This window comes from Eulemur rufifrons, chromosome 19 (genome assembly GCF_041146395.1).
Source record: "Eulemur rufifrons isolate Redbay chromosome 19, OSU_ERuf_1, whole genome shotgun sequence".
Taxonomy (NCBI): Eukaryota; Metazoa; Chordata; class Mammalia; order Primates; family Lemuridae; genus Eulemur; species Eulemur rufifrons.
Window position 1 is genome coordinate 106,816,668 of NC_091001.1, and position 72,089 is coordinate 106,888,756.

Consider the following 72,089-nt stretch of genomic DNA (forward strand, 5'->3'; position numbering starts at 1 on the left):
CTGGCAACCCTATATAAACTAAGGGGATCAACAAACGTAAGGCGTAGGGCAGTCTGGATCACAGGAATAAGGCTTTGGAATTGTTTAAGGGCAGGAAGGATTCAGGGTGAATGAATGGTGAGCTGAGGCCCAAGAGCATCACAAGCTTTCCTTGGTGGCTAGAGCCAGCAGCAGGGCAAGCCGGGGGGACAACAGAGGCAAGAAGAAGCCGCCCCTGAAGGCTGCAGCCTAGGCTGGCAGGAGCCTGGAGGCGGGTACTCAGATCCACGCTTTGCCTGATGGTGTCTTACGAAAAGCCAGGAGCAACAGACTCCAAATACATGTCTTAAAAAAAATGGAGATGACTCAGTGAGTAATAGCTGCAGGAAGAGAACTCAAGAGTTGCATTGAGTAAGAACATGTTCCAATGTTTTTCAATAAACCAAGGAAAAGTGTAAATTATTCATTTGTTATTTTTGTAAGTGTTTCAAATCTATGATGTTTTTTTTCCTGTTGTGTCTCCAGCTCTTGTGTCCACAAGAATGTTTCTCCTCCATGAAAGTAACTTCTTTTTTGCAAATGGAGTCTCAAACCACACCGAAATTGCAAATGTAAAGTTCATTTCTCCCCTCTCAGGTCCCACTGGAGAGAATCCTAGGTAGGCTCTGGGCTTAATACTACTACCTTGTTCCGAGGAGAAGGCAGAGCTTGTGTGGCACTTGGTTTGTTTTGACTTTAGGAGTTGCTAAATTCAGGTCTTTGATATTTGACCATGCTTCTGAGCTATTGAAAGAGACTTGGATTTTTGTCGGTAATAAATGAATGGCATTTGTGTTTTCTCAGAACACACTCATACCTGTGAATGAGGTAGACTAAGGTTATGGTTCCTGGTTTACCTGCGGGGCTACTGAGTCCTAGGGCTGGACAGGGCTAGCCCGAGCTCCTGCACTGGGTTGCTGAGAGCTGGATTCTAGCCCGGCCCCCCCTTCCTCACTAGCTGTCTTGGCACTGCAGTCAAATCATCCACAGCTCCGTTGTCTCATTTAAGAAAGATGCCAAATACTGCTTGTTTGCAGGGTTACTTGTGAGGGTCATATGAAATAATGTGCATGGAAGGGTGTTGTATACTCAAAGGGAATTCATACCAGTATTAATTCTTATGTATTTAGCTGGTTTATTAGCAGAACTGGGAGAAGAATCTCAGCCTTCTTAGATGAAGCCTTTGGTCCCCATTTTCAACATATGCCCCTCACGCAGTGGAAGAACCAACTGTAAACATTGTCTTGCTCTTATGAGGGGATCTCTGGCCCTTCTCTGGAGGCAGGGAAAGCTAACCTTGACTTTGGGGTGCACCCTTACAAGGTGGGTGCGGGGAAACAAGCCTTTTTCACAACTGACAGACAAGTGCATGTCACAAAGAGAAGCTACCGAGGAAAAGAGCTTTAAGAAAACTTTTAATCTTTCATTATTTCTTGTATATTGAGGGATGTGGTTAGCCATAAAGAGGAAACTTTTAGGAGTGAGGGATATTCAAAATCTTCCCCAGCAAAAGATAATTCTTGTTAAGAAAAACAGAAAAAAAGAGAGTATATTTTAGAAATATGAGATTTTACTATAAATTAAGACTAATTTCCAAAAACTACATGTGAAAAACAATATTGGAACTTAATCAAATAGACATAGTTTTCTAGAATCTATAGTATTAAAATATGATCTACATATGGACATTTAAAGCCAGAAGAAATCCTAATAATCATATAAACCAGGACTTGTATTTTACAGGTTTTGAAGACAAAGCCCAAATAAGGAAGGGTTTTTTGACAGGGCCACAGAAAAAAGGACTTAGCCAGAAACAGTAGTTAGATCAGCTGGCTCTCAGGATCATTAATTTTTAGGTGCACCAGGCTCTTTTTGCCTTTTCATAGAATTTCCATGCATTCATGTTTATGGAGAGTAGAGAGATTGCTGTGTATTTGCATTCCCTGTCCCTAGAAGGATAATGCAGTAATGATGCCTTGAGCATTCCTACTGTTCATGTCAAAATTTTCTAGAGGTGACTTCTTTGCAGTGACTTCCTCAATTAAATTGACCTTATTTACAATGAGTTCTCATTATTCCCATTTTATTATTGAGACAGGAAGGAAACAATCCATCTGCAGAGAAGATGGCTATAGCTGGTCCTTCTCATGAGTCTGAAACATCTGAATTGATCACTTGCTCCTTAATAGTTATTAATCCTCAGCACTCTCCAGCTCTCTCACTAGCATGGCTCGCTCACATGAATAACATATTTAAAAGATGCTGGATGTCTGCATTTTTCACAAAAGTCTGATCAAAGGGCCATCCCGGGTTGCAGAGATTGGGTTGCATTATCTACTGGTTCAGAAAAAAACAAATACATGAATGCCTATAGACAAAAGTGACAAACTAAACCAGATTTCAGTATTAGAAAACAGTTTTTTACCCCCTTGGCAACTAGGTTCTAACATTGTACAATGAGAATCTTTTACTCATTCTTCTGGGGTTTTTATTGCCTAGAGTTCTAGAAACTCAAGGCTAAGATTGTATTCTCAATGTTCATGTCTTTTCCAGCCAGAACATCTAGGATAGCACAGTGATAGCTCCGTTCTTGCCTTTTACATCGAGATGAGGGATTTGAGACTCATCTTTCCTATGTATTATTTTGAGCTGCCTGGAATCATCTCTGCAAAGTGTTAGTATTGATAAAACCCACAATAAGTACAATAAGGTCATAGGTTATCGAGAAATATATCTATATAATCTTAAAGAGAAAGAAAAAGTATAATAGGCTTCTTGGTCATCGTAACTGCATACACATTCTCATCCTGTCTTTCCTTAAGGCTATTCTGCCATTGTCTTTGATCCTGGGGGGACCGTCAGTAACAGTGTCCCATCCCTACCACAGGGGCTGGCACCTGAGCACCGGCTGACCAGTGAGAGTGTCCCTACTCCCTTGCTCCAGTGAATTGTTCAGAGATAAGCCAGGAGCCCACACAGAACCAACGATGTTCTTCCCGGGGATTGCTATATGGATATGAGGAGAGGAAATGCTTCTTCCTGCTGAAAGTTAGAAATCTGGGGCTACCAACAGCCATGTCGTCTGCTATTTGGGGGTAGACTATGACTAATGAAGTCAAGCAGCGATAAACAGAATGGCCAGAGAAAGAGAAAGGGAGAGAGCAAAGCCTGGTGTTCTTGTTTCAGTTCTTGGGCCTAGACTTATTTAAAGCCAAACAGAGGGAGACAGCTCCATCAAAGTTGGACCCTCCTGACCTGGCTGAGCCTAAAACTTGATGTATCCAAAGATTTTCAATAAATTCTATTGTTTCTGTTGTTGTGGTCAAGACACTTTGAGTTGAGTTTTTGCACTTATAGCTGAAGATTTTCTGAATGATACAAAAGACGCCTCATGAATTACCTTAGTGGTTTAACCAAAGGAATCCTGTCTTCCAGTAAGACCTTACATGAAGTCCCAGTACAGGAAGAGACAAAATGGCATTTCTATAGTTGATGTGGGACCAGCGGGAGGAGAAACTTGGAGACCAGGCTGATCTCCTTTGCAGCCCACAGTAGACCTCGAGGCAGCTCTGTGGGAATCTGGTACTTTAACCGATTTTAAAACCACCTGTACAGTATAGATTCTACAGCTCATTAGATTGTAAACTCAGTGAGAGCAAAGACCGTATCTGGTATCTGTCGTCTTCTCTTCCATATTCTAGCACCTGGTGCAGCGTCTGGGTGTCAGTGCACAAATCCTTTGTACATAGAATGAATGACGGAGCTAGCTACTTTCTGTATGTGTCTTTTTAACTAAGTCCTGTATTTACCTTCTTAAATACGATTTACTTCCAGAGCTGCTGAGAAGTTAACTTGGAACACAGTGTGTATGGTGTCTCGTATTGTTCCCTTTGCCCCTCATCCCTTCAAAATTCTGTAGGTGTCTCTCGTGTTTACTAGAATACACACAAGACTTGGAATCAGGAGACTCGTGTGTCAGGGCCAGCTCCACCGTGGTGTGGCTTTAGGCAAGCCCCTCTCTTCTCAGGGCCTCCACTTCCCCACCAGCAACATGAGGGGGCTGAGCTGGGTGAGCCCTGAGATCCCTTCCAAGTCTGCCGTTCCATGGCTCAGTATAGAGCAGGATATTGATGACTCATGTAGCAGGATAAACAACTTCTCCCCATGTGCAGTCTGCTAAAGTAATGAGCGGAACTCTTTCTAAACAGAAAAAAATTTTCACACCAGACAGAATCCAAAACCTCTGAGGGTTAAATGAGGGGAAGCATAATACTAAGCAGATGAATCCTCTAAAATAATATTGCAACACCTCCTGGCAGCCCACCCCAGTTTCCATAGGATCGCTCCTGAGTGATTTAACTGCTATGCATGAGGACACCTGAGGTCACTTCCAGCCCCGGCCCAGGTCAGCACACCCTTTGCATTTTGCGGCTTCTGTCTATCGGGCTACTGGGTACGTGGAACATGAGGACTCTCTCACAAAGGCCTCCCAGGGAGACGTGGATTCTCTGCAGCGAGTTCCTAACCACTCTTTCTTTTTCTATCCTCCAAGCAAGTGTCTGCTCCACAGCTTCCTAGGGTTCATAGCAAATAAATTAAGATAGACTAAAACTGGCCATCTAAAAATAGTAATAATAAACCACTATTGCAGCTCTTGTGTTTACTGTCCCATGCAAACATCACAAGAGGTACATGAATATTATCCCCAAATTACAGATGAAGAAACCAGAACGCACAGAAGCTAAGTAACTTGCCTGACATCAGTCAGCTTCAACGAGATGAAACCAAACTTCAGACCAAGAGCGTTTTACTTCATTTTTATGTTTTCAACCCCTGTCTGAGTCTATTCAGAACTCTGTAACAAACTACCCTAAACTGGGTGGCTCATAAAACAACAGAGATGTATTTCTCACAGTTCTGGAGGCTGAGAAGTCCTCGAGCAAGGCACCGGCAGGTTCCGTGTCAGGTGAGGGTCTGCTTCCTCACAGACGGTCACTGTAACCTCGTGTGGCTGAGGGAGCCAGGTCTCTGTGGGGCCTCTTTTCCAAGGGCTCTAATCCCATTTATGAGGGCTCTGCTCCCGTGACCTAATCACCTTCCAAAGGCTTCACCTCCTAATACTCTCACCTAGTGGGGTAGAAGTTTAACATATGACTTTGAAGGGGACTCAAACATTCAGTCTTTTGCAACTCTTACGATGCCTATAGGCATGTGAAGCTATGATTTTCTCTAGCATATGTGAGAAAATAAGCTTAAAAAGGATGAAACTATTTTCTCCATGTGGCACAATACTGACAGCGTAAACTTTAATCTTGGTGACAGCAGGTCGTTGTGTTAGACTTGGCATCCAGAAGGAAAAAGGGCCCGAGTGAACAAAGTTCTGTTTCAGTCCCTGAGCTGATAACATGAGACCCAATTCACCCTAACGCCCCTGCATTGATTCTGCCCAATCGGAGCTAACCTCTCGGGTTGCTCTATAATGTGAGCATCCCAAACCTTGAGGCTGAGTTACCAGCAAACTCAGCTATCAGCAAACTCAGCAGCAAGAGTGATGTAAAACCCCTTTTGGCATATATTTTAATTTTAGAAAATTAATCAAGGCTCACATCTAGAAAGTATCTTTCTAGAGAGTCTTCCTAGTTAGCCCCAGTACCCCATGGAACTATTGCTTTCCTTAAGCTTGTATGTTCTCTGGTATACTTTCTATTGTATTTTTTTGTTTGTTTGTTTGTTTGTTTTTGTTTTTGTTTTTTTTGAGACAGAGTTTCATTCTGTTTCTTGGGCTAGAGTGCCATGGTTTTAGCCTGGCTCACAGCAACCTTAAACTCCTGGGACAAAGCAATTCTCCTGCCTCAGCCTCCCGAGTAGCTGGGACTACAGGCCTGTGCCACCATGCTCGGCTAATTTTTTCTGTTTTTAGTGGAGACGGCGTCTAACTCTTGCTCAGGCTGATCTTGAACTCCTGACCTCAAGCAATCCTCCCACCTCGGCCTCCCAGAGTGCTAGGATTACAGGCATGAGCCACCGCTCCCGGCTATGTTCTCTGGCATCTTGTACCACCCATTTCAATGCTGAGTATATGCTCTTCAGGACTTTTAAGAGACTATCAGATACATTCAGGCAAACCTGTATCTATGTCTGTGACAAAACTGATCCTGAGAACATTGTTTATCATATCACTGTATGCTCTGTAATTCCTGAGGAAAAAGAAATTTCAGAATTTAGTGACAGGAAAAATGTGTTTTCCTGATTACTTAATTATTTTTATTTACTCAGACATGGTGCATTTCACAACCAATTGCGTTTAGCTGCCTGAAACATACCATTGCCTCGTACCTATGGGCTTTTTGATACCTCTACCTAAAAATACTTCTTTTTGCCTCACAAACTCTCATCCTTCAGGATGCAATTTGGCTGTGATCTTTCCCGATGAGTCTGTCTTTATCTCTCCGCAGGCTGGGGTCCTCCCCTAGTTCTCATGCTCACTGATGTCGCAGCAATTATGGGGCGATGTGGTCCTCCCACTTGTCATCAGCTTCCCCCCTTAAACCCTGAGTGTTCTATGAGCAGGAATTTTCTAGATATTCTAGTCCTGTATGTCCTGCACAATGTGTGATGCAGAAAAATTCCTCAGGAATATTTGCTGATTGATTGTGTGACTAAATACACAAAGGAAGGAAGGAAAGGAGGGAGAGACAGGAGGAGAGAGAGAGAGGAAATGAAGATGGGGGAGGAGAGAACGGAATCTATGTTCAATCCTAAAGATGATCACCTTAGATTTTTAAGCTCTTTACTTTTTCCTCTTTTACTCTTTTCATCTTTGATTTCTATTCTTAAAGTTATATACAATTATTTTTTCAAGAAGGGAGTAAAAAGTAAACCTATAAAGATAGGATCTTTGTGGGATGACTTAGCTATAATGACTAATAGGACTGAGAATTTTGTAAACCCCCAGGAATACCATTCATGGAAGTGAATTGTTTATGCATCCACACCACGGGGATTAAGCTACTGTTAGCAAATGGGCCACAGGGAAACTGAGTCAGCAGCCATCATGGATAAGAACTGCAAAGCTGAGTCTAATACCCAAGACCCAGCTTTCAGGCCGTCTCCCTGGGAAAGATATTTTCAAGCCAGTGGGAATGTCGAAGCCTTTGAGACTGTCTCTTGGGACAATTTGCCGCTGAACAGCTCAAACTAAAGGACGAGACAGAGCCAGTTGCCAGCCTGGCTGTTTCTCCCGTCCTTCATGTCTGCCGTTCTTGTCTGCTACCCCTACAAAGCTAGTTCTATTGACAGGTTATTTTAGAAATCAACAAGAAACTTATCAAGATTCCAATTTTATAAATGACAGTTGGGCTCAGAGAGTTTAAGTGACAGCCAAATTCACATATTGAGAGAGTTGCAGTGTTAGAATTTGAGCCATGTTTTTTCTCATTCTAAAATCCATGATTTTCCTACAACATCATACTTGGCCTTTTAATTGCCAAGGACCACTTAAATCTTTGCAGGACTCAAGCATACGGGCTGTTGAGTCCAGTGGTCAGCTCTGGCAATCTGGTAAGTTAAGGCTCATGGAGGTATTTCCCACGAAGCAATGTCAGAATCTCATTTTGGATGGGTGATATGTGTATGGCTTTAAAAAACATGTTAAATAACGTAGCAAGTTTATATTTGGAGAAGAAGAGATATGCAGTCTAAAAAATGCAAACTACGGAAAATAAATTTTCACAAAATTCTCCTCATAATGACAATAAACTGAAGATAAACTCTTGGGGAAAATATCAGAAAATCTAGCTAGATGGGTAGAGTTCAGCAATTGTCAAATTCATCCAAAGGAGCACTGTCCCGTAGGATGTTTAGCTACCAGGCACAGTCTCAGACGTGCACTGGGCTAAACACCCCAGGCCAGGACTCTAACTGTGCCAGAGATCTCAAACTGGCTTTGGTGAACATTGTAAAAATCACGCAGAAGAATCTCACTCACATTGAGACTCCTTCTAAATTATTCTCCTGAATAACAGCCTTGGAAAAAAGACATCAGACTGCATCAGCTTCATGAAGATGAAACAGTGTGTTATACCTAAAGTTCATTCTTTCCACAAATACTTGTCTATGGCCAGCCATTGAGTAGCTCCTACATGAAAGCTCAGGAACAAACACGCCTGCTCAAGAAACTCAGATCTCCTAGACTTTAGTCCTTTAACTGGCATAAAGCGCTTGGATATTCAATCAGATCACGATCATGGTTGCACTTCAGTGTTCACAGCTTTGCATACTAACCCAGCTCTCAGCTGGATTCAATACATTAAAAACTTCAAAGTCTCCCATGTAATAGAGAAAGTTGTTGGTAATCTTTAGAAAGGATATGTTCTCTACCCGGGCAGTTGTTCTTGCTTTACCCTTCCATAACTGTCTTCCTTCCGTTGGCATAACCACCTTCACTGTGAGATATCGACGACTCCCTCGCTCTGAGTAACTGTTAGACATGTTCCTCTGGGTGGACCCTAAGTGTGTCTCTGACTTATCTTCATTCATGCAACGCACTTTGATGAGTCCTGCTGCACCAGGACGCGTGTGCACCACTGGGAACATATGGATAAACGCAAGCACGGTTTTCTGGAAGAGGTGGCCCCAGAGATGTCTTGATGGATGAGGTTGGGAGTATAGATATTATGCTTCTCTCCTTCCTTAACTTTCACTGTCCTCATCCTTATAAATGGGGCTCAAACTAGGTAATTCTTACATTTCTTTGCCAGGTGGAGAATATTTAAAGACAGTACCTGTATAATAAGGAATAGAGAAGGCTTAGGATAAGTGGTAGTTTTTTCAGTTATAAAGGATATTATATTTTTGAATTCCTTTTTATCCCCTAAGACTTGTTCTGTTAGATGAGCAGTATACTAGAAGTCAAAAGGCCTGGCCCCTGACCCTGGCTCTGTGTCTTCCTGGGAAAGGATGTAAACAGACAACATCACAGGGATGCTGGCCTCACGGGGCAAATCTCTTCCTCTCCCTATCTCTGCTTTCCAAGGCCCTGTGGGAATGAAAGTAGTTGGCGGAAAAGGATAAATTTCAGCAATACTCGTGAGGTGGATGGGTCTCCTCCCCCTGCTTCCCTTGCAGGAAGTCATCCTAGGCCACCTTTCTAGCTTCCGCTACAGGCCCAAGCCTCTGCCTCTGCAGCCAGGGTGCAGGGATTCTCACCAGGCCCCCAAATGTCATATTTCCTTCCCAGAAGAGGAAAAGCTAGCTAAGATGTAACACCATTGTTTCTCCTTCCTACCAGCCTATTGTTCCAGGAAGGATACGAATTTCCCTTTGAAGTCTCAATGTATTATGATTTTAATGAGAAATAATCAGAAACCTCGGAATCCCATTAGCTCTGAAAACATAACACCCATGTGTGCTTCCCTACCTAGCTTATGAGCCCCGTCAAAACACGAGCCACTCCTCACACGGGCCTCGGGCCTTGTACTGAAGAGGTGAGCAGGACACGGTTAAACTGGGAAGCAAAATTTTCACAGTGGAATTTACATTTCCCTAACAATTATCTGCTTTGACCTACCCAGCAAACGGTGTGGCTGAAGGTGGCAGACCCAGGAAGGTGCAGCTCAGATCTCCCTTCAAGAAAGGATAGCTGTCCACTCTTTGGGGAATGGACATGCTTGAAGCTCTGACTCGGGGGGCGGGCAAGGGCAATATACATAACCTAAACTTTTGTACCCCCATAATATGCTGAAATAAAAAAAAAAGATATGGGATCAAAAAAAAAAAAAAAAAAAGAAAGAAAGGAAGGATAGCTGGAGTGTGACTAGTTAGCAACCTCCAGAGGTTAACTCTTTCAGGTCTGTCTCAGCTTTGGAGCTGAGGTTGTACTCTCCTCAGAGTGGCCTAGCCAATGACTAAGCAAGATTTCAGTACAAAGGCCAGGCCTCGAATGGGTCGTATTTGCTGTGGAGCTCCCTGTTGGGCTGACGGAGAAGTTGTCAGCTCTGTATCACTGTCTGATGACTCCTGCCAAACCCTACTTCCTCTGGCTTTCTTTAACAGGTATTATTCTCCAAAATGCTAGACCTCCTGCATGTTTGATTCCAACTTAGCTTCTGCTTGGAGAGGACCCAGCTGACACAGTGATACCAGAAGTGGGTGATCCAAGACAGCAAGTGGTAAGATGAGTTTGGGGGATTAGATCACTCATCACTCTGTGGTAATGAGAATCCCATACCAGGTGGTATGTGGGGTGCAGATAGTCCCTAGTGTAAAGTGGTAGCCCAATTGCTAAAAATTCTACTGGTGGTAACTTTAGGAGAGTGCTCTGGTGAAGAGGTATGCCCTGGCTAACACATTAATTCAAGCATTTGAAAAGGTTGGAAGAAGAATGCAGAGGACAATGGGATTGCATTGCAGTACCATGGGATAAGGAAAAGTTGATGGCAGTTAATGAAGAATTTAAAACTCAGTGTGAAAACCAGAAGGCCTCTTGGGTAGCTTACAAAAATGTTCTTATCTGGCTTAATGCATATCTTGGTCCATTCAGGATACTATAATAAAAATACATTAAACTGAATGGCTTATGAACAATAGAAATATATTTCTCATAGTTATGGACACTAGAAGTCTAAAATCAGAGTGCCAATATGGTCAAATTTTGGTGAAGGCTTTCTTCTGGGTTGCAGAAGGCTGACTTACTGTATCCTCACATGGGAGAAAGATGGCAAAACTAGCTCTCTGGCCTCTTCTTATAAGGGCAGTAATCCCATACCTGAGTGCTCTGCCCCATGACCTGATCACAACCCAAAGCCCCCACCTCCTAATCCTATCACCCTGGGGTTTAAAATTTCCACATATGAATTTTTAGGTAATATAAGCATTCAGTCCATTGCAGGAGAACACAAAATGCTAAAGTTCAAACCCAAGATTTCGTACTTAGTGTAGACCTTCAAAGACAATTGAACGTTCAGCCAAGACAGGTCTATTTTACCAAAATCAAGGCCCTACTGGGAAAATCTGGGTCCCTGATATATCTTGGTAGATTTCTCCCAAAGATTTTAGCTCCCCAGAATCCTGAAGCCTCAATGTTCAAAGAAGTAGCCCTTCCCTCCCTATTAAGAGCTAGCATTGCCTCCTGCATAAAAAGACATTTGCAAGACAACTGGGCTCCCTTCAAAACCTCCTATTTTGGATACCAGGTCAATAGTTTATGTTAAGAGTTGCATAACCCAGTTGCATAATCCACATATGTGCATAATTTAATGACTTCTCAGTCCTTTCCCCCGAGAGACTATGGCTATCCACTTGGGTGACTGTACTCTGGGAAGCAGGAACACCTACATATTTCAAGGATCTTTAGACATCGGGCAGGATTGACAGATGTCAGGAACCCCAAAGTGTCATGATGGCTCCATATAGCATCTGATCAGGGAGGAAAGGGACTTCTTTCCTCCTCAAGTTATGATGTGGTTATGTCCTAATAAGCCATAGTAAGTTGGAAATATCATAAGTCAAAAATGTATTTAATGCACCTAACCTACCAAACGTCGTAACTTAGCCTAGCCTATCTTAAACGTGCTCAGAAAATTTGCATTAGTCTACAGCTGGGCAAAATCATCTAACACAAAGCCTATTTTATAACAACGTGTTGAATATATCATGCAATTCATTGAATTCTGTACTGAAAGTGAAAAACAGAATGGTTGTATGCGTGCTTGAAACATTCTATTGAATGTTTATCATTTTCATCCCATATAAAGTTGAAAAACCATAGTGGAACCATAGTAAGTCAGGGACTATCTTTACACTCCAAAAATAGCTACAAGAATTAACTAGCACGTGTTACTTGGAACCAGTGAATATCTGTGGTCCTGGATTTTAAAGATTCCTGATCAAGGGTCTAGGACATAAAACTAGATAAGCAAGAGTTTACTACTGACTTGGGGACACTCTCCTTAGAAATAGGATCTACTACTTGTGGTAAGAAGAATAATGACCCTTCAAAGATGTCCAATACTAATCCCTAGAACCTGTGAATATGTTAGGTGACATGGCAAAAATAAATTTAGATTGAAGATGAAATTAACATTGCTAATCAGCTGACCTTAAAAATATAGATATTATACTGGATTGTCCATGTGGGCCCCATGTAATCACAAGGGCCCTTAAAAATGGAAGAGGAAGGCAAAGGAAGGGTCAAAGAAGGAGAGGTGACGACGGAAGCAAATCAGAGAGATGTGGTGTTGCCGGAGGCGGAAAACTAATGAATGCAGTTGGCTTCTAAAAACTGGAAAAGACAAGAGCATGGATTCTCCCTTAGATCCTCCAAAAAGAACGCAGCTCTCTAACACCTTCATTTCAACCCAGTGAGACTTGTGTTTGACTTCTAACCTACACTGTTTGTGATCATTAGTTACAGCAGCAAGAGAAAACTATTACACACCCCAGCGAGGACCCTAGGGGATGGTGAAAACATGTCGTCAGGGTGGTTCCTAGAAACCTGGACAAAGAAATGGCCAACACTGAGCCAAGGCAAAATGCCTGAATTATCATGGAAAACAGTATATAAAGGGATTAAAGTCTCGGGGAGAGGGCAGGTTGGAGTGGATGTATGACGTGAGGCCTAATTAAGTATGAACTCATCTAAACTTGATTACATCTGCAAAGACTGTATTTCCAAATAAGGCCACATTTATAGGTGCCAGGGTTAGGGGATCAGCATATCTTTTTGGTGGACACAATTCAACCCATAGCACTAGAAAATACTATGACTTAATAAAAGAAGAAATTAAAGAAAAAAGGTAAAGGCACTCCACTTTTCCTCTGTCTGCATGCAGATAGGAGTGCCTAGAACACAAAATGAAGGAAGAAGGGCTGGGAGTCTCTTGGAGGTTCTTGCTCTGGAGGTTAAGTCAGAGACAGCACAGCTGGGGCGGCTTAGCCTGACAGGCCAGGTCCTTTCTTTGGGGGCCCGTCTTGCATCTCTACTTCTCAGCCTCATGTGAGACCTCAGAGCCTGGGCTCTTGGATCAGGAGCTCTGGGCGAGCCTGTGCTCAAAGGTGGAGCACCACACCTCGGGATGGGGAACCTGGGGGCTCATCCTCCACTGCTGCTGACTCACCTCTAGTTGAGTCTTCTTTTGCCTTCAGCCTTGACTCCAACTTTTGATTTTGACTTTGACTCCAATTTTGATTTTAGTACATAAAGGCTGCAGTATTGCTGAGGCCATCTGTCCTTGTAAAAGCATTTGTAGGCCACTTTACAGTTTATGTAGCATGGTAACTTACAAGAAATTAGTTATCTTCACAATAACCCTTTGCTTCTATTTTATATATGAGAAAGTCGAGACCTAACAAGTGAAGTGACTTGTCACAGAGCACATTGTAAATAAGTGGCAGAATAGGAAATGGAGCCAAGGTCTTCCAATTCCTAATCCTGTTCTCTTTTCCTTACATCTAAATGCTTGCTATGGAGTGAATGTGCATGTCCCCTGAAAATTCATATGTTGTAACTGTCATCCCCCAGGGTGATGAAATTTGGAGGTGGGGTCTTGGGAGGTAATTAGGTCAAGAAAGTGGTGCCCTCATTAATGGGATTAAGGGATTAGTGCCTTTATATAAGAAGAAATAGGAGACTGTCGAGATGGTGGCTGAAGCCTGTGATTCCAGCATTTTGGGAGGCAAAGACAGAAGGATCATTTGAAGCCAGGAGTTTGAAAACAGCCTGAGCAACATAGCAAGACCCTAGCACTAAAAAAAAGATTTTTTTAAATTAAAAAATTAAAAAAGAATTGAAAAATTAGCCAAGTATGGTGAAACGAACCTGTAGTCCCAGCTGCTCAGGAGGCTGAGACAGAAGCAGGGCTTGGGCCCAGGAGTTTGAGGTTGCTGTGAGCTATGATGACACCACTGCACTCCAGCCCAGGCAACAGAGAAAGACCCTGTCTCCAAAAAGAAAAAAAGGAGACGGGAGAGAGACTGCTTCTTCCCTCCCTCCTCCATGTGAAGACCCAGTGGGAAGACAGCTGTCAGCAAACCAGGAATCAGGCCCTCACCAGACACTGAATCCGCCTGCATCCTGATCTTGGACTTCCCAGGCTCCAGAACTGTGAGAAATAAACGTCTGTTGTTTAAGCCACCCAGTCTATGGTATTTTGTTACAGCAGCCCAAGCAGACTAAGACAATGTTCATGCTTTAAAAACTTTAACTGTCTGGGTGAAGAGAAGCTTTTATTTGGGGAAGGAAGAAGCTTCAGGTGTTCAAAGCCTTCTGTCCAAATCTGGTTAAATTGTGATTAAGTTCAGGGAAAGGTGAAAGAGGCATTTAGCCTCGATAATATTCTCAACTCCTCTCTCCTCCCTTGGGTGTGGGAGCTGCAGAAACATTCTCAGGATGGGTGTGAAGGGGAGAGGAGGGGCCCTGCTAATAGCGCCCATGTTTTAGTATTTAGGGCTCTGTGCCTAGAAGCGTCAGTGAGGAACAGTTTTGGGGACTGTGCCACCTCTGTTCAAATAGAGGATTCACCATTTATTAGCTGGACAACCTCTTCAATTCAGTTACTCTTTCTGAGGCTCACTGTAACACTTGCTGCCTACCTTGAAAGGCTGGTCTATGGATTGAACAGATGTTGGTTCCTAGTTCATCCTTCCCTTTATCTCTTAGGACAGGTCTCTGTTTCAGGAGTTGGTTTCCTACAATCAGACCATATATATACCTGGGGAATAAGTGCACAGAAATGACGCAGACCTGACAAGGGACATTCACGGGCTCAGTGAGCAACTCAGACTCCAAACTTGAATTTCCTGGACCTTGTTTGTGGTTGGGACACTGGATAATTATCCATTGGTTAAATGAGAGCATCTAAAAACCACAGATGAATAGGAACACTTTGATTAAGACACTTGATGTATAACTAATAATTCATAATTATTGCAGATTATTATCTGACCCCCATTAAGATTGGTCGCTGGGCTAGTCACCCGAGAGGATGGGCCGGGCCAGAGAAGACCGCAGTGCTGTGGACCTGGGATTACGGTGGGAAGAGCCGGGTGAATGACGAGAACCCCTGGAGGCTGAGGAGGGCCCTGCACTCCCAGAGTTCTTGCACACTTGAGTCTCTGGGTCACACTCCATTGCCTACGCCCTGGGTGACTCTCGTCCTTTTTGGGCCTTTCCTTCTCTGGACCTTAGTTTCTCCATCAGAAAATATAAAATTGAACCTGATCAATGGTTTTCAAACATATTATCTCAATCTGTTCAGGCTGTTATAACAAAGTACCTTGAACTTTGTAACTTATAAATAATAGAAATTTATTTCTCCCAGGAGGCTGGGAAGTCCCAGATCAAGGCACCGGCAGAGTAAGCATCTGGTGAGGGCTTGGTGTCCGCTCCTAGGTGGCACCTCTTACTGTGTCCTCCCGTGGTGAGAGGGACAGGACAGCCCCCTTCAACTCCTCTTACCAAGCTGTGAATTCCATGCCTGAGGGTGGAGCCCTCATGACTTAATCACTTCTTGAAAGGTCCTACCTTTTAATACGATCACACTGGGGATTAGGTTCCAGCATATGAACTTTGGAGGGACACAAACATTCAGACCATAGCACATATATCGAAGCAGCATCTTTTATTTTCCTCCCTGTAAGTCTCCATCAGAACTACACAGGTGAAACTGGGTTTGCTTTGGTTGTAGCAGGGGAGAGTCCCTCTCAGCTCTCGGTGATGGGCCTACTAGGTTCTCAGCTCCAGCGTCACTGCACAGTAAAGAACTGTGCCCTCACATCCTCTGGGCTGATACAGTGACAGTCACCCTTCCAGCCTGGCACAGGGCTAAGTTCGTTCCACAGCTTAACTCAATCAACACTCATGACACCCTTGGTCCTTATAAAAGTTTAGTGACTTGCCCGGTCACAGCTACTGGGAGAGCAGGGACTCAGAGCCTAGGCCTGCTCCCTCCCTCACCTCTGCCCTCACTGGCTGTGGACCAGGCCCCCTGTCCTGCTCCAGGGCTAGATTGGGAGAAAAAGGATACGGTATCTATCCTCGAAAAGGGATTCGGAAATGAAAGGTTTCTACTGGCTAAGTCTTCAGACATCACGGGGGAAGAGGGGAGGGAGCTTGCGGAGTCGTCTGGGTTCCCACCAAGGTGGAAGCTCATTATATGAGGCTTGGAACGTGTGTGCCAACACCTCCCACCCCCGGCAGCCACATAGGCGAGGGTTTGACAGAACACAATTCAAACAGGCATTCATTAGGCAACAGGCCCATTTCTGCTTAATCACAGGCGGGGAAAGAGCAATGAAATTGGAGCAGCCTATATGTGCCCTAGCAAAAGCCACTGGTAGGCTGCAGTGCTTGCGAAGCCCGTTTTCTAATGAAGCGCCTGTTAGAAGCCTGAGGTTGGAAGGAAATTTAGCAGCATGTAGAGTCCCCCTGGCACAAATTATACATCAGTGAACAGTTATTTACTGAACACCTCCCATGTGCCAGGCACTGGGTCAGGTGCTGAGGATACAGAAGTGATGTCTCTGAATAACAAGCACTTTGTGAATTCAGAAGCCTGGTCCATTTGCCCAGAAGGTCTCTGCCTCCATCACATCCTCCCATCCTCCTCAAACTCGTCTTTGCAAGAACTTCGATGAGCTCCATCCACAGCTTGGCATTAGTGGTGTTAACTTGGGTAAATTTCTAAGTACTTTTCACACACAGTTCCCTCCACACAGAGTGCTACTGCTGCTTCTCTTACCTCATTACAGAAATCCTTTTCTTTTTGGATGCTGATTCAGGTACCACCCCTTCCAGGACACCTCCCGACAGGCCTAGACAGGAGGGGTGCCCAGCCTATGAGCTTCTGTGAATCTTGTGTGTGTATTTTGCCACTTGATTCCACTCGCCGCATTTGTCTGTTTCCATGTCTGGCTCCCCAGCCCGCACAGAAACAGCAGAGGTGCTTACTGAACATTTTGGGATGGAATTGAGTCCCTCTGGACCACAGTTCCGTAGTGAAATGAGGTGCACTGTGGATGGGACCACCTGTACAACCAGCTTGCTATTGCAGAGTCTGAAGGGACGGCTCTGGGGAGACCATAGTTGCTGGGGGTTGGGTGGTCTCCTTTTTAGGGGTTTCCAATCAGGCTTGCAGCATGTGCTGCTTTTCCCAGGGAATCCAGGGGGAAGCTTGGATTATTTGCACCCCAAATAAACGTGGTTACTCCAAAGAACTCTCCCTGAGAACCTCTGGACTCTAACAAAGACAGAGTAAAGTTTTAGGGTTAAACAGACTTGGGTCCAGTCTTGGGTCCATCACTTACAGGTTGTTTAACCTTGGACAAGCTGGGACGATTCTGGACTTATTTCCTAATCTGTACTAAGCACATGGTTGGTATCGCCCACAGTTGTGACGGTCACTGCAGTGAGCTATTACCCGTAGACTGGCCAGCATACGCTTCGGTATGATGACAAGTAGATTTCACTTTGAATAAACAGCAGTAGTGGTTCATGCCAAATGAGTGAATACCTATTGCGAACAGAAGGTGTGAGTTCCCGGTTGGTGTGTGGTGGCCACACACAACAGGTGGCAGAAAAAAAAACATCATTTTCCAGACCCCAGAATTTTAGTTAAATACGCACAATTTTATTGATTGAAGAGATTAGGACAAAAACATGAAACCAAATACAGGACAAAGCACCAGAGGCCACAGATCCCACCATGCACATCAGCAATCTCTCCTCCTACCAGGGACTGAAAAAATAGGGGAGAGGGAAGAAAGAAAGGTCCTTCTCGACACAGCACCATCTTCAGAACGTAAAAAAAAACCTTCTCTGCTTTGTATCTTCCATCAGCAAAATAGAATCAAGGGCGAATCCGTGGCCGCCTCGTCTCCTGATGATGAACGGCGCAGCCGCCCTCCTGGGCACGCGAAGGACAGGGCACCCGCGGGGCAGGCGCAAAGCATCCAAGAGTCTGCACACACATGCCACACACTAGAATGGAGCACAGATTCAAGTAACATTTACACACTAGAGTCCATGTGTTACCTACCCAAAAACATGACCATTTCACAAAACAGATACAGGCAGTAAAATCCAAACAACTGAGGTACTGGGAACACAAATATTTATGCCAAAAGAGTTCTGTATCATACAGCAATAGAAAAGCCATAATAAAAAAACGTTTTTGCCACTCGAAATCAAATAAAGCTATCTAGAAAAGCCAAATAAAGGTTATTTCAGGGACAGAAATACTCAAACAAGGAAAGAAAAAATTATAACTGTAACTACAGCATGTAACATGTCATCATCCCAAGTCAACCCGTAATTGAAGTACTGGCTTAATACATCACAATGTGACATTTTCCTTAATAAATAGAAGAGTTCTTGAAAATCCAAAGGTGCGTATTGGGACAGAGAGCTGTTTTTATTTATATCATCCTAGCTTTCAGCTTGTTATCCTTCTTGCTTGTCTTTACTGAGGGTTTTTGTCCAAACCAGAGGGCCTTCCAAGCCAAAAGGATCATTCTTCGTAAAGAGAACTAAATAGCTGCCCTGTATTTTATACATGTGGGACAACCTGCTTTGTTTCACTCGTTTCTAATAAAACAAAGACCAATGTTGAGTTGAGAGATCAGAGTGTTGTGAAAGCGTCAGACTTCGGGAGCTTGCTGATATCTCAGGCCATCGCCACCGTCTCAGCACAGAGGAATGAATGCCTGTAACACAAACCCTCATCGTTCGAGAGAAAAAAACCAAAACGGAGTTGGATTTCTTTTTTCCTTTCTCCTTCTCCTTCTCTCTACGTTCCCCCTTGAAACTATGATAGCAGTAATGCATCTGGAAGCTTGACTTCAAATAGCTTCCTGCCACAAACCAATTGACACGAAACAGAATAGCTTGTTAGAGGACAGATTTTTTTCCCCTTCAGGGAGCAAAGCATTAACATGTCATTTCCTGACCAGGATATTAAATTGTTTATTTAGAAGAAATGAGTTGAGGAGAGCGGTTAAGAGACACAAACTGGACTTTTGCTTTCTTTTAGCTTAGCACCCAGGTTTCATGTCCGTCTGTGTGCACCGAATTTTTTTTAAGTGAACCCCATTAATTGTCAGATAGGTGGTTTGGCTTGTTTAAAAAAACAAAATGCCTCAGCCAATTTTTCCTTCCCTGAATCATAACAAGAAGTTAAATGCTAACAGTGCCATGCCAAGATGTGTGTTTGAGGCAGAGAGTTTTGATTCTGTCGGGATCTGCAACTCTTTTGGAACAAAACGAAAAGTGGGGAGGGTGGGAGTGGCCCGGCTGTCGAGGGGTGGTCTCCCAGGCTACGTCAGAAAAGACGAGCTCCAGGGGGCTCCCGTCCACCTGACCCCAACCCCCAGCCCACGTCTTCTGCCCCCATGCTACATGTTTAGTCAGCTCCTCGAAGGTGTTCCTTCTCTGAACCAAGAAACTTATGAGTGTGAGTGTCTTTTTTGCTACCAAGGCAGGCGATATGTGTCCCCGGAAGAACTTCTTTCCACTGCCCTCCTGGTACCTGCTAAGTCTCTGTGCGGCGTGAGCTCAGTTAAAGAAAGGGTCCAAGTTCTCTTCCATGTTGACGTCCGGCACCAGCTGGTCAGACACTTCCTTAGCACCATATCCTGAATTCGAGACGCTAAAATCTGTAGAAAACCAAGGATGGTCCAGAATCTCCTGCGAGGTCAGCCGCTCTGAGGGCTCCCGCCGCAGGATGCTTCGGATGAGGCACTTGGCCTTGGGTGACAGAGTCTCTGGAATGTTGAACTGGCCACGCCGGATCTTGCTGAAGAGGGAACTGGGCTCAATGTCATGGAAAGGGTACCGCCCCACCAACATGGTGTACAGCATCACTCCCAGGCTCCACACGTCGGCCGCTTTGCCCGAGTAGCTGCCACTGGTGTTCAAGATCTCCGGGCTCACGTAAGCCGGGCAGCCGTGCTTGTCGGAGAGAGAATCATCATCTCCCCGCAGAATGTAGGCATCTTCCAGGCTTTCTAGCTTGACCCGAGTCCTGCAAGAAAGGGAGAAAAAAAAAAAAAATAAGCTCCCGAGGGTGCCTTGAGATACATTAATGTCATCACCATAATATAGCCCCTGCTACAATGTTTCCAAAGACTCCTCATTCATATTCATTCATTCACTCATCTGACCAGCCAAACATTACTTCCTGAGCACCTGCTAGCTGCCAGACAGTCTTCTAGGGCTTGGGACACATGGTGAACACAGCTGATAAGGTCTTTTCGTGACGCTTACAGTCTACGGGGGATCTCAAACCATTAACAACTAAACAAACCATAAATAACATTATTACCACCCCTGTCTTGGGGACGAGGAAGCAAGAGATTAAGTAATTTTCTGAAAGTCACATTCACGTAAGGACAGGGCTGCACAGGACTCCAATTCAGATATAACCACTGGGAAGCCCACAGCAGCTCTGCCCACAACTTCCGTGCACTCTGGCTAACATGATAGCACACAGCCTGCCAAGGCTCCTCACACTACTTCACTCGCATTTTTGCCCACAACAGTGCTGTCTGTTAGACATGTAGGATTTGACTATTCCATTTTCAGATCCAGACTGCAATACCAAGGTGCAGAGAGTTTGAGTAACTTGCCCAAACCTTTTAGCTGGGAAATGCAGAAGACGTGACCCTACATTTTTCTAAGCTGACATGCCATTGCTCTGCTACACCAGCATCCTCTCTTTAGGACACCGGCAGGAAGCAGAGAATGTTCCAGCAGGAGTGGACTCCCATCACCTAGTCCTGAGGCCAACATCCTACTGTTGAGCCCATCTTCTTTCCCAGATTTCGTGCGGCACTTGTCTCCTGTCCTGCCCATCACACTCCTAGGTTCTGGTCCCTGCCCTGGTACTTAACACCTGACTTAGGTTACCTCCATCTTTGGCCTGTGCCACACATCTGTGATTCTAACTTCTCATGTGCTTGTACGCATGGGGGTGTACGTGAGCGGCGTGAGCCCAAGATCCTTCTCAAACATTCACCTCGCCCACAATCTTCCCCTCTCTGCCCCGCCACTGTAGGACTACGGCAGTTACCGGCGGGAACGCAGGACTCTCCCGGGGGTGCTCTCCTAATTTACCGTGGGAGAAGGTGAGGACCAGGAAGCAGAGTGACTTGTTCACGGCTCACCGAGAGTGGCTGAGGGCTGTCCTCTGCGCCGGGCCCTCAGCTCCCAGCCCAGACTCCCCCTCCTGAGCCCCGGTGCCTCCTGAGAATTCCTGTCGTCCTGCCCTACCGTTCTTTATGAGTGGGAAGTTAGGAATTACTACTTTCCAGTGCTTGAAACTGAAATCCTCCCCCGAGTCCCCTGGCCAGGGCACCACCCTGCAGAGTTCTCGGGCCCATTCCATCATCATCCGACATTGGCTTGCTGCACAGCTGGGGAGGAACAGGGAGCAGCTGGAGTCGGGGTTTAGACAGCATCCACAGTGCCGTGTCATCCGCATGACTTGCTCCCTTCACCTCAAAAGTGCACATCCAAACATCTCCCACGTTTGCCCCAAAGAATCACAAAGCTCAAATGAACAGAAAATAAGAAAGTTGGCTGGAAAAACCACAACGGGGGCTAAAGTCAGAGCTAGTGACTCAAGTCCATCCCCTGCTGCTTTTCCTCTTCCCTCGGCCTGCAGGCCTCAGCCTGGCAGGGTGGCCACCACAGCCGCTCAAAGCCACAGAGGGTGGTGAGGTTCCAGTTAACCCAAGGAGAGCTGCTGGGGGCTCTCTCTAGCAAAAGGCTTGGCAAAATCCCAGGTTGATTCTAAGATCTCATGTTTGGAATTCAGGAGTTCCAAAAATCAAGGAGTGACGACTTCCCCGTACTCATCTCCACCGATGAACAACGAACGGTGTGGTCACGGGGAAGGACACTGGGCCAGGAGCGAGCAGGGCAGGTTCCAGGCCCAGCTCCGTCTCTCACCTGTCGTATGGCTGAGTGACTCAATCTGTTTCTCAGCCTTACAGAAGAGCATTGGAAAAGGTAGTCTTTTTTTTTTTTTTTTTAAATTTATGTGGTTAAAATATACATAACATATAATTTACCATCTCAACCATTTTTAAGTGTACAGTTCATTGGCATTGAGTGCATTCATATTGTCGTGTAACCATCTGGAGGAGGCAGTCTTCAAAGCCCCTGCCAGTTTTAACATTCTGGGATTCTGTAATACACAACAACATATCTTTTCCTTTTTTATTTGCTCACCCAAATTCTATTAAAATCTATAGAATACGTGTTCTTCTGCTGTGCCTATAGCTAATGCTCTATAAAAATAGGAAAGATCTAGATGTGCTGATCTGGAATTGAGCTGATTAAAAATAAATCTCTTTCTTCCACTTGCTTTTTCTAATCTGAGGTCGCAGGTGGAGCGGCAGGACAAGCTTGCTGCTGTCCTGAGACCAGAGGGAGGTGAACCAGAGAAACCCCCGTGCAGAGAGGAGGGCGGGGGAGGGCGGGGCACAAGTGACTTCTCTCACAGCTTCCTCCCCCCACCCGCAGCCTTACTGCTCTGGCCTAACTTCAGGAGTGAGCCAGACACCTCAGCCCCAATTTCACTGTCTTGGCAGCAGAGTAGCTGTGGGAATAATTACCACTGTGGAAGCAATAATAATAATAATAATAAGCTGTCCCATCTGTGTGACAAGGAGCGGTCCAGTGGAACAAGCGCAAGTCTCAGAATCAAAGGATCCAGGTTTGGGGCCGGGTTCCTCTGCCAAAACCCCCCAGTGGTGTCCTGGCCACGTTGCAGGGAGACCCCCACTGCCCCTCCACCGCCTCTTCAGCCACACTCCCTCTTGCCATCCCAGCCTCTTCTCTGATCCTCAAATGCACTGCTTGGCCCTGTCCTTCTGGGGGCCTTTGCCACGTTGCCCCCCCCACCCCCAGCCTGGAATGCTCTTGCCCAGTATGTGACAGCTCGCTGTTGTCAGGTCTCTGTTCAAATGAACATTATTAGAACGGCCTTGCCTGTCCATCCTCCATAAAGAAGCCCCCCTGCCCATCACCATGGGAGACAGGATGCAGTCACATTTGTACGGATTTGCAGTGATACTCTACAGATCACTTTGGTGGCTATCTCAGGGTGGATCACCTTCTTCCCCACCTCCAGGGGCTTGTGGGCATGTGGCTGAAGTTACTTCGTATGTAGAGAACAACACCTATGGCTGCTGCTGTACCTTGAGCACCCGGGCAAAGAGCAGATGCTCAATACAAGAAGGGCAGAGGCGACCACACTGTTAACCCTCGCAGGGAGCCTCAACGTGCTCACCCGGAAAGGAAGAAGGGCCCCTGCTCTGCCCACCTGGCCAGGGCTACGTGGTGGTCAAGTGAGAGATTATGTGAATGACAAGACCCAGGCACCCATCAGGGGAGGAGGGGGAGAGAGATATGATTTCAGGGACCTGGACTGCTCTTGGCCCAGCCTTGTCCGGAGACAGACCTCACGCCCCCAGGCTCTCTGGGCCAGGCCAGATCTGAAGCCCTTTTCCTTTTTATCCCCTTCCAGGTCACAACTTTAGATGCCGACTCTCTCCGTCACCTCTCCCTCCCCGAGACAGCAGTGTCCCCACCTTCAGAGCACCCTCACCCCTGTTCCTGGAAGCCTTCTCCACGTAATAGATCAGGGCCTCAGAAAACGGCTGAGGCCCCCACATTGTCAATATCCCCCCAAACCAGAGTTCACTTTTCTCCTCCCCCTACCTCAAGATGAGGGCTCAGAAGCTACACAGATACTTAATACATTTGAGAACGACATTCAAAGTCCACTCCATGTGCTGCTGAAGTTTGGCTGCCCCAGTGTGGACCCATCCAGCACTTTACCCTCCTTCCCTTCAGAGGCTGGGGTTTTAGTGGGGAGCGTCTGGCCTGCTTGTCACCACACGATGCGGTGGTAGGACCATGAAAAACCCAGATGGGTCAGAGAGCAAAGCGGTGTCTTGCAGCCAGAGAGCCCTGGGTTCAAGTTCTGACTTTGAAAATCATTAAGAACCAAACGTCAAATGTCATCTACGCACTTAATGCCTCCTAGGCATTTACGTACATATTCTCTTTAAAGTCTATGAGATAAGTTTCCAGGGCAGACACTGTGATTTCGTCTGGTGGATGAGCCCAGCGCTCAGAGAGACGGAGTAGGGAGCGGAGCTGGCCAGGCGAGGCCGTGACTGGCGCTCACCTTCCTCAGGCCTCACCCCAGCAGCTGACGGAGGAAACCACACCCAGGGTCGCTCAGGCCAGGGGTCAGCACATGTGCTCCCTAGGGTCAGGGAGAGCTGGTCCTCGGGGCAGGAGCCTGCTCCTTCCTTAGGGGAGTATCTGCATCCCAAGTCGAAGAGAAAAGAAGCCTGGAGGCAGCCGGGCCAGAAACGCTGCACCTGCAGGCATCTCACTGACCTTGCCCCCCCTCGGAACATTCTGAACTTGTTGACATCACAAACAGTCAAGGGTCGAGGCCACCGCTCTAGATTCTGTCTTTAAACAAGGACCTTTCAGGGTGCACATCACACGCCAGGGGAGCAGAGGGAAGTGAGGCTGGGTGGGTCCCTGTGGACTTGCTATGCAACTGCTGGGAGCTGCTGAAGGTCCCTGGGCCTTGGCTCCCGCTCTGGAAGCAGGGCTGCCACTGGCTCCTCTCAGACTGTGCGTGCGGAGTGCACGAGCTCATGTCAGGAAAGGGAGCAGAAATGAATCAACAGTCTCGCAACTGCCGATGGCCCCTAAACAGTCTGGGCGTTGGGAATTTTCCGGGCGAAGGAGTCGATTTCCATAAAGGTCAACAGGAGCGTCTGTGGACCTAGTAATGCCAAGGTCCCACTCACCATTCAGGCATTACAAAGACATTTCTTGAGCATTTTCTCAGCTTGAGCTCCCCCAACCAGGCGCTGGGGATGCAGACATGACAAGTAACACCGGTCCGTCCAGTTTTTGTGAGAATGAAATGTAATAATGCAAGTGCAGCATCTCAGAAGAGCCTAGCACGATGGACCTGGCCAGCGCCAGGCACGTGGGAGCAGATGTAAATTCTGTCACTATGTTTCTTTCTGGGCCTTTTGCACTTGCTCCTCCTCCCGCCTAGAATGTTCTTCCCCAGCTATGTGTCCAGCTCAGCCTCTCACTTTATTCAGTTCTAACTAGGGCAATCAGTATGTACTTCATGGAGGTGGTGGCACCAGAGATGGTCCAAGAAAAATAATTCCTGAAAGTGACAGAGGGGGAGGGTGGTGGTGGCAATTTTTGTGACCAAAAAGCTGTACACGACAGTGCTTATCTCCTCCAACTGCACAGGGGAAGGGACATCTCTTTGCAAGCCACAGCCTAGGGTAGGATTGATTTGGCCAGAGAAGCCAGATCCCTGCGTGCCTTTTGCAAACTGTGCTTGGCACAGGAAGAGAACAGCCTGCTTTGCTTTCGACCTGATGAATGAACACGGCTTACAAGTGGGCAGCCTACGCACTCAGCGACGGCCCAGCCCAGGGCCAGGCCTTGTGTCACCGGACCCCGGTGCCAGGTGAGGAAGCCAGAACCAGCAGCATGTGGTTCCTCTCCCGGCATCTGTGGAGCAGCATGGACGGGCCCTGGGAGCCCCGATCCCCCATTCACTCTCGGCAAAGGCTGGGAAGTTCCCATGGATTGCTATTTTTCAGCCTCAACTCTTCTGTAAATGAGAACAAATAGCTATGTGGCCTGAAAGGGCTCCTCCAGCTTCAAATTCCTGATTTTAAAGTTTCCTTTAATTCTTAAGCTACAGTGATTACAACACATCCTATATGACATCCTAGTAATAATAATCACAGTAACAATAATAATAACGACATGTATTAAGCAGCTACTAGATGCTGGCATTTTTACAGCCTACATCTTCATTTCTCATAACAAAACTGAAAGACAAATAATATGATATATGCATACTTTCCACAAATAAGGAAACTGAGGCACATAAAATGAAATGTCCTAGGCCATATACAGGGTAAGTGAAAAAGCTGAGTTCTGAATCTACGTCAAGAGGATTCTAACGCCATTGCCCTCTGCAAAATACATTCTAGCACCAAAATCACAGATTTACTGGGTGTCAGAAAAGAGAAGCTTTTAAAGGCAGACCCTGAGTTGATGAAGACAGACACGGTGCAAGGTTGATTCAGCATTAGATCGGGTACAAAACCATCCCATGTGTTATCTAATTGCTACAGCTCAGGCGGTACACAGAGGTGGATGGACCTGCCCATTAACTGAGGCACAGAAAGTGGATGTGACTTCTCCAAGGCCACCTAGCAAGTGAATGGCAGAGCCGGGATTCAAACCTAGGTTTTTAGCGTCCGAGTTCAGTGTTCTGTCCACAATACCAAAAATGGTCTCCACAAGCAAATCATGCTTTGCTTTGAAACCTCTAAGCATCTCCCTGGGCTCTTGGCAGGAAGAGACCAGGACAGGGTGGGCCAGGGTGGGGCTGAGCTGAGCTGGGAGTTCAGCCAGACAACGTGGGCCTGGCAGGGATGGGAAGTCCGGTGGCCTGAGGTCAGTGAAACCCAGGGAAGTCACTGAAGGCCATGTGGTCGAGGGGTGCAGGCAGGCTAAGGGTCAAGGGAGAAAGGTCAGCTGCGGCCAGGTCTGGCCTCGCTCTGTCCATTACTGAAAAGTACCCCCGGCAGCCAGTCCAGTGGTGTAGGCAAGGGGCCCACCGGGGCGACTGCTAATGGGGGCCCAGGGAAAGATGGTCCTGGCACCACGGTGGGCATCACGCTGACCTGGCTACCCCCACTGGAACTTGACAGCCCCTTAATCTACGCCAAACAAACTGTCACTCATGGGATTCTCTGTTTCACATGTGCACAGGGTTTTCCAGAAGTCACCTCTGGAAGCCCCTCTGCACCAGGTCCTGTGGATTCAGTGAACTGCCCCAAGTCCTAGCCCAGGTGGCTCACAAAGTGGCAGGGAGAGCAGCAGGTAAGCCCTCAGGGAAACATCTCAGGGCTTCCCAGCGGAGGGCGAGAAGTCCACAGGGAAGGGGACAGAGGGGAGGGGGTGGTGGCATGAGGCTCTCATCAGGTACAACACCACACAACCTGGGAGTGGGTGTCCCGCAGTGATCTGCTGTACGAGACCACTCCAGCTTAGAGAGAGGACGGAGCTGCTGGGAAACAGCACAGTTGGGATGAGAAACTCAAGCTGACTCCAGCACTCAGGTGTTTCCACGGCACCATCTGCCCAGCCCGACTGGCGCTGTCCACACGCAGGCTCACATTCGCGCCCCTGAGCAATGGGGAGGAGTCACCGGCCTGGCACGCCTCCCCACTGCCCCGGCACACATCACACGAGTGCAGCCTGTGGGCTCAGGGGCTTCAGCGGGAAGTGCGTCCTGTCGCCATGGGAACAGACAGGGAAACCCCAGACAGACAGGGCCCTGCTAACAGGAATTCCTCATCAATACGCCATTCACCGCTGGCTGCCTGCATCCAGACATGGCTCCTGAGGGACCCCGCCTCCCCAAATCAATTGATGCACCACTCAGAAAAGCTTGCGCAGGCTCAGTGCTGGCCAGGAGCACCCAGAGGTGCCACCGCTGCTGCAGCAGTGTAGCTTAGACTGATTCAGGGTCCAGAATGTTCCTGTCCTTGCCCCAGCAGTGGAGTGGGAGCAGGACTCAGGGATCCCTGTAAGTGTGTCTGTCCACATGCTCCCTGGGCCGCACGGGGCTGCTCCACTGGGCAGGGAGCCCTCGGCAGCCCCCTCAGGTACGTGCTAGGCACAGACTCCACCAGGCCAGGGAGCCAGAAAACCCGGGTTCTGCTCTTGGTCGTGCCACGAAACGTTTGGAACCTTGGGTACACACCTTCCCCCCCCATTTCCTTGTCTGTAAAGATAAAAGGGTTGGGTTTAACCCCTGCTTACCCACCCGCCTCTCCAATCCTACTGCCACAGTCCGAGATTGAGCCACATCACCCTGAAATGGATGCCCAGCCACTGGTCTCGCCACCCTGGGTCCATCCTCCACCTGAACGTCCACAATCAGAAACCTGTCCCTACAGAAACTCCTCAATGTCTCCTCCTGGAATCAGGGCAAGTTCGAGATCAGAGGCAGGTATCCCTGACCCTAGACCTCTGACACACGACCCTCCGGCAGCATGTCCCTCCCGACACACAGCTCCTTTGCTCAGGTGTTCGAGACCCTCCCATCGCCTCCGTGATGTGAGCATATTCCACACCCTGCTCCACTGCTGGAATCGTTAAACAAGGTCTTCTTCATTAGGCAAGGTTTCTCCTGTACTGATTCTTGCATCACCAACACCTAGCACTATAAGGACATGTAGGTGCTTAAAACATGTTTGCAAGAGAGTGTGTCCCCCATGCCTAAAATCCCTCCAGCTCCAACATTCCATCTGGAGTTCAGGGCACCCAGGCATGACTCTCCTCGTGAACTACAATGTCTATGTCCGAAGATATTTCAAATACGTTAGACTCTGTTCCCAGGATTCAGAGAAATGCCCAAGAGTGCTGAGTAAAAAACATTTAAAATGGGTTTCCATCCACTGTCTTCCACTTTCAATACAGCTATGGGATTTTTCTTATAATATTCACGTCTGTGGGCATAAGGGGCTATTCACACATCCATTCTGTCAGTTGTCTTTCATTCAGTACGTAGTTGTGATGCTAAGTCCTGTGCTAGGCAGAGGGGAGAGAAAGACAAATGAACCCCATCTTACAGTTCCATGTTATGGGGTTCCATCCAATCCCATAAAATGGAACAACAGGGCCTATCAGGACTGCCCGTGGGGTCGGCTAATTGGTGGCCCCGTCAACGACTGCTCAGAAAAAACGAGGACTGAACTTTATTCAGGCCCTGGCTGGTCGGGTCCTCCTGGGGGATGCTGGTTACCTAACTGCGTGAGAAAATCCTTTCAAAGGGTTCCGCGCAAGGGGTGGTGTTTTATCTGGTGTCTGTTTCCCGGAGCCAAACTAGCCTTTGAGAGCCTACGCTCAGGAGCCAGGTCTCCCGGGTACAAACTCTGGGTCTGCCACTGATTAGCTGTAAGACCTTGAGCCTCAATTTCCCCACCTGGGTAAAATGGAGGTAACAAGGTCCCTTAATCACTGGATTTAAATTGGTTAATTTAAATATATCAGCTAGTTAGAATTAAATTAGTATACACATTGTAGTTAGAACAGGGCTTGGCACATGGAGGGCCGTAGGTATTATTTCATTGAAATGTAAGTCTTCTGGAGCAGAGTTTGTTTCCCTGGGCACTGAAGTATCCTCAGCACCTAAAATAGTGCCTGGCACATAATAGGTGCTCAACAAATATTTGTTGAACAAGTGCTTGAGTTTCCAGGTTGTTGGGTTATGAGGTGCAAAGCCATGTGATGATGGCTGATAGCAGTAATGACAACTGTGTTGTTAAGTACCTGCAATCAGTGCTGGGCTCTGTACCTACACTGTCTCTAAGCAATTTCAGGGAACATAGGCCAAGATCATAGGGCTAAGTGGAAGAACCAAACAATCTTACCACTGCGCCTCTGACCTGCTTGTTGGGGGCCTCATCAGCTAGTTTATTAACTACAAGTACTAAACAGCCCAGCCAGAAATCCTGCCGAAGAATCCCTACTATTTAGTCTACGTCTAAGCACAGAACCCTGAGGAAGCTCTCCCCTCTCTGACTGTGATTAGAAAAGCCCTTCATGAATAAAATTACAACCTGCCACAGACACTGAAAACAGTGTCTTAAATAAATGTCACTTTTGCATAAATCATTAAATCAAAATGGGAATGATGGGTTAATTTCTCACTTAATGGGGAACTTTGAAAATAGCTCTCTTTGAAAAGGTGTCTCCACGGGGGATTTACAAGTTTTCTGGGCTCCAGGCGATGACCTAGATGCTAATGATCTCTACTTATCCCTGCCTCTCTCTCGTTGTCATTGGAAGCCAACCTGAGCTGCTCCTACCCAAAAAAGACTTTCATTCCCTCAACAAATAGCAAGGCCCACCATGTTCTAGGAGCAGTGAACATGAGCCAGCCCCTGCCCCCAGGAAGCTCCCTGTCCAGCAGGGGCACAGGCCAGCCCAGAGATGCACAAATGAACCCTCAGAAGAGTAGGGGACAAGCTATGACAGATGTGAGGGTGTTACGGGAGGGAGGTCCTTATCCATCCCAGGGGTCGAGGAGGGGAGGCCAGCCTTCCCCAGGGATTAGCAGTGCCTCAAGTACACAAAGGTGGTCCTTCCCAAATAAGGGAAGTCAGGAGCTGTCCCCGTAAAAGCAGAAAGGTAAGGTATTTTTCTAAAAATACAAAGAGACCTCAAGTTGAAAAACTGTACACAGCTATTAATGAAAGAAAAGCTGAGTCTGGTCCCCGGGCTCCAACGCCTGCCCTCTGCACTTCGCTAGATATTGAAACCTCATCAGAGGCGGGGAGCAACGTGAAGATCTGAAGCCAGAGCCAATCTAGAGACCACACCTGAGAAACAGAGCCTTGACCTCCCGCCGCCCCGCCGCTCAGGGAGGGACAAAGGCCTCCAGCCCACCCACGGGGAGGCGCAGGTCTGCACATCTGGGCAGGCGGCCTTGAGAACACCAAGAGCCCCAGGGCCGCTGAGTGTCCGCAAAGGGTCCCAGCTTCCATCCCAAAGAGGCGAGAGTCACCGGCTTCCACAAAGCAGAGGAAGTGAAACCTGCCACGTCAAGAGATAAAGATCTCCTCGCCAAAGAAGAAACACGTAAAGAGCATGTTTCTCAGTTCACATGGGCGCTTCTGTGCAAGGAAACGTCAACACTGAACTGGGACCGGGGTGTGTGTCGGGGGGGAGGTGGCAGGAAGCCTTGACCAGGGCAGAAATCCGGCTGGGCGAGGGCAGGCAGGGGGTGCTGGGGGAGCAGTGCCCCATCCACCTTCGCTAGGCGGCCCAAGGGGGCACCAGCTGGAAAGTGCTCTTCGCCCCCCAGAGTCAGTCAGGGACCTGGCCTTGGTGACACAAAGAGCCACCACGTGCAGAGGCAGCTATGGCTGATGGACGTGCCACGCACCAGGTTCACCTGTGTTGATTCATTTGCTTCTATGAGGAAAGTCTTGTCACTTCACAGATGAGGCAGTCTGGGCACAGAGGTGAGGAAACCCGTCAAGGTTAAGTCTCCTAATAAGTGCAAGAACAGGAACCGGGATGCAGGGGCACCTCTGACTCCACGTGGCAGTCACAAGCCTTCTCCCAGCTCATGCCTCCCCTTGAAACAGGGGGCCTCTGAGCACAGGCCGGTCAAGCAGATCACCCCAAGAGCACAGCAGGCAGCGCGGGGCTGGAGGGAGCCGGGCGCCCTGTGGGGATTTGGGCACTTTCTTCTATCAGATTCAAGGCCCGGCCTGCAGGTCAGCCCCTCTGGCTCACACAGAACATCTCAGATTTTACTACAGCAACTGTGGGTGCAAAGGGTGTGTCCAGGCGAGTTCAGTTAGGGTTGGGGGCGTAAACTTCCTCAAAATGCTGCTCAAGGCCTGTAGGCCCTGAGGTTTTTCCTTTCCAGCAGTGCAAACAGAACCGAGGCTCTGCCCTGCAGGACACATCCCAGGGATGAAGGAGAAGCAGCAGCCCAGGCATGCAAACAGTGGCCAGGCCTGGAGGGACCCTTCCCTCCCTGCACCAGCCTGTGGCCATCTCCGGGGCACAAGCAGGTGGCCCTCTGGTCTTTCTGAGCATCACGTTCCACAGTAGGTGCATTTGACTTGCTGGTCACCCTCTCAGCACTAATTTAATGATTATAAACAAAAGGAAGAAAGAGGATACAGCCTAAATTTCAACCCCTGCATCACGAGGTGCCACTCTTCACAGAACAGGCTGCCAGAGAGAGCGACTCCATTCTTTGGAAACCCACTGCGCGCTGGGAACTGCTCAGCCATAGTGGCACTGTTTCATCCACTCTGGGTGCAGCTGCCTCTTCATGAGTGCCTGCCCTGCCCGGCGCAACACGGAATCATCTCATTTAACCCTCATAACTGCCCTACCTTTGGAAGGAATGCCATTATTATTTCTGCTTTGAGGATACTGCAGCTCAGAAACATTAAACAACATATCCAAGACCACGTAGCTAAAAAGTGGTAGACTCAGAATCTGAATCTAGAACCCAAATCAAAGTAAAATGGAAGCAGAAGAATCTGAGCTGCTACCAGTTCAGCCCAGCAGCAGAAGGTGCACCGGCGTCAGGTCTGAATACAACGTTGGGCATCATCTACGTCTGTGTGCAAAGCTACCCATGGGAACTGGACTTAAAGCGCTGACAGTTCCACCAAGATGTTTTCACGGATGGCCACGGATGCGGAGTTACAGACGGCTCACTACCCAAAGCCTGGGCGCAAGGTGTCTGCTCACAGGCAGGTCTTGCTCTGCACCGGGTGGGGCTCAGGCAATTTTATGACATAATGCCTGCACCTTCGGTCACTTCCAAGATCATCAGAGAGCAAGCAGCACATCCTTGAAAGAGAGAAGACGGACGTGGAGAAGAGGTGTGTCACGACTGCAGGGTTAATAAAGCACCCCTCCCCCAAGTTTCTTCTGGGCTTTTTCCCCATGGGACCAATGAGTAAAGGGTTAGAAACAGACCCTGACTCTAGGGTTTGACTTTTCAAAAGCCTTTCAAATTTACCCATTGCTTCCTCACGCTTTCAATGTCGTTGAGAGAGAAGGAAGCTTTAGATCTACCCAAAGTGATGCAATTAGGAAGGAAAGTGAGGGCAGCCGGCATCACTGGCTGCTCCAGTGATGTCCCAGGTCCCCTGAGGCCTGGCTTACCCTGTGCCCCTCAGGAAACGCTGGCAAGGTCCTCCGTGGAGCCACTACCCACCCAAATAACAGAGAATTTGCCGTGAAACTCTATTCTGCCAGGAAGCAGAGAGGGAGAAATAACATGAGTGTAAAAACCAGAAGTTTCACCTTCGGGAATCAAGAGGTTAAAAAACAAAAGAACAACAAGAAGAAAAAAGGCTAATATTTCCCTTTCACAACAAGTTGACGGCTGGGGTTTAAAAAAAAGTTCCTATCAGCTACTGCTTAGAACATTTACAATGTCCTTGCAGATAGAAGCGACCTTCTCAGAGCTACCCAGACAGAGACACTCGTCCTGTTCCAGAAAGGCAGGCCCACTGGGATATCTGTGTGGCATGGGACAGAGAAAGAGCTCTGGGGGGAAATGATAGGATTTCCAGGCTGGCTGCACCCTCAGACTGGCCATGTGACTCTGAGCAAGGTCGCTCACCCCCGGGGCGGCCGGTGACCTCGCCCATCAGATGCAGGGCTATCATTCTCCCCAGGGTCCCTCAGGGCCGTGATAAGCCAAGGCTGCCCACGAGACAGCGGCACTGTGTGGCCCAATGTTCCCAGACACGCCACCAAAGGGTGACGACGACCAGCTCCCTAACGGTCCTTTACATTTTCTCTTAAAGTTGGAAGATGCTCTTGACAATGAAGGATTTCGCTCTGACACGTTTGCTCCAGAAGTTGCTCCGGTTTCACGTTCACATCAGATAGTCCTTTCTAGTTCTCTCTGGAAACAGTCACGCTCTTTCACAAAGTCAAACAACTCCCCACCGAAGGTCAGAGACCCACCGTCCTCAGATTGGAAGTTTCCTGTATCTCGATATTTCTTCTCTGAGTCCTGGGACATCAAGAATTTTGGCTTTACCATGACACACTCCTTGGGACTCTGATACATCTTCTCATAAATGAGAAGCAAGGCCTGAGAGTAAAAACCCGCCCCGGCGATGGTGAGGTCCGACCTGCACCTTGGGGCAAGTGCATTCGCCTCTGGACCTCGGCTCCTGGCAGCCACACAAGAGAGCTGAAGCGTGGACCCTCTGCCACCTCCCCAGTCCACTCCCATTACAATGTTCCACGACTTGGGACATCCACCCCCCTCTGCTCATTTCATAAGAATGTATTTGCTACGGGGGTGTGACCCCCTGGCCATTCCATCCTTCTACTCACTGACGCCTGAAAATTCCTCTCTAAGGAGACACAATCCAAGAGGACGCTTAAAAACACAAATCCCTCTGAGAGAGGGCGTTTGTCGTCCTCATGCCCCCTGGCAGGCAAATGAATTACTTGAGAGCTGACTTGCTGGAGAATACGGCCTGACTTCTGCTCATTCCTGTCTGCAACTCTGAGACTGACCGCACTGTGCTTGGAGCCCTCATCTGTACAATGGGCATGATGATACTCGCATCTCCAATGTGTATATAGAATTAAGTTAAGCTATAAGCTTATGGTAAAAGGTCAATAAATATTACTTCTTTATTTTTGTAGGTGCAGTTAGTAAATCTCCAAGAAAGGTAGAAAACAGAGGGGTAAGAGGGTCAGTATACCACTGGGGGTTGGCATATATTTATCTTCCAAACGAGAATATTCAAAGCAGCACATACCTGAACGTTGTCACTTGAAAAGACCTTCAAGCCAATACAACAGAGCCATGAAAACAGGAGGATGAGGCGCATGAGGCCAGGGGAGGGGTTGGTGGAGCAAGTGGACAGGGACAAGATCACAGAGGGTTGTAAAGGCAAAACCTGGATAAGGACCTGGGTCTCCAGGGTCCAAGCAGAGGTATCTAAGCTGCAGGAGAGAAAAGCGCCCCTTCTTCCGTTAGTAAATAAAGATATCCTTGAGCCAAGACCAAGGTATCAGCTGATCTCTACAAGAGGTAGAGCTTCCTGCATAATTCCTGGACTACATTGAGCAATGACTATAAATCTGCTGCCTCCATCCCTCTAAAAAAAAAATCACATTCTTAAAAAGAAAAAAATGGCTCAAAGCAGTTCTGACAATCAAAGTCAGCTGAAGAGAAAGCAGGCCCCCAGTGGGGTCTGCTACACGGAACGTAGCGTTAGCAGCAGAACTATGAATAGAACCCAGATGCCCGGCATCCTGTCCAGCTGTCTCCTGAAATAACCAAGACCTTCACGGTGCCGTGCACCCGCATAGGCAGCTCCTTCACCTGGAATGCCAGTCCTCCCCACACTGCCCATAGGACAGTCATCTGTCAAGTCTCGGCTCCAAAATATCCTTTCCCATAAAACCTTCCTTGACTCTCCAAGTCCAACTTAAAACTGGCATCCCCTGCCCCCCCCCCCGCCCTCATCCGACCCGGCGCAAACTGCTATTTGGTGCCTACAACACTTCCTTTATAGGCCAGTTGACTATCTGATTCATTTTGATATTAATAGTACTGAGAATTGTGATTAATACATAATGTACGTTTAAGGAATAGCTACTGAATGAGTGAATGAATGAATAAATTATAAATGACTGATTCTAGGCACTGAGTGTTCTGAAGGTAGAATTTTCAAAACCCTGCCTTGACTGACATCGAACAGGCCACACAGCTTTGCAGCCACCTTCAGAGTTCATGACACGAAACCATACCTATTCACCGGGACACCGAATATCCTGGCCCCTGCCCTTTGAACACTGGATGACACCGTTAGAGTGGTGGCTATCTGCTTTCCAAGGGCACTTATAAATTGCAATAGTCACTTCCCTTTTGTCCTCCTAAGCCTCCTTTCCCTCATCTGCACAATCGGTGGCAAAACATGCTCATTCCAGCGTTTCAAGCAAGCCATCAGAAGCAGCCTATCAGAGTACACGGTCTGGACAGGAATGGGACTTACCTCTCCTCGTCCTTAAAGATGAATTTCCGCAGCTTGAGGTCCCGAAGCACCAGCCCCCCGTCGTGGCAGTGGGCCACCGCTGAGGCAATCTGGTAGAACAGTCTGGCCGCCTCCTCCTCCCTCAGCTTCTTGCAGGTGCGGACGAAGGAATGCATGTCCCCATAGCTCCGCTCAAAGAACACATAGGCTTTGGTCTCACCCAGGATAATTTCAGTGATTTGGTTGATGTTGCTATGGGCAGACAGGCAAAAGCACGGCGCCAGGGACTCCTGGTAGCAGCTGATATCAAACACCTAGGACAGGAATAAGACCAGAGTCACAGGTGCCTCTTGCACAACCAAACCACACAATGCTGACACTTCCTTCTGGCGTGGGCTTTTGAGATGACAGAAGATGCGGTCAGCTTAGACCCAGATCATACTGGCCGTGCCTTCACCCAGCTGTGCGGCTCTGAACAAGTCACTTGACCTCTCTGAGCCTCCAAGTCCTCATGTGTAAAACTGACAAATGACACTTGACTTAGTGTTAGGAGGATTATATGAGAAAATATAGGTAAAAGTGCTTTGCAAAATGTAATACAGTACACAAATGATTAAGTTGTATTATTTTTCTCTCTAGCCCAATCACCCCTGTTTATAGAACTGAGGCAAAATCTGGGAGAAAGTGGCCTGCCCAAGAGATAACAGACAAAATCTCATTTACCTTCAGCAAAACAAAACAGAACAAAAAAATGCACATCAACAGGCACTATACAAAATATTAGCAATTGATAGATTAAGTATCTAGATTTTGCCTACTGGTTATCTAATTCAGTATGTTCATCTTACAGATGTAAGAACTGAGGCTCAGAGAATGAGCCAGAACTCCAGCCCCCAGTGGCAGGGCTAGGAATAGGACAGTCTTTCTTAATAAGGAAGCTGACTTGCTGCTGTCTCTCTTCCCTCCACAGATACATCTAACTCAATGAAACAGTTATGCAATGATTTTCTATGAATCAAAATTAGCCTGCGAAATGCCTCCTCATCGTGGGCTTGCTTAAAAAGACAATGCACTGTCAATACCTTTTAAAACAGACCTAACAGAAATTAACGCTACAGAGAATTTTTAAGGTTATTAAAAACAAACAAACAAAAAAAAAGCTTTCATTCATTTCAAGACCTCCACAAATCAGAAATATAAGTCTCTGGGTTTGGAATGTGGTTTTCCTATCTGCCTCGGAGTGTGGATAAGATAGATCTATTCAGTGTTTGTGCATGAGCCAGGGGCAGGCGTGGGTGTGCTTTGCTGGAAAGCATCTAAGGCAGGAACACCCAAACAATGTACTTTGTGTTATCAGCTCACAATCATTTAGCTTCTTCAATCGCTTTTTCACTAGTTAAAATATACTCTCCTTGGCCATCATTTTGCACTGTGGTGGGGAAAATGCAGGACTGGAAATCTCCAACCTTGAGGCTGTAATCCTGGCTCGGCTACCAATAATCTGGATGAGATGGATAAAGAGCTTAGGGTTACTGGACCTCCCTCCTCTTCACAAAATGAAGACGTTGATTTAGAACACTCTTAATCGTTTTTGTTTTTTTTTTTTTTTTTTGGTCCTGATCTCACATAAAATCTAATAAAAGCCTTGTCCCCTCTTAGCTGACAATGCCCATTCTCAAATGCATGCACAATACTGGATTCATTTTAAGAAGATTCACAGACCCTCTGAAGCCCACCCAGGGACACGGGCTGCCATTTAAGAATCTGAGTTAAGTCGCTCTGATCTTCAAAAAATGAATTAAAAAAAAAATCTGTGAGTCAAACAGGGGTAGTAAGAAGCTAAGAGGGCTGGTGCTAACCCTGCCGAAGAAGCAAAGTTAACAGGAACGTTGTGAATGAACCATAATGAGGCATCTCAGGAAAGCGGCACAGCTGCTGCCACTATAACCCAGAATTTAAGAATGAATACTTCAACATCTCCAGAGACCACAAATCACACCCTGATACTGTCAAATGATGACCTAAGAGCAGTGACCTCAGAGGCCTGCTCAATTAGGAATCTGAAATGCTTGAGTCAACTTTAACACCCAGACTGCAGGCAACAGACACTCAGGGAAGCCTCAAAAATTTCAGAGTAATAAACACTTTGCAGTGGCTAACGTAAACACTCTGCATTATACAATGAGGATGATGTCTTCTGAAGCACCAAGCTGCAGGTTCTATCAACAGTGCTCATAGAGTTATGATTATTTATAATATACTTCCTGTTCCAGGTACATTTAAAAAAAATAAAAGGTGAATTTTGCTCAGCACTTTTGGCCTGTTATCCTGCCCCACTGTTGAAAAACTGAATGGACATAGAATCAAAAAAAAAAAAACAAAACCTAACATATTCATGGCAGTTTCAAAATGCATACATACCCTTTGTAGAAGAGACCAAATTCTAAGATGGTGGACAGAGTATGAAAAATAAAATGAGTACTTATGTTTGCCCAAATGGGAAGGAGCCAAACTTTCATTAGTAGCTATAACATGCATTTATGGGCTTGGATTCGTATTTAAACCATCACCTTCAAGTGCAAAATCAAGTCATAAGCCTGGCTGCCAGCTTTTCTTACATGTTTAATTTGGAGCCTTAGTTATATAATGTGACAGTTCAGATAAGGCAGTAAGATTAGACAATCATTAATAACGTTTGCAAAAAAGTACCCATTCTGCCAAGATAGCAATTATGTCAATCTGCACAGTAGCTACCAGCATTTCCATGAAAACATACAGTTAAAGACTCCCTAAAGCTCCTTCCTTCATTTGCCTAGTAAAAGTAGGCACATGGAAACAATAAGAATCTTGATTATTTTGTTTGAATTGACCCTGGAATCTCTCTTCCCCCAAAGAGTGTCCTACTATACAGTCCTCTATGATAAATAGCATCTTTACGTTTGATCTGTTTTTGCAAAGACTTTCTTCTTTGGTCAACACAGAGCTAGGAAACATGAACCCTGTATTTTAAGACATCAAAAGGAACTGGATTCAATGTGTAGATTTCACTGAGCCTTAAAATAAGCTAAGAGCCCACAGTATATCTCAGGGTAGTTCACAGAAGCAGTCTTATAAAACTCACTTGGAGCTTCTTAGGATATATACAACTATGCTTGTATAAGAAGTCACCCACGTCAGCTTTGGTATTAAGTCAGGAAAACAGAAGCTGCTGTGTCTTAAAGGGATGACCTCTGTCAAGCAGAACAATGACACTGCACTTAAATCCACTTGCAGCCACACTATAATTGGTGAGGGGCTGATTCAATCTTTGCAATAACTAAACCAACAGATTAAGTACAGTTTTAGGCCAGAGACCAAGTCTGCAAATGACACTGTAAGGTCAGCCCAAAGTGAAATATGTCTTGAAGAATTTGAAGGGAGAAAGAGCAAGCAGAGGCCAGAGTCACCTCTGATTTTAAACAAAGAAATAACAGCCAGATGTTCCTGCAGAATCTGGCTGCAGAGTCCCTTTGCTTAAAACCATCTCCAGCCTTTGAAAAATATTAAAATGCTGTACTGAAGTTGAGCAAAAGCAGTGAAAACACTCACTGTTGGGTGATTGTGCATACTTTATACAAGAGTGGCAGCTCTGTGGAATTCATTCATTTCAAAGGATGACTATCCTATTGTGCAACCTTGCAGGACTTCTGAGAATTCAATTGAGCTCTGAATAGCCTACTGAATTTTGGTTAACCGGGCACAGTTGCTCTGGATCTCAATAACTTGCAGAAGATGCAAAATACCAAATGCTCAGTACAAGCAAAGAGCAATATTTAAAGAGTCTCCGATTTCCCCCCACGGTCTGAACTGAACAATCACAAAACTGGAGATCTCCACTAAACCCAAATTTTGCAATGAAATACTCCAGTCCAGGATGAAATAAGCCAAGTCCACAAAGCAGTCTGTGGTGAATGGCCAAAGTGTGATGCATTATTGGAGCACAGCTGTGCACAGTGCCCATTTAAAAGGCAGCATGGGTCCCCACTCTTCCCTTACCAACCGCCCCCCAAATATAGCAAACCTAAAATTGAGTGACAATGAATTCTTGATCTATGCCCAATTCTGGGTAGTAGTATATGCTCCACTGTAGTCATTTGTTTTTGCAACTATTCCAAGTTCATCCCCTTGTCTGGGGCACTGTGGGTGCACACAAAGATACACAGACACACTCACATACACAAGCCAGTCACTGTTCAGGGTCAAAGACAAAAAGAAAACTGAAGTGTCTATCTCAGTATTAGCACTACGAATCCCTGGGGCTCCAAACGCTAGCCTAAACCTTACAGGAAAAGGTGTATGGAGGGGGAGGAGGAGGGGGGTGATGGGCAGGCAGGGAAGTCCAGAGATGAGAAGAAGCCGAGACCAGAGAGAAAGACCCAAAGGCTTCACTATTAACCCGAGGATGCGCCTGCTTTGATTTCCACCCCAGCCCTCCTTTCAAGGCTCTCGGCAGCAGAAAGGTCTTTGTAAACTCCTTCCCAGCGCTGGGCCCCAGGGCTCAGCCTGAGGGGACACCTTTGTGTGTCTCTTTTAAAGGGCACCTTCGGAACAAAGGTTTAACACCTGCACGCTGCTTAGAACAATGGCTGCGAAAGAAACCAAGCCATCGGTGTCTTAAAATTAACGGGGGATTCCCTGCTCCACGTTGCAAGGGGAGGGGACTGGACACACGAAGAAATCCCCTGGGCGGCGGGACCCGGCCTCGCGCAGAGACCCTCGAGCCTTCGGGAGCACGCGTGTCCGTGGCACCCGCGCAGTCCCGCCGCCCTCCTCTCCCCGGGCTCTCCCCAAAACGCCCCCGCTGCAGCCCGCCTCATTGTCTGAAACGGTCTAAAAACTTCGCAACTAGTCGAACACGAACAAATAAATGAATAAATTCATTTAACCAGGCCACGGATAATTATCCTGCGAATCTCCCTTCCCCAGACTGGAGGGCCCGGTGACCTCCCGCCCCCTCCAGCCCCCACTGAAAGGCCGGGGTATCTTTTTAAAAGACAAAAAGCAAAACCAAACCCCGGGCTCCTTACCTTGCACACCAGCTCCTCTCCGCTGTCCAGATGCACCGCACGAAAAACGTGGTCTCCCTCCAGAGGTTCCAACAATAAGTATTTCCCGATGCAAGAAACGCAATGCGACAAGTTCGGAGTCTCGGGCGGGCTCGGGGAGCCGAGGTTCGGGCTGAAACTCTGGCTGGGCTCGGCAGACCTTATAGACGACAACTCCTCGAAATCCTGGGTTTTGTTCCGCGATCTCCCATATCTCGCTATTGTGATGGGGGTAGACCTGTGTATGTTCATGAGTGTGGGGATCGCACGCGACAAACAAAAAACCCGCTGGAGAGAAGAGTCGCTGGCGAGTGCGGCTGCAGGCGCCTCCGTGCCACGGGTTTAAAAAGGAACGCGAGGGGAGGGGAGGGGAACGGGGCTGCGTGGAGCAAGAGTTAGAAGCCCCCGAATGGGCGCCACCGGCACCTCGTCTGCTCAGAGCCGGCTCCCGCTCCCGGGGTGACTCGGCCGGCAGGCAACTCGAGACCTTTTGTTACCCCAGAGCAGCCAGCAGTGTGCAGGGTCACCGCGCTTTTAGTTTCTCTCTCTCTCTCTTTCCCCAGCGTGGACCCAGATGAGCCACCGGACTGCTAAGGTGGGAGCCGCAGCGCCGGGCTTCCCGAAGCGATCCCCAGGCAGGCTTCCGAGTCACAGACGGGGCGGAGGAGCCGGGCTGTAGTTTGTGCCGTCTTCGGGGAGCGCACGGCCGCGGCTTGGTCTCGACGCGTTAGGAACCAAACAAAAAGAAAAAGGAAATAAGCACGGGTCTACCGGCTCGCGACGCGCGCCAGCCAGAATCCGCGCTGCACCCCCTTTTTTGGTGGAAAGGGTGGGGGGCGTGGAAGGGGGGTGCTGGAGAGGTCTGTTACCTACGTTTTAACTGTAGATGGCGTCTGAGGCTTTTCCAAGATCGCCAGGGCTCTCCAAAAATTAAACAAACAAACAAAAAAAAGAAAAATATCAAGGGAGCATTTAACTTGGAACGGTCAGCTTTGCCAACAAAAGATTGCAAAAGCCGGGCACGGAGTTGCGGCGCGGGCCGGGCGCAGGTACCGCGACAAAGCCCAGGGCTTGGCCCGCCGTGCCGAGGTCAGCACAGGCTCATGCTGTCGCCGCTCACTCGCGCTCCGGCTCTCCCTCCGAGAGAAGCGAGAAGTGCAGATCGGCGGCCTCCGATTCCCCGGCACGCGCTTCTGGGGGTCCTGCGGGTGCTGGAAGGGGATGCGTCCCCGACCGTGCCAACGCGCGGCGTTCCTCTCCCCCGTTCCCGCTGGAGAACCGATCTTGCCTTGGAATAATTTGCAACCACTCCGTCTCCCCCTGCCCTGAACCCGAACTGCCCGTAGGGGTTTGTTTTGGAGAATATTGACGGCCGGTCCTCGTCTTCTTTTATTTTTTTCTCGTCCCCCAGAGGTAACAGAGGACTGTGTATTTAAAAATTAAAGGGGATGGCCGACGGTGCCCCAGGCCAATCCCCGAGCTCAGCACGCCCGCATCTCCCGGCTAGGCGGTATTAATAGTTACTTACGTGGCCGGGGATCTCGGAGCGAGCGGGCCGTGTGTGCGCGTGTGTGCGCGCGCGCGCCTCGCTCGCGCTCGGGCTCCCCATTCAATGTCACCGACACATTTCCACGGAGCCTCCGCCCCCCCGCCGCCCCCGCGACTGGCTCAGCCCGGAGCCGGCCCCGCCCCGCCCCCGCCTGGGCCCCCCTCATTGAGCCGGGCGCCCATCAATCAACCTCGCTGCTGCCAGTCCCAGGGCTGCTCCCCGCGCCAGCCGGCGGCGCGGACGGCTGCCACTGCCATTGCAGCTCCGGGCAGGGGCGCCTGCGGTGGTCTCGGGATCCCGGGACGGCTGGGGCGAAGTAAACAAAGTGCTATATCCTTCCGCTGCCCGCGGCCTGGGGCTGCCGCACGCCTGGCCCCGGCTGCGCGCCCCGCTGGGACTGCCGGGCAGGGGCTGCAGGCCGAGACCGCTCGCCCGTCCCCCCTCGCAGCTCCTGCAGCACCCAGTCCACTTCGTACCTACTTCATCCTCCGGGCGCTTTTCCCCAGAAAACCGGGCATCCTCTGAGCATCGGGCCACCTATGCACAGATGCTGCACTGAGCGGGGAGCTTGTCCCTTTTTTGGAAGAATGTGCTTGGATCAGTGTTGCTGCTTGGAGTTTCAAGACTTAGTTTCAGTATCTCTCTCCAACACCTTTCGCCCCATTTAAAAAGACATCCATTGCTTGCTTTTAGATGGTGTCACCAATTCCCCTCCCCCCCCAACTTTGCTCTCGCCTTCACCCCCAGTTTGGGCTCCCAGTATTTTCAGCAGACCAGCTGAAGGCACCTTTATGGCCACACTTAATTACTAATTCTTCCCCTCCCAGGGCAGTGCCCGGAGGGCCCTGGAAGCCGAATGAGACAAACCTTTGCACCCACACCTCCAGGGAGCGCTGTTGGCTCCCCGCCAGCACTCTGGGCTTCCTGAGTTCTCTCTTGCCCCCAGCACGTGCACTGCAAATACATTCAATACTGAGGACCAGGTGAAGGCTGCAGTTTCACCCCCGAATTATTCCTGAATTATTCTGATTTCCTCAGGAGCTTCCAGTCCGAAGTTGGCTGGCTTAGAAAGGAACACAAGAGGAAAGGGGCTTGAACTCAGGCAGAGGCTCTAAAGGCCAGGCCTTGAAATCATGTATCCTAGTAAATGAGACACAATCTGTTAGGGGACATTTTTTTTTTAAAGGCAAAAAATAAATAAATAAAATTTAAAAAGCTAACGGACTAGAAAAGGGGAGTTGGGACAACTCTTGGAGACTTCATAGCTTTTACGTGGATGTAGCGTATTTTCAACTGGGGGAGGGACTCTAATTTATTCCCCAGTGTAGGATGCTAGAGAGTCAAAAAGTGCTATTTATAATTATGCTCACGTAGGACAACAGAGTCACTCTTGGCCAGAGATGGAGAGAGGACACTGACTGTAAAGCTGGCCACCCATTAGCACGGAATTTGAAAAAAAGGTGAAGAAGTGGCCCCAAATCTCCTGGCACATTTCATTCTCCCCACAAACCTGCCTATGACTCAATCCCTAATCCTAAGGGATAGATGTGCTTCCCTAGGCTATCACCTTGACCAGTGACTTAGCAGGAGCCCTTAATTCAGTCTTACCCCATGAATGCACTTGGCCTGTGCCAGGAACAGACCCCAGGCAACCTCTGCTGATATGTCAGAAACAAAAGTGCCTGGCCTCCTCAGTTCAGTGGCCACATACCGAACTTCCTAATAATTAGGGCTTGGGAGACCTGTGCTCCAGCCCTGGCTGGGCCTCTGACTTCAAATGGAAATTGAGTCAAAACATTTTTTTTCCTCCCTGAGTCCGTGTTTCTTAATCTGTAAAATGAGAAGCATAACACCCACCCTGTTCACCTCACGTGATTGCTTTAGAATTATATTTTCAATTCCAGGAAATCTATGAAGGCTTACTCTAAACCGGGCCCTCTGCTGAATGTTAAGGATCCAAGTATGAGTAAGATCTGGTCTCTGCCACCCAAGAGCACAGAGTCTAGCCCAGAGAAAGACTGGAAACAAATAATTTCATTGTGTAACAATGTGGCAATTAGAATATCAAGCCCTCATGGGAGCATAGAGGAGGGAATAGCTTTTGCAGAACCTCAGTGAGTTTTCCCAGAAAATGTGATTTTTTTTTTTTTTTACCTTGAATTAATCCAGGGCAAATATTTATTGAAACCTACTATGTGCCAGACACTGGATATGAAGATACAGTGGTTTAAAAAATATATTTACTGACTTTGTGGACCTTGAAATAGTCCTATGAGTCATAAAATAAAATGAATAAGAGATTGTTGTTGGCATTTCGGGCAGAGGGAAGGAATGTGCAAAAGCAACGGAGTGGGATGTTCTGAAATTTCTAGTAATGCACCATGTTCCAACATCAGCAGCTTGGAGCAGTGGCCTGGCGTGTGGCTGGCAAAGTGCATTGGGATTAGATTGGAAAGGGGTTGGTGGACACAGCTGGCCACCATGGTCTTCCTAGTGTTGGAGATGTAGAGTCAAGACTGACACTGGGAAGGGAGGTGATTGTTATGGGAATTTAGAAAGATCATACTGGACACCATATAGAGTAAATACCACTGGGCTTCCAAGGGAAGGAAGTGCTCTATGGCCTGGAGAGAACAGAAAAGTATAAATTTATAGAGATGTGTAACTAATGCTACACATGACTGATAGTGAATTTATTACCTCTGATGAAATTACACAGAGACTATTGTCCTGCACATCCTTGAAGGCCAAATTGATGGCTACGTGCTGTGTTTGTTGATCAAATTCATAGAGATATTGCAATGCAGGATAAGTTAGATAATTTATACCAAGTGCCTTAAACAGTTTTTATGCCTGTATACTCAGTAAGTCATCTCAAGTTGAAAAAATAATATGTGTAGTAGGAAGATCTGGGTGGGAATTTTCATTCATTCCCTTTTTAGCCATGTGACTTTGGTCAAATTTAGAATATCTTAATCTATAAAGTGAGATTATAATATGAATTTTGCCTAACACATGAAAATTATGGAAGGTGTATATAAAGCAACTTGTACAATGTCTTATGTGTAATAGAAAATAAATACTCACTATTATTATTATTGGTGTTGGAATACATCCACAGAAAGCCATCCAACATGAAATAATAAGAATAATAATGGATAAAATGTTTACAGTATCAGTAAGATGTGTGGGAGTTGTAAAATGTACAGTTACAGGAATGATTAAGTATAGTATAATATGTAATTAAAATATGTGACAATTAAAATAATGATTATATAATTACATGGAGACATATTTTAACTAGTATACTCTGTTGTAAGACAGTCAAATCCAGTTATCTCAGATCAGTAGCCTTCTGTGCATGTTTTCTAGAATATTCTCTATCCTGAAATGTATTTAACTGCTCCTTCATTCACTTCATTGCTCATTAGTTCATTTATTTAGCAAACATAGGGTACGTATCTGCTAAGTGTGATGCCCTAAGCTAAGTGCTCTGTTTGTTGATCAAACAATAAACAGTTTTTGAGAAGAACTCATAAGACTTCTATATCACTTTACGGCTGATATCTGCCACAGGTGACAACATTCATCTGTTTTAACTCTTATAGCAAGTCATGTCTAGACTCAAAAGTCTATGCCAAACTCCCAGGATGAGCTGCAGAGAGTGCCACCTAAAGGCTAATGTGCAGACTGTGACCTGCTTATCTCCAGAACATTCCATCTCCATCAAGATCTCTGTGAATGACACCATTGAAGTTGTGCAAAATGCAGTTGGCTTAGTCCATTTGGGCTGCTATAACAAAATATCATAAACTAAGTGGCTCATAAACAACAGAAATGTATTTCTCACAATTCTAGTTGCTGGAAAGTCCAAGATCAAGACACTGGCCAATTCCGTGTCTGGGAAGTTGGAATCTGCTTCATAGATGGTACCTTCATGCTGTGTCCTCACATGATGGAAGGGGAAGGCAGCTCCCTGGGGCCTTTTGTATAAGGGCACTAATCCCATTCCCGAGGGCTCTGTCCCTGTGACCTGTTTACCTCCCAAAGGCCCCACCTGCTAATAACATCACATTGATCATTAAGTTTCAACATGAGAAATTTAAGGAGACACAAACATTCAGACCATAGCAGCAGTCTTCTTGTTCATACATTACAGCCTTGGGCATAGGCTCACTGGACTGGAATTCAAGAACTTCCCAACAGCTTCATCTCTCACTCTTCTCCATTGCATGCCTGCCAGCTCATCACTGCATGGATATCTAGGTGCTCACTTCAGTGCCTGACCCTGAGAAGGAGCCTACCCTCATCCCTTTCTGGTGCCTCTGTGTTTCTCTAGCATCCTTTCCAGGACATTCCCTCCACCTTGCTGCACTCCCTCAGCTCAAGGTCATATTCTCCAGTCCCCTTACTTGGCTTTGTAGATGCCTCAAGTTTTAAATGGTCTGTTCAAGCTCAAGGCAAGGTGTGGTTAGCCAATAATGAGGAGGTTTGTGACGTTAATGCCTAAATTGCCATCTAGATAGTCCCAATGATGGACTCTACAGATTGGCCAGCAGAATCAGTAAAGGTGGCCAAGAAGATAAGTGCTCCTACTTACTCCTTCATGCAAGATTTAACTAATCAATGTATGGGGAACCAAATCAGGATATATCCTGCTCTGTAATGTTTTTAGGAGGTGCTCTATCTTTAACTGAGGTTTCCACCACTGGCTTGGTTCCACCTTTAGTGTTACATTACTTTGTGTTCAACTTCATATCCCCTCGTTGCCTTCCTTGAACGTTCTGCTAACTCAGTAAATGGTTTCTGTCATCTGTTTGTGTCAAGAAGAAGGAGGCAATCTGGGCAAGAGGGTGCACACCTTCATAGCTGCAGCAACTGGGGATACGTTTAGCCAGGTTCACGTGACCTGTACTATCCTGCACGTTAGAGGTAGTCACAATGTCCAGGTGCCTTTCAGGCGGTGAGGAGGCCTGTGGCTTGCTTCTAGGCCTTGGCACATGGTGGCTGTATTAACTCCATGTCATAAATTGCCCCATTGCTTTGAGAATCTTCTCTCTTACTAACTTCAATAACAGTTACCCTTTAATTATGTCTTTTGAATGCTAGACCAGCCACTTTCTTTCTCTCTAGTTCTTATATAACCCTTCAAATTATTACCCCCACTTTACAGATGAAAGAACCAGGACCCAGAGGGACTAATTAATCTAATTCATGATAGCCCATTACTCGGTGGCCCTGGAGGGTGTGTGTGTGTGCGCGCGCACGTGTGTGTTGGGGAGAAAAGCGGCAGGGGAATGAGTTTATTCTGAAACTACATGATTTTTTTTTTACTCTACCACATTGCATGTCACCAAGCTTTCTAGAGTTGACTAAACCTTTGGATTGAATGGCCCGCTTAAAATCCTCCCAGAATGATGATTTCCTTTCTCATATTTTTTTTAACAGCTCATGTTCAAGAAGCAGCTGCTTATTTACAAGGTGCTTTTGAATTGTACCTATTGAAAGATGACTTTTTGTTTATTTGTTTGTTTTTACCATGGCTAGGCTGAGGATGTGTTTTTGTCTTTGGATAAATGGTCCACTGGGAAAAGTCTAGTGTATAAACACAGAAGAAATGGCAACGTTGGAACCATTTTTTCCCCCCAAGTCCTGGTTTTGTAACTCTTTTTCTCATATAGGAAAATAGCTTTACAAGTGAAATGAGATACAAGAGAGTTTTGTTGTTGTTCTTAAATTAGAGCAGGGTGGGAAACCCAACATATGGGGATTTTCTGAGTGTTGCAAATCGTCTCCCATTGTGTTCAGTATTGCTGAGAAGCTAATAAAGAAAAGTGAAACAGGTAAAATGAACCAGCTAGTCCAGGAAGTGCTACGAATTTACATATTATCTAGAGTTGTAGGTTACTGTAAAAAGACTCCATTTGGATGGTGTTCTAGTAAATCTGTGAGTGTTTCCACACCTGGCACACAGATAGACCTGGGGCCAGATTGCCCTCTGTTTCACAAGCTTTGGGGCCTTGAATGGCACTTAACTTCCCTTCCCTTCCTTGTCTCTCACGTGGAGTGGAGATAATAATACCTTCCTTGCAAAGGAAACAGGCTAAATCAAATAATCACTTAAGATTCCCTTCAGCTTTTACAATCCAACCTTTAGTATGGGAAAAGCAGGCATGTCACAAGTAGACCGATATCTGAACAACAATGCATTGAGTTTCCATCCCATTTGGGCACCAGATCAGACAATTAGCAACTTGGTCTTGGATGGCCGTCAGAGCTCAGATTAAGGTTTATAAAAACTAATATGTGTACCAGCCTTGCCAATTTAACAAGCACTCATGTATTTTGTCTCACTTAATCTGAACAATAATTCCCTAAAAGAGATTTCATTACTAGCCTCAGTAGAAGAAACTGAGTCTGAAGGAATTTACTAGCCCAGGAAGACAAACCCAGTCCATTTTATCTAATGGCAAAATCTGTGATCCTTTTATGCTGCAGTTCTCCTTCCTGCCACTTCCTTCCCCTTCCCTGTCCTCTCTCCTTTTGTCCCTTTTCCTCCTCTTTCTATTCCCTTCTCTGTCCAAATATCATTCTAAATTTAAGGCAATTTGGGGCTTATGCATTGGGGCCCCTTTGCGTAAAATTTCATTTGAATACAACATTAACAAGTTGCAAAATAGGAAAGCATGTCTGAGCAAAAGGTTGATATCTATAAAATAGTAGTTTGCAACTTGTGAGCCCAGGATTCTCAGGTGGGCTTGGAAGATAGCAAGTAGAGCATGGGAGCCTCAGCTCTACATGAAGTGGTCTACTCAGTAGACTGTGGATGGAACTAATAATATATCTCGTCTATATTTGCACAATTTGCTTGCAAATGTTCATACTTGCTTTGTGTTTAATAAAATACAGAACTGTAAACTAATAACTTATTTCATAATTTTTCTTTCATTGAGGCATTAAAAAGTACATCTAAGTATAATTGCTATACTCGGACAACATGAAATTTGATATCATTCAAATCTTACATCATTCAATAAAAAAGCTTACTAACAAGTACGACTTATATGGGATTTTGACTCAAGGAAGTAAACAGCTTTCTAAATGGCACAGTGCTCAGTGACTGCCAGGCTTGATCTCTGACAGATGCTGGGAAAACCACATCTAGAAGAGTTGAATGCAAAAGTCAACCAACCATCATTCAACAGGCCAAGCCACACCTACTGAGCACTTCCTCTGAAGTCCTGTTATGCAGTGTGACCTTAGGCAAGCTACGTAGTATCCCTAAGCCTTAGCTTCTGCTTCTTTAAAATGATACAATAATAGCACAACCTCATAGCATTGTTGTGAGGATTAGATGACAGGTGAGTGAAGTGCTCCGTTTAGTGACTGGAAGGTAGTGTCACTTTTTACCACAAGTACCACCACCACCACTGTTATACTATATATGACATCAGTGTAAACTTCTCTGCCTCTGCTCCCTTCTCCTTCTTTTCCTCTATTTCTCCTCCTGCCTCTTTCTCCTCTTTCTCTTCCTTGCTGACACTGCGCCAGGCAATAGAGCTAAAGATTGCTAAGATCTCATGCCTTCCCTCTAGCTGCTCCCAGCCTAGGGGGAGAGACAGGGTACAGGCGTCTCAGACAGAAGGCACATCAGGGATTCCCAGCCAGAAAAAAGGGATCCACCAGGGGCTGGCAAAGCCTCACCCAGGTCAGACCCACAGGCTGCTGACATACTCCTTTTCTCAAAGTTCGCTAAAATTCCTCAGGGAAACACAGGCCAAGCACAGGTAAAACTGGCAAAAGGTCACATCAAGGAAATCCTTCATGTAGCTCATTCCCATCCTGCCAGGGCCCTTTCCTAGGTCATCTCAGAAGAAAATTAAAAAAAAAAAAAAATTTTACGCTGGTGTCTATAAGAATTGATATATCCCTAAAGGACAAGAGAATCATTCTGCCTTGCAGACCAAATTGTTCCATACATGGCCTGCCAGAATCTGGGATACAGGGAACTTTTGGAGTTAGGGAGATCCACGGAGAATCCTGGTCAGCCTTGTACTCAGGCCAGAGGAGGCTTTGTTAATCAGTTTGGTATCCAGGGGCCAAACTAGGGTATGGGGAACCACGCACTTTTCTCAGGTGCAAAAATTTAAAGGAGGTGCTAAAAAATCAATAATCAAGACAAATAATATTTTCACATTGTATTAGTCCATATGTGTTGCTACAAAGAAAATCCCTGAGGCTGGGTAATTTATAAAGAGAAGAGGTTTATTTGGCTCCCGGTTCTGCAGGCTGTACAAGAAGCATGGTGCTGGCATCTGTTTCTGGTGAGGGTTTCAGGGAACTTCCAACCAAGGAGGAAGGTGAGGGGGGGACAGGCGTGTCATATGGACAGAGAAGGAGAAAAGAGAGGGAGGAGGCGGTGCCAGGCTCTTTTAAACAACCAGCTCTTGCAAGAACTAACAAAGCGAGAACCCACTCATCATCGTGCTGGAGGCCCCAAACATGAGGTATCCACCCCATGACCCAGACACCTCCCAGCAGGCCCCTCATTCAACACTGGGGATCAAATTTCAACATGAGATTTGGAGGGGCCAAGCATCCAAACCATATGACACATGATGTTTTTTTAAAAAAATACAAATCAATGCTAAAAAATCCGTAATGAAAAAAATGCATCAATATTTTAAATAAAGAATGGGTGGTATGACTGATTTTTCCTTGTGCCTCAGGCTCCATGTGGCTGGGCTTGCCCTGCCCCTGATATGGTCTCTCTGCCTGGGGAGGAGAGAGAAGAAGGAAGGGAAACAGGTAACACTTCCTCTGCATTTAGTTCTTGACAATCACTTTACAAACACCACCTCACATCTTCCTCGAGGTAACAGTGAAATACAGGGCAGATTTACTTCCTTTTATAGAGAAGGGAAGCTGGGGTTCCACAGGGATGAGTGGCTTTTGTTGGCTGGTACAGGGTAGAGATAGAATTCAAACTCAGAAGTGACCGAGCCCACTGCCGTTGGCTTTGCCGTGCTACTACGGGTCCACTCAGTCTACTGCACCGCTGGGCTCGGTCTTGTCAAATGACAGTGCAGTCTGCTCAGGCTGCAGTAACAAAAGACCACAGACTGGTGGCTTAAACAACAGGAATTTGTTTTCTCATGGTTCTGGAGGATACAAGTCCAAGACCAAGGTGTTAGCAGGTTTGGCTTCTCCTGAGGCCTCTGTCCTTGACTGGCAGGTGGCCACCTCCTTGCTGTGTCCTCACAGGGTCTTTTCTCTGTGCCTGAGCATCCCCAGGGTCACTTCCTCTTCTTATGAGGACACAAGCCCTGTTGGATTTGAGTCTATCCTTATGACTTCTTGTAACCTTAATTACCTGCTTATAGGCCCTACCTGCAAATACAAGCACATGGGAGGTTAGGGCTTCAGTATAAGAACTTGTGGCAGAACATGATTCAGTTCATAGCAGATAGTTACTGAGTTTTGGGACCTTGTTACTGCAAAAATCATAGAAAATGACTGTATCCCTGTTCTCAGAATTTATAATGGAGTTGAGGCATACAATATTTACATAAAGTAATTCTACCATAAAGTCAATAATTATAAAATATAAACTAAATAAAAGCAGGGGATTTTATTTACCCTTTTATCCTTTAGAATATTCCTTGGCACAAAGTAGGGCATATATATATGCACATATATATGAAGGAAAAAAAGAACCTTTCCAGCCAAGAGATCAAATAAGGAAAGCATTTGAGCTGGCCTTCACATCTGAGCAGAATATCAATATCAGCAGGTCAAGATGGAAAAGTGTTTCTAAGAGAAGATGTGCCAAGTCCTGGAGGTAGAAGACACAAGTCTTCTGGGATAAGAAACAGCCATCGGGTTTGCCTGAGACATAGACAGAGCTGTAGGAGAAGGACAAAAGGCTGTAGCTGCACCATGAAAACATGCGATTGCTGAACTAAAATGCCAGGACTTCAATCCTCCAGCCAGATGATCCCCTGGCCCCTGGATGAAAGATCTTTATGGGCCAGAAATCACATGATGTAGCAGAAAGTGCACTCAACTGGGAGCTGAGCTAATTAGAATTCTATTCTTCTTTTATACACTTGTGTTATTAGTAGTTATGTGTTGCTATATAACAAATTACCTACAAAAACTTAGTGGCTTAAGGCAAAACAGCATTATGTCTGTGGGTCAGGTCTCCAGGAATGCCTTAGCCAAGTCATCTGCTTTAGGGTGACTCACAGGGGTACAACTGAGGCATAGGCCAGGGCTGTGGTTTCATCTGAAGTTTCGACTGGGAAAGAACACACTTGCAAGGTCCCACATATACTTGTTGCCAGGATTCAGATCCTTGAAGGTTGTTGAACCGAGGGTCTCATTTCCTCCCAGGGTGTTGGCTGGAGGCCCCTTTCAGTTCCTGGCCACTTGGGCCTCTACAGAGGGTGGCTCACACATGGCAGCTTGCTGCATCCAGAGCAAACACATGAGAAGAACCAGAGAGAGTATGAACCAGATGGAAGTCACAGCCCACATCACTTTTGCCATATTCTGCTCATTAGAAGCAAGCTACCAAGGCCACCCAAATGCAACAAGAGGGTGTGAGTACCAGGAGGCATAGATTGTTAAGACTCATTTCAAAAGTCACCCACCATGGCATTCTGTAGGGTGGTATATCAGAATCTTGGGGTGAAGATTACTATGTTTAACAGAAAGGAGCAGAAGCTAAAAGCCAAATAGTTTATATCCCTGTGATATTCCTCCTTCTGGCACAGTGGACTCGTGGTTGGCAATGGGTGATTCAGTCTCTCTGTTCCCCACTGTCTTAGTCTACCACCTCCTGACACCCCAGTATTTCCCCAGACTCTAAGGATAGGCAGAAGATGTCCTAGTCTGTAGACAGAAGGCCCTGGAGACCTAGGGTCTGTCTTGTATTCACAGTCTATAGAATGGTGGTGGGCACACAGTGGTTGTCATCATTATTTGTTGGATAAATCCATCTATGAGTGATGTTCTTTTAGAGGCCTGATGCTATGGACAGAGCCTGGACATTGTCCTGGGGCAGAGACTTCTTGGATTGACCCAACTATGGGTGCGTTTGCTCTCCTGTGTCCACCAAGGCCCCTCAGTGTGTGGCTGAGTACAAGGAGCTGCATCTTACCATCCTGTCTTCAGATGCGTGTTAAAAACAATTACTTTTTAAGTCCACATTTCACAACTAAAATGATTCTATTGTGTTCTGAAAATCTCTTTAATTGAATGTTCTCTTTGTCAACCCAATAAACTGCTAGTTTTGCAATAAGATTCCCCTGGCACCTTTCCTGGAAGGTTCAGTGTGAGAAATTCACTCACATAACAACAATATAACAGCAAATTCCTGTAGGTTAGCTGAGCTCTGTTGATGGATCACCTTCTACGTGCTAACCGCTGTGCTAGGTGCTGGGCGCAGGACAGTGGATCATGTAGGAGCTCACAATACAATGACAAGCCTCTCTTAGACTGCACTTGCCTCATCTGAGATTGTTTTTCTTTTTGCTTCCTAATGCATTCTTACTTGGGCCAGAGAAATCAAGATTTGCTTACAGGAAGTAACCAGAAATCAAGAGATAAATGTTCCAGGGTGAAGATGGTCACAAATTTTGACACTCCTCCCATTAAAAGGTGGAGGCTCTCCACCTTCCCTTGAATTTGGCCTGGCCTGAAACTGTTTGGACAAGTGGAAAAGGGCAGATACAACACACAGCCAGTTCCAGGCTTTGTTTGGAGAGAACTGGGAATTTCTGCCTTAGTCTTTGGAGCCCTGAGAGAACATAAGTTCGACCAACTGCCCTGCTGGAGCACCACTGGGAAAGGCCCCAGCGTATGTGGAGAAGAGGATCTCGGTGGAGCCCAGCCTTCCAACCAACCCTGACAAGACTCCAGGCATGTGAATGAAGCTGTCTTCATCCCTGCAGAGAGCACCAGCAGCCAACAGAATACCCCCGAGCGACCCCAGCTATGCCACCTGCCCCAGTTCCTTCCCTATGAAACCATGATATAAAGAAGTGGTGGTGGTTTTACACCAGTAAGTGCTGGTCAGTTTTATACTCAGTAATAGATAACGGGAACATTTTACACCAATTTCCCATGGAGACGGGCTCAGTGGTGGCCACGGGGTGGGGAGAGATGAGTTGCTGCTGCCTTAGCATGAGCCTCTCCCACAAATCCCTTTTCTGATTTTCAAACAGTCTTGATTCTGTAGTAATAATAGCTAGTATTACTTAATTGCTATAAATACAGCCTTATTTCCTGTCACTTTGTACCATGAGTTACATTCTCTAGTCACAAATACTCATGCTCTTGAATGTGTGAAATACACATTCTTCTAATCTCCATAAATCTTACTGACCGTTCAAGATTCATCCTGGGCACCAACAACTCCAGCAACTCTCATTTTGACCTAAGAATCCCTTTACTGTGCATAACTCTATCTTAGCCTAGCCATATTTTCTTGAAATTATTTCTGTATATTCTTGTTTTCAACTTGTAAGTTTGTGGAAGATGTGGATTGCATCTTACTTACGGTTGCATATATGTACACAGCTTTGACAGTGTCTGCACAACACAAATGACTAACCTAGCACTTGCATGCTGTATTAACATTTACAAAGGGTTTTCCTTATTATCCTTTTTGAACAATTGAACTGAGGCTCAGAGAGGAAAGTGACTTTCTTAAGATCACCAGGCCACAGGGGCCACTCACTCAGAGGCTTGCTAATTTTCTTCCCCACATACTGAGGATACGGGGACTTCTCCCTTGTGGGAGGGAGAGAGCTCGAGCCCTGTCTTCCCCATGGATACATATCCTTTGTTTTCAGTGTCTGGGAAATGCCCCAGGATTCCCTGCTGCGTTACCCTGGGAGACTATTGCTCAATCCCAGCAGCTGTTCTGGAAAAAAAGAAAAAGCAGACATTCTGAATGTATCATACATACAATGCAATATTGGATTGAAGATCACTAATGAGCGAGAACTCTTCTATTGTGCAGTCTACTTCCAGTGAGGTCTAGCTCTTAATTTTCAGTGGGCGTAGCAGGAAGTGCTCATGTAAAAAATAAAACATATATATTACTAATACTGTTGCTATATAAAACAATATTTGGCCAAGATGGTTAAGATATGATTCAGTCCTTGTTCATCAAGTTGCTAAATATTATTCAGTGAGTGGAGTCACCATATGGTATAACTGAGTTTTCTTGGGAGGCTGGGTAAAATATTGTGTTGGATGTAGAATTTGGAATTGTGCATGTCTCTGGTGGGTAGTATCTGGAGCAAGCTGCAGACTGCTAATTTCATTAAGCTCTCATGCAAGGACTAAAATGCACATGGCAAGTGGAAATGGCATACCCCTGCACACATCTCTCTATGAGGTCGGTTTCGCTCAGAAACTGACGGAGGGAGGGCAAAAGAACCACACATCTAGACACAGATGCAATCTTTAAAGAAAAATGTGTGTGGGCAAGTACAGTACCAGCTGGGAAAGTCTAAATGACTGAAACCTATGACTCAGAAATCTCAAATTGCCTTAAAATTAATGAAGCTCTGTGGGGATGACTCAGTTCATTCATGTCCTTAGCTTGCAGGCTTGAAAGCTTGCAGAAGGAGCCATTGTCCAAAGTTTGAAAGATCAGAAGATTAGACCTCACAGAAGAAGCTGGTCACACACTGGGGGTTGGTCTGGGGTGCTTGCAACAGGAGTGTGGACTGGGGGGAGGTGGGGGAGGCCAGCTGCTTCTCATCCTTCCCAGGGTCTGTGTGAACCCCGGCAAGTGAAACCGTCTCTGGGCCTGAGTTTCCGTCCCTTTAAAATAAAAAGGAGAGATTGGATTTCTCAGTTTTCATCAGCTTTGATATTCTGATTAACCTGAATCCCAATAAGAAGCAGAATTTGCTCCGGGTGGTTGGAATGAAGAGGTTTTAATAAAGGGACTCCTAACAGATGTGTGTGCTAGGTTAAGAGAACAAACCAGGAAGGGTAAGTCACCCTGAGCTAGTGGAAGCAGAAGCCATTGCCACCTCCATGGCCAAAGGACACAGGGGACGTGGTGTTACTGGAGCTCAGTGAGACTGGATCTCTGGAGAGGAGGCCCCGTGAGGGGGAACTCTGTCCTGGAAGAAGGAAGCCCCGTGCCGGAGACACAGTGCTCACGTAAGGAGGGGCATTGAAGAAATGACCTCAACCATGGCTTATCCCTCTGGTGCTTCCCTGTGGGTGAACCAGCTGGAAGCCAGGGGAAGGGAACCCAAGCTAAGTTATCCAAGGGATGGCCTCACAGGGCACAGACCAGAGTAAAGAAGGGCAGAGAGTGGATTCTGAGTAGACAAAAACAGAAAAACCAGCACGTATCTTGTGCCCTAATAAATTGTATTATGCTTCTGTGTTAGGGCGAAGAGCATAACACATTCTTTGCTGGACTAACTGAAGAATGGTTCTCAAGTAACAGCATTCCTGAAGGCAAGGACGAGATTTTGCTTATTTCTTTAACCCATCAGAAGAATCTCTCACGATGTGACGTCCCATAGCAGATAATCAGGAAATACCTGTTGAATGAAAGCCTGATCACAAATCCACATCTATAAACATCTACCAGTGTATAGGACATGGCGCATGGTACATGTGTATTGAGTATCCGTTGAATGAATAATGGATGTGTAGGTTCAAAACAAATTAAGTAATCTTTCAGATGGAAGGTTCTGCAAACCTTAGACAAACCCTTGGTATTTTAGTTCTAGTAGTCGTTTTAAATATGATTGATGGTTGTCATTGCATGATGTGTAAATTACTTAAACTGTGAAAATGGGTCCTACAATCTGAATAATAAATTAATAAGCAAGGAAGAGCTTAAAAGAGACATTTTCTGCCTATCGTCAGGGTTGAGAAGTTTTACAAGCAGGAGTGCTTACAGATATACAATGTTTAGCATATTCAAATACAGTCATCCCTCAGTAGAAGTGGGGGATTGGTTCCAAGACTCCTGTGGATACCAAAATCCATGCATACTCAAGTCCTGAAGTCGGCCCTGCAGGACCCAAGTGTAGGACAAGTCAGCCTTGTGTAGATGCAGGTTTGGCACCCGACAGCATACTGTATTTTCCATCCGCATTTGGTTGAAAAATCTGGATGTAAGTGGAACCGTACAGCTCAAATCCACGCTGTTCAAGGGTCAGCTGTACTCATGAGAGCCCCTCCTGACATGTGGACGTATGAACAGAGCGATACTCTTTATAGTCAGTCGGTCTCTCAGTTCTCTGACTCGAGATGAGTACTGGACCCAGTGAGCCTCAGTTTCCTTTTAATGCCTGCATCTTAGTATCGGTGTAAAGACTGAAAGAGATGATGTATGTCAAGTTTCTAGTAAAGAGCCTGGTGTGTAATAAATGTTCACCTCCTCCCAGTTCCATCTCTCTAGTCGGATCATTGATTTTCTCAGTACTGATGTAAGGTGTAAGGAAGAGAAAAGATGCTTTCTCATTACTGTGCATGTGATATTAAAAAAAAAAATAGTCCCTTCTTTTATTATGGAGAGAGCCTTGTGCCTGAGACAAACACAAGAAATGGTGGAAGTTACAGAATACATCTAAACCATCATTTATTTTCATATTTAGGACTGATGTTCACGTGTGCCGCCTTAGCATACAGAGGAGCATTGTACTTCCGTGATGCCAATTCTTCTCCTTAGGGTTCGCTCAGCTCTTGAAGCAGGCACTGTTGTGTGCGTAGTCGGCAGCCATGCTCCCACCTTTCTTCGATGGTAAAATCCGAGGCTGAAATGTCAGATACTCATTTTCCCAGCCTTCTCTGCAAATAAGCAAGGCCGTGTGATGCCATCTTGACCAGTGGAACTTAGGGAAAGGATCCTAATGAAACTTAGGGTAAGATTTACCTCTCCAGTAAAAGAGGTGGTTCATGAGGTGAAGCCCCACTCCCACTTTGCCTGTTATCATGTGAGGGTGTGATGCTTAAAGCTTTGGCAGCATTTGCCATGATAAAGGGAAAGCCAAGAGGACTGGAGAGACGGTGCCCAGAGGTCTAGCGTAAATGTGAAATAACCAGATGCCTATCTCAAGAATTCGTATGCTTAGAGATTCACTTACAAACATTTGTTTATGCCACATTTAGCCACGTATTCTGTTACATGCAGCTAAAAGCATTCTAACTGAAAAGAAACCCAGGTTTCTTCCGGGGTAATCACTGAGTTCCTATGTTTCTGTCTCTTATTTCCAATAGGTCATTAAAAGCCTAGTGGTCCAAAACCACATTAGACAGTTTGGAATCCTCTATCCACTTACTTATTCATCCATTCAATCATTCATTATTCAATCAATTCTATATATATTTATCCAATGTGTCCCAATTCTTTATTCCACTGATTGATTTTTGCTGGCCAAGAACCTTCCTCTAGCATCATGACCTTGAGGGAGTCTTTCTGGCATCCCCACATGAGGCTAAATGTTCTTCTCTGTGAATACTTAAGAGTCAGTCATCATATTCTTTTTGGCACCTGTCAAGTTGTATTGAAATAATTTACTTGTATATCTTTCCAACTAAAATAAACTTTTTCTAAATGCAGAGACTAATGGGCCGTCCTTTCCCTCCCTGCCATCCTTTCTCTCTTCCTGCCTTCCTCCTTTCCTTCCATCCTTCTTTCATTCTTTTCTTTCTCCTCTTCCTCCTCCTCCTCCTACTCCTTTTGCCGATCCTCTTCTTCTCTTTGTTCAAGGTATAGCAAAGTTCTTGGCCATCAGCGAGCATTCAGAACTCTTTGTAGACCAAAATTAACTGTATATCATGGGAAATAGAGAAGAATCACAGAGTTGGAAATTAAGGACAGAGACTGTGTCTTTTAACTTTGCAATCCTAGGGCACGACGCAGAGAAAGTGCTTAGTAAATGTTTGCTGAATAAAAAACTCATACTCAAGGAGAATATATTTTATTGAAATGACAAACTTGACATAAAAACCATTTTGGAAATGAGTCAGTGCTATCTTGTGTAGCATTAGGTAACAGTGATGTTTCATAAATATGTATTAAATGAAAAATTTATACCTGTAATGTATCCAGAATTTAACATGTAAAATTTTGTATGAAAATTTTGTTGTGAAGTATGGTTCTATCTTGATTTTTTTTTCCAAACTGGTTACCTAATATCTCTGTTTCATTTTGTGAATAGATTATTCTTTTCCTAATATTTGGAAATATCAACTTAATCATCCGCAAAGTACTTATAAATAACATGGGTCATTTTCTGTAATCTTCAGTTGTCTTTCAGTTGCCTTGCACTTTGCAACAGTGCCACACTGTTTTAATGTGTGTGTGTGTGTGTGTGTGTGTGTGAATGTGTATACATTTGTCTTCCTTTTGTTCCCAATGTTTTTCAATAATTTTTAGACATGAAGATCCAGATAAACTTTGGACTTTAATGTTAAGCTCCATAAATATCTAAAAATTATTTCTTAAATTTGAGGTAGTATTTCAATTTATAGATTATGAGATGCAGTGTGGCACAGAGAATAAAAGCACCGTTTTGCAGTTGAATGCCCAGAGCTAAAAGGAATGACTTCAGAACTCTTCCAGCCTGTGATCTTTGCCCAGTCAATGAATCTTTTTCTTCATTTGTAAAAATTAAAATAATAATATTATTGATGTGTAAGGTTACTAACTAGACAAAATAAGAAAATTCATTTAAAATATTAAGCCCAGTGTCTGGCACATAAAAAGATATATAACTGGGGGAATTAAATATTTAATTTCTCAACATTGTTCTTGATGAGCTGACCCCATTAGCCTTGGGTAAAGAAAAGATCTAATTTATCTTGACTTTTTCATTAAGTTCTTTCCAGGATGAAAACTTGAGACAGTGAAACATGGACCTTACTTTCTTTTATTTTTTTGTTTATATTAAATATAAATATAGAGGGGATTGTAACATTGTTCTGTTCTCTTTACAGGTGACTTAGCAAATCCAATGAAGCGATACATGTAGAGATGCTTTCTAAAATGAAAAAATCACAGCGAGGTGAAGATTGCAATTACAATGTCACAAGTGTTGAGACTGTGCCTAGGTAAAGTGCTAAGGATTGCATGAATTAACTGCTACTGGATTTTTGATCTTCAAATTACCTTCATCTTAGTTGCAATATATTTGGGATCATAGAACATAAAATGCCTTTGGAATATGTGTGTTTTATAACTAGGAAATATATCCTAGAATCCCAAGACACATACATGACTCACGTATTACCACATTAAATTGACCTCAGCATCTTTGTCTGAGCTATTTTTAAAAAGTATTAACCTTGAAGCATTAATGGTTAAACCTCCAATAAAGATAGAAATGACTCATAGAAGTATGCAGTAGGGAAGTACTCTTTTACCATACATGACTCACTGTTTATGGAAACACTCTGTAACATGTTTATTTGCTAGGGACTATTCAGATTCACCTTGAACAATGAGGAAATACTGAAATCCCTTGGTCTTTGTGCCAGAAACTAACCCTAACATTCTCTAAACCTCTTTGTGACCATTTCACTCTGACATTCTATAGCTGTACTCTGTGGCAAGGACCCTGAATCATGTTTCTTTTCCCCTAGACTGGTGTAATATAATACGAACAGGCATGACACAGAATTGTCGCCTGTGATACTGTTCTCTAGTTTTCCGGTTAGCTGGAAGCTAGCACGTAGGTAAAGATAGGACCTGAAAGGGAGGTTTTTTAAACTTTTTGTTTTTTTGGTTTGTGAGCACAAAAGAGCATTTTGTTTTTAACCAGCTCTTTGACATTTTTTCCATAGTTAACCTAAGGGAGGTTCCACTAATTAAATGTGAATAGTGATTTTTAAAGGCACTTAAAAACATGTAAGTAGCACCTAATAAGAACATCAAAAACCTTCACTATCACAAATTGTCATTACAAATACTTACCCAGAACTCTCTTAACACAAATCCTGGACTTTTAAGAGTTGAAAATTAAAGACAAATTGGGTGGGCGCAGGGGTGTTGGAATAGAAGGAGACAAGAATATATATATATATTTACATGTATATTTTTCTCATACATATTTATATATATTATTGTATATGAGAATTTAGAAGATGCCAGGAGCAGACTTTCCTTCTTGCATCCCAGAGCATCTGTCATTTGGGGTTACTGGGCCCCCTGTGGCTGGCTACCACCAGGAGACTCTTCTGCAGTCTTTGTTATGCACAATTTAAATAAAATTTTGGAACACTCTACCTAAAAGTTAGACTAAGCTGAATAATTAGTCTTGGAATATAGTTATATACTTTGAACAACTTCTTAGCCATGTACAGCTCCAAAATCATGTCATTATATTTTTCTGAAAAACTGTTTTCAATATAATCTTATCTTTAATTTTAATAAAATTATCCCTAGTTCTCTTTAGAGTTTCATTGTAAAGTTAATAAATTTGAAATTTGACACATTCAACTGACTCATTTCTGTAGACCATATTTTTTTTTAATTGTGAAAACATTCTTTATGGATACTGAAGTATTTGGTAGGATCAGAACAAATTCTACTCATGGAAGGTATTTTTAATAACTTTCTTCACACTGAGAAATATAAATATTTCACAGCAAATATTGTCCCAGTTCTTATCTTTGCCTCCGTTCAGAGTACCTTTCCTTCTTCAATATTTTATTAGAACTTGTACATCATTTACATTTTTACCATTGTTCAGCTCTTCCCTTGCTTTTATAGGCTCAAAGTTTAATATCCTTTTCTTTGCAAGCTTTGTTTTGTTTTAATAATTGCAACTTGTTAAGAGCTTCAAAAACTGCACTTTTCTTGTTGTTTATGTTTTGGTGGAGGGTGCATTCCATTTGTTGAATACCTTGATTAAAGATTTCCAACCAATTTTGAACAAAATACAACCAAATTTAGAGGCTTGTTTACAAAAAGTTTAATGGAACTGTAGGGCACTTAGTTTGATTTCCTGATTACTTCTGCATATATAAAACATTTCTAAAATCTGATTAAAGAAGTGGAACAAAGGATGTAGACACACACGTATACATATATAGGTATATATTCACACTGATTTTTATAATATTCAACATTAGCTTCATCAAAATTTTATAATTTACTTAAGAAGTTTATGTGCATGTGTGGGTATATATGTGTGTGTATTTATCTACACATTTGATGACAACTATTATTTTCATTGGTAGATTACTTCAGCTTGTCTGAATGCTATTGTTAATTATGTTTGCCTTACAACCAATTCCAAAGACGGTCTGTTCCATAGATTTCTTAATTTTACATTTATAATACGTCATAAAAATAAACAACTTGGTTTTTAACATTTAAATTTTAAATTGAATTTGCAATTCATTTTAACATTCAAATAGCTTTACTTTGATTCTGTGAAATTTTTTTAAAAAGGCAATTAGTGAAATTAATATAATTGACTTTCTATTGAAGAATCTTTTTTTTATAAAACTGGAGTTCTTTAACTCTTTGTGAATTTCTTCTACTAATAAAACCAAAACATTAGCAATTATGGGTTTACACTTGATGGGTTTTACCAGGCACAAAACATCTTAGAATCAAACATGACCAAAATTAACTTAAATGATGATTTGATCTAAAGTCATGGTCTGTAGAGTGATTGCAATCGCTTTTGCCAGCTCGTGTGTTAAATCATAGTTGTCAGATACTTTCTTCTTACAATAATTTTGAAATAGATACTGATATTTCTTCAGCACAGTTAGTCTTCTAGTTTTTCTGTGGTTAGTGAAATCACAGCAGCCTCAATTGTAGAAGAGAAATATTGAAAGCATTTTGTACCCTGTCCTGATTTATTTTCTTGAAAAACAGAAATTTATACTTTATCTTTAATTAACTATACACTTGTTAGTGCTTTGATACCAATATAATTAATAGCAAAAGAAACAAATGTTGTCAAATAAAAATCTTCAAAAAGTAGTTGTAGATGTACATTGCATAATCAATGGCATGCTCTGCTTTTGAACGCTCTGAGGCAGGATTTCTCAGATTTATTTCCTCCACAAGACTTCATATACATTTAACCTATATTTTGCTTGTTTTCTTTATACCCCTCTGACTGGTGGCCTAGGAACTTTGTGAGGCTTACCAGTTTGACTATGGCCCTGGCACAGTGGACTGGCAGTGGTAGCTTCAAATATTTCTCCCTCTGCTGCTCAAGAATGGAAAGAGCTAGCTCTCCCTACATGCGAGAGTTTGAGAGTATTTTGTTTTATTTGCAAGTCCCCTATATGCTTTCTTTTGAAAGAGAAGTGTTGGTTTACAGTCTTTCTGAAAATGGTCAAGGCAAGAGAGACACATTGCTTTTGGTCATCTTTCAGATTTATTTATTTGTTTATTCATTTATATTTTGTAGAGATGGGATCTCACTATGTTGTCCAGGTTGGTTTCAAACTCCGGGGCTCAAGTGATCCTGCTGCCATGGCCTCCCAAGGTGCTGGGATTGCAGGCGTGAGCCACCATGCCAGGCTCCATCTTTCAGGTGGAATCATCTGTTGAAGTGGGGTGTCTATTGACTGCACTCATTTCCACTTCACTCAATAGATTATGAAAGTAGTTTCAAATGCAAATTGGAGGTCTACCAAACCCAACTTAATTCAGTTCAATACAACAAATAATCATTACTCTGGTAAAAAAAAAAAAAAAAAAAAAAGAGGAAAGAGAAAATGCAAAACAGATGAGAACCTAAAGCAACAGGCATAAACCAACCTTGGGCTGGATAAACTGAGAGGTGTGGTTACCATACATACAGAGTAGATAAGTTAGTTGATGTCACAAAATTACTGCTTGACAAACTGCTGCAAAATTCAGTGGCCTTACCCAGTAATCAGTTCTTTTCATGGCTCTGTGGGCCCACTGAGGGTCCGATGCTATAGGATTTACACAAACGAGTCACCTGGGATCAACTCACTGCAGCTGGGCGCTGATCCATGTGCCTCACATTCTCTGCTGGGATCAACAGACCAGTCTGGGTGAGTTTTGCACAAGGCAAGTGCAGAAGCAGAAGAGAGCAAGCCCAGCCCTGCACCTGCTGCTCAAGCCCATGTCACACTGCAGGTCACAGCGAATGTCTCATTGGCCAAAGCAAGGCGTATGGCCAGTTCCAGAATCAAGGTAGTCTTGATTCCAGAGAGGTAGTCTTTTCATTGGGAGTAGGGAGAAAAAGTTAATATTTCTGAACAGTAACCGAAATTTCCACATAGGGAATTTCCAGGGAGCCCCAATGAACAGTCTTAATCTTTTATGTTGTGGATATTTCTGATGCACTATCTTTTTATGATATGCTTTACATATATATATATTTGTACTTATGTACAAATTTATTCCTCATTCAATCATCACAGTTCTATGAGGTGGGCATATTATTTTCAATTTATAAACCAGGAAACCGAGGCTTTGAGGGCTTAACCCTTGGGCACAGAGATTATGGATGACAGAGTGACCTTTCAGCCTCTCCTCTTAACTCTTTTGCTAAAATGCTCTACCTAATTATTTGGCACTAAGAAATTGCTTTCCTGACTGTTGCTAGAGGTCCTGCTAGCAGCTTGGAACATAGACTTCTTCTCATCTGAGCAGAATATAATTATTGATATAATTTTGAGCTACTGTAATTTCATTCTGCTAAAAAATCACAGCGTGAATCTATAATATTAGGAAGACTTTGGGGCTAAAGAAAACAAAATGTCTGGAAAAAAGCTGCCATATGTACAAGATTCAAGTGGCATCTGTGTGTGCTCATTACACCCCATCACTCTGTGTCTGTCCAATTTGTTTCTCAGGTAACTCGAAAGACTCATGTGGTTGCAACTACAGTGTTCTGAGGCCCTCAGCTTGCTTCCAGCTCATGCCCAACAAAGCATTTCATTATTTTACTTTGTGTCACACATGCAGGCAGTATTTCTCCTCTCAGCCAAGTGAATACATGCCTTCTACTGAGAGTAGCATGTTTATTTTAAAGCATATCAACGCCCCCCACCCCACGCCTCTGAAACCAATGATGTTAGCTTAGAAGTCTGCTTAGAGGAGTGAGCAGGCTCAAGGGTAGGGATTTGGATAGGAGTGGCAGAGAAATAGATTGCTGAGGAGTACAGGAGTCTCGAAGGAAGAAGAGCAAGGCAGGACAACCTGGAATCATACATGGTATAAATCACAGAATTTGGAACTTGCCAAGATGTTAGAGTCTTCTCCAAACTTCTTACAGTTGAAGAAATGAAATGTACTGTGAATTCTTAATAATTCTAAGTAAGTTAATTAATGGCAAACTCAAAATTAAACCACCACTCCTAGGCCTGTGCAATAGTTAATTTTATGTGTCAACTTGGCTAAGCTATGGTGTTCAGTTCTTTGGTTAAATACTAGTATAGATATTGCCATAAAGGTGTTTTGTAGGTGCCACTGACACCTACAATCAGCTGATTTTAAGTAAATAACTGGATTTTAAGTAAATAAATTGGATGAGTCCAATCTGTTGAAGGCACAAAGAGCAAAATCTGAGGTTTCTGGAGAAGAAATTCTGCCTCAAGACTGGAACATAGAAATCCTTCATGAGTTTCCTGCCTGATGTCCTGTGCTACATATTTCAGACTTGCCAATCTCCACAGTTACGTAATCCAATTCCTTAAAATAAATTTCCTTCTCTGTCTTTCTCTCTCTCTCTCTACATGTAAACACACACACACACACACACACACACACACACCCCTATTGGTTCTGCTTCTCTGGAGACCGGTGAGTGATACAGATTTTGGTACTGAGAGTGGGGTGCTCCGTAACAAATACCTGAAAATGTGAAAGTGGCTTTGGAATTGGGTAACGGATAGAGGCTGGGAGAATTTTAAGCATATGTTGAAAAAGACTAGATGGACCTGAAGAGACTGTTGATAGAAATGGGATGGTGAAGGTGATTCTGTGATGGCTCAGATAGGACACACATAGTGGGATCGTCGTAGGGTAACAGGGGCAGAGATTGGAGTAATGCCGCCGCAAGTCACGGAACTCCTGGGGCTACAAGAAGTGAGAAGAGACAAGGAAGGCTCCTCTCTAAGAGGCTTTGGAGGAGGAATGGCCCTGCCAGCATCTTGATTTTGGAGTCTGGCCCCCGGAACCACAAGAGAATCCAGTTCTGTTGTCCTAAGTCACCCAGTGGTGGTGCTTTGTTACAGCGGCCCTGAGATGCTGATACATGTGGGTTCTGCTAGGAATATGGCACAGTGCTAGGCCCTAGGGCTACAAAAAAAACAGTAAAACATAGTCCTTCTTCTCAAAAGTGGATTTTGTATTTAGTATTCACAAAGAGTATAGAATGGGCTAGTCTAGCGTGCCTGTGAAACAGAAGGGAGCTGAGAGAACACTCTAGATATCAGGCTGCTACCATTGACTGGGGATCAGAGACCAGTTTCTTTATTTAATCTTATAAAAGGGAAGTTTTAACAATTTGTGCTGTGCATCAAAACACCAGGTCTGTGTCGACTAGAAAAGACAGGGAAGGTTTCCTGTAGGAATTGTTGCCTTAATCTCATCTGAAAGGTGGATGGGATTTAGGTGGACAAAGAATGGAAAGAAATACATCCCAGAAGAGCCAACGTTACAGGCAAAGACATGGAGGCTGGGATGAATAAGTCACTATTAAGCTCTTGCTGTGTATTGTGAACTTCAGGTTTGGCCTTAATGAACTCTTAAGCATCCCAACAAGGTGTATATTATTTTCCCCACTGCAAAGATGGGAACATTGGAATATAAAGATTCATCCGAAGTCACATGGCTGGGAAATGATGGAGTACTGGGTTTTTTATTCATACATTCAAATTGTCCCCATTTATGGGGTATAATTTGATATTTCAATACACATATATGATGTATAATGATCAAATCACAGTATTTAGTGCATCCATCACCTCTGTGCTTTCAGTGTGATGATGTGATCCCATTTGTCTCTTGTTCTTTTGTTGTCTGTGTTTTTAAGGTCTTCTTTAAAAATTCCCTGCCCAGAGCAATGTCATAAAGCATTTCCCTTATGTTTTCTTCTGGCAGTTTCATAGTTTTGGGTTTTACACTTAAGGCTTTTGAGTTGACATTTGTGTATGGTGAGAGATAGGTGCCTAGTCTCCTTCTCCATGTGGTTACCCAGTTTTCCTAGTATCATTTATTAAAGAGACTGTCTTTTTCCCAATATGTGTTCCTGGCACCTTTGTCAAAAAATCAGTTGGCTATAGGCTCTCTATTCTGTTCCATTGGTTTGTGCATCTGTTTTTATGCCAGTACCATACTGTTTTGGTTACTGTAGCCTTGTAGTATATTTTGAAATGAGGTAGGATGATACCTCCAACTTTGCTCCTTTAGCTCAGGATTACTGTGGCTATTCAGGGTCTGTTGTGATCCCACATGAAGCCTAGGATTGAAAAAGCTCGATTTCTTTCTCTTACATTGGCACCATCTACCCTTTTAGTGGATTGAATTAACATGGTAGATCTGAAGACAGAGTGAGAAAGTAAAATACCAACAATTCTAGGCTACCAACACAGCATTTTAATAGTATGATGACTAAGTCAAAATATATGTAATTATCACTAGTGCAAATAGGAGGACTTTAGTCATCTATTTTTATCTATTGACATGGCACCAGTAGGATGCTATTGGGCCCAATCTTCCATGTGGCTTTTCTCTATAATGGAATCATTGATTCTCTAGCACTGAGCAGAATTGTGTGATCCAGCTTCATGTTTGTTTTTTTTTTCCAATAAATTTTTCCTCTGTTACTTGCTATTATATAATACAAAAAGAGCTTTCTAATGAGCAATTCATTCGGGACATCCCTGTGCAATCTGAAGCTGAGGGAGTCCAGATAACAACCTGAATTTTGTAGCCCAAATATCTCTATGGCCATTCCTTGCACTTACTGCTTCGTAATATGGGGCAAGAACCCTGTACTGCAGCCTGGAAATTGCAAAAGTGTAGCTGACAGTTATTGAGCTATGCTTTATGCCATATATACTGAAGGCTCTATGTGTAGGATCTCACTTTGTCACCCAAACAACCCTCTGAAGTAAGTACTACTATCCACATTTTATGAAAAGGAAACCAAGTCAGATTACACAGCTTGCTGCAGGAACTTAGCAGAGCATGGTATGTAAACAGGTATTTACACTCAGGGCTGTCTAAATCCAAAGTCCCTTCTCTCAACCACGTTGGTGCACTGCCATTTTGGGCATATAGCAAGTGCTCAATAAACACAGAGATTATTGAATAAAGGATATAATCTTTGATACACATTCACTCATGATTCGGGGGTGAATTTTTCCCCCTGGATTTTACATTCCTATTGTTAAAACATAAATGTTAGATTAGGAAACTTCTAAATCTCCTTCCACCTGTGCCTATCTGTGTTTCTAAGATACATTTAAATACTTGGTTATCCGGTTAATTGCAATAGCAGAAAAACCTCCCAAATTAATTCTCATCTTGGAGACCCAATACAGACCATAGAACATTCTTCATTATTATGGGTAGTCTGTTTGGTGAATCTAGAATTTAAGAATTAGAAACAAAACAAAACAAAAACTAGAGTAAGGCAAAACAAGCAAAATGAGCTGATGATAAAGTCAGTAATCCAGACCCGGGAAGACGTAGCACAGTTGTAAAGGGCAGACTACATTTCTGGCTGTGAGTTTCTTAATGACCAGCTTCTCTAACTGATGGAAGAGGGACTGAATGGCAGCCTCCTAATTTCACGCGGAGGCAATTTACCATCAAGGAATGACAAGCAAGGCCATGAGCCTGGGCTTGATGCTCCCTGGTGGGTGGACAAGAAACTTGGAGTCCGAGCCACGACCCTGCCAGGCAGAGGCCTGGCTGAGCTGGGATAGCGTAGGCAGGACCTAGGGCTTCAGGGAGCTCGGGCAGCCTCTTACCTGTGGTTCAGCATATGACACACCTTCATGCGTGTTGGAGGCAGAGGTGAGAGGCAGGGTTGGTGGGGGCAGGGGGTGGAGTTGTGGCTACTGAAGGCAGAAGCTGAGACTGCTAATCTGAAATCAAGCTGTTGATCCACAGGAGTTTGACTAAGCTTTGGAGCCAAAAGGGGCTGAAGCCAAAAGGGGCTTGTGAAACCTGGAAAGGAAGCAGGAGCTAAGCAGGCGGCTGGAGAAGGCCTGGGGCAATTCCAGAGTCAGAATGTGGGTGACAGTGGTGTCATCCCGTGCTGTCACCACATGGACTTGGGGCCATGCGGGGCGTATTTAAGGAGCTGAAGCAAGGTGGAGAGCAGACAGGACTAGCGATGTGCCCTCTCTCCGTACTGGTGCAGTAGCCTCTCCGAGGCCCGAGGCAAGGAGGTCCGGCTCAGGAGCTGCCTGGAAGCCAGCTCTCCTGCGTGGGCCTCGCCATTTCCAAATAGCTTCACCAGAAGCCTTGGCCATGGCTTTAGAACTCACAGTGGGGACTGAAAACTCCCTCAGAGCTCCGGGCTTGAATGAATAGAAAGGGAACATGGTCTGTTTGGGAAAGGGTGCTCTCCTGGTGGAAACACCTCTCTCTGCCTATTTGCATGGCCGTAGGAACATCTGCTAATTGTGCTGAACTCTCCTGGTAAATGGCAGCATGCAAGGTCCCTGCTTGATAGGAAGGCTGGTCAAGGTCACGGTGTCATTCAAATTGCATTGGGATGAAGCCAGCCCTCTCTGCAGCACAGCTGATGAACTTGCCCCACTTTGTCCAAATGCAAAACCACTGCACTCCCCGAACAGCTGTCTTTCCACTGCAGGCCCTCAGAGAGCAGTAACTCATTTAAAGTTGAGTCAGGGCTGGCAGAAGGCCTCAGTGGAACGGCTCTTAGATGTGCACATTCTTTCCCTTTTACTCGTTACTCTTTGCCATTTGAAACACTTTGTAAACTGTAAAGTGCTAGTAAACATCAGTTCATATGATTTACTCATTCATTCAACAAACATTTGCTGAGCGCCTAATATGTGCCAGATGCTGAGCTAAGTGTGGCGACACAGACGAGTAAGACCTAGACGGTCATAGCTCTCCAGACTGCAGAGGTGAGGGGGAGGGTCATGGAAACTCATCATCACCCACATGGCAAACCAAGAGTGCTGGTGGGAGCCCTGGAGCCGACCCCCCCTGGGGATGAGACAGGGTGCAGGGTTCTCAGGAAGGGATCAGAGAAGGAGAATCCTCAACTAAGTGCTGGAAAGAGAGTCCCAGCTGACGAGGCAGCAGGAACAGCAGAAGCAAAAGCCCTGAGGTGAGAAAAGCACGTTGAGGGCAAAGGAACATCAGGGCTCACTGCAGCACAGAGGAGAAAAGACTGGGGTGATCACTCCATTCGCTGAAGACAGCAACAGGCTACAATAGGTCACAAGAGGCATGGTCCTTTTTGGAATAGGTGATAGATATTAAGTCGGTTTTAACAGAGAGTTTTTTTTTTTTTTTTTTACTCTATTGCTTATTATTATTATTATTGCTACCATTATTACATCAGAAAGAATACTCTGGTCACACCAGAGGGTTCTCCCTACTGCGTGGGTATGTGAATGAGCTGTGGAAATTAAAAAAATGCTGCAAGGAGCACAGAGAGCAGAGGAAGGGGCTGGGGACCGAGGCCAGGCGGCCTGGCCCCTTTAGCAAGGGTTTGCAGCCCGACTGCCAGACGGGAGCCAGTGTGCTCCAGCCCTTGTGGTGTGGTGTGTATCAATGGGTCACCTGGGACTGAAGCCACTAACTCCCCACCCACTGGAGCACCCCCTGGATGAGCCTGTTGGACACCCACCGGGGAGGCACCCTGGCCCCGCGCTAAGGGCTGTGAGGTCTAATGCAGAGGTCCTCACCCCGGCTGCACGTGAGGGTCGTCTGGAGAGCCTTTAAAACTGAGGACTGGGCCCCACACTACACCAGTGACATTAGAATCTCCCTGGGAGGGTCTGTCCTTCCTACCTGAAGTGCCCGTAGGAGATGAGGATACAGCACAGGCTGTCAGGCAAGACGAGGTGACGTGTTGTGCGTGGAGGAAGCAGGGTCTGCAGGAGGAGGTGGCATGCAGGCGCCTGGGTATAGACTGTGGCAACCACAGGCTGAGCAGGTGTCCCCGCAGAAAGATGCTGGCCAGGGGCCCGCGGCTCATTCCTGGTGCTCCCTCCCATCGCTGACCTAGCACCTTAGACATTGGTCTAACATCTCCATTTTCTCAGCATCTTCAAAGACTAAACTACTGCAAACTGGGTGGTTTAAATAATAGAAATTTATGCTCTCACAGTTCGGGAGGCTAGAAGGCCAAGATCAAGGTGTCAGCAGGCTTGGTTCCTTCTGAGGCTGTGAGGGAGAGTCTGTTCCAGGCCTCTCCTTTAGCCTGTGGTTTGCTGGCCATGTTTGGCGCTCCTTGGCTTGTGGACACATCACTCTATATCTCTACCTTCCTCTTCACGTGGCCTGTGTGCGTGTCTCTGCCTCTGAATTAAGGAGATTCACACGTAGAGACATGCACACAGGGAGACGGTCATATTGGATCAGGGCCCACACTGATGACCTCATTTTAACTCGATTACCTCTCTAAAGATTCTATCTTCAAATAAGATCACATTCAGAGGAACTGAGGGGTGAGGACTGGAACATATGAATTATGAAAGGACATCGGAATAAAAATTATTATTATTTCTACCCATTCTTTGAATATTAGGTGCCAGACTCTACATGATATTATCTTGTAAATTCTCCTCCAAACACTGTGCCGTCGATGGTA

General features: G+C 45.3%; 1 protein-coding gene across 2 annotated transcripts; it reads right to left on the reverse strand.

The window, feature by feature from the left end:
- Positions 1-18,781: 18,781 nt before the first annotated feature.
- On the reverse strand, positions 18,782-42,337 carry TRIB2 (tribbles pseudokinase 2). Of its 2 annotated transcripts, none has more exons than XM_069494247.1 (3): positions 42,262-42,337; positions 35,671-35,963; positions 18,782-20,033 (listed from the first exon to the last, which is right to left on the reverse strand). In XM_069494247.1, the coding sequence occupies exons 2-3, from the start codon at positions 35,823-35,825 to the stop codon at positions 19,565-19,567; spliced, it is 624 nt and encodes a 207-aa protein (XP_069350348.1). In that variant the 5' UTR covers positions 35,826-35,963; positions 42,262-42,337; the 3' UTR covers positions 18,782-19,564. The 2 variants fall into 2 exon arrangements, with proteins under 2 accessions (XP_069350348.1, XP_069350347.1); XM_069494246.1 differs by having other exon boundaries at positions 40,716-42,337.
- Positions 42,338-72,089: the final 29,752 nt, after the last annotated feature.

Excerpts from the sequence above, each read along its gene's own strand:
- TRIB2 (XM_069494246.1), bottom strand. The coding sequence starts at position 40,985 with ATGAACATACACAGGTCTACCCCCATCACAATAGCGAGATATGGGAGA. Across the intron at positions 35,964-40,715 it reads GAGAGGAGCTGGTGTGCAAG|GTGTTTGATATCAGCTGCTA; the intron begins GTAAGGAGCCCG and ends TTCCTGTCCTAG. Across the intron at positions 20,034-35,670 it reads ATCTTTAAGGACGAGGAGAG|GACTCGGGTCAAGCTAGAAA; the intron begins GTAAGTCCCATT and ends CCTTTCTTGCAG.